This window comes from Oncorhynchus tshawytscha, linkage group LG13, assembly GCF_018296145.1.
Source record: "Oncorhynchus tshawytscha isolate Ot180627B linkage group LG13, Otsh_v2.0, whole genome shotgun sequence".
Taxonomy (NCBI): domain Eukaryota; kingdom Metazoa; phylum Chordata; class Actinopteri; order Salmoniformes; family Salmonidae; genus Oncorhynchus; species Oncorhynchus tshawytscha.
The window spans coordinates 65,990,845-66,059,987 of NC_056441.1; the positions used below are offsets into that span (position 1 = coordinate 65,990,845).

At 42.0% G+C, this 69,143-nt stretch overlaps 3 protein-coding genes across 5 annotated transcripts; 1 reads left to right on the forward strand and 2 right to left on the reverse strand.

Annotated features, from left to right (window-relative positions):
* Nucleotides 1-12,482: 12,482 nt before the first annotated feature.
* LOC112266135 (multidrug and toxin extrusion protein 1-like) lies at nt 12,483-32,354 on the forward strand. Its single transcript, XM_024443604.2, has 17 exons — nt 12,483-12,641; nt 13,295-13,396; nt 13,677-13,745; nt 13,921-14,069; nt 23,538-23,580; nt 23,741-23,785; nt 25,297-25,394; nt 25,552-25,649; nt 25,750-25,863; nt 25,980-26,047; nt 26,302-26,410; nt 26,564-26,639; nt 26,740-26,809; nt 30,749-30,881; nt 31,259-31,353; nt 31,537-31,620; nt 31,724-32,354. Exons 1-17 carry the CDS (start codon nt 12,534-12,536, stop codon nt 32,024-32,026), a joined length of 1,764 nt encoding a protein of 587 aa, XP_024299372.1. The 5' UTR covers nt 12,483-12,533; the 3' UTR covers nt 32,027-32,354.
* Nucleotides 31,510-46,120, reverse strand: LOC112265530 (multidrug and toxin extrusion protein 1). Of its 2 annotated transcripts, XM_024442902.1 has the most exons (18): nt 45,874-46,120; nt 45,406-45,507; nt 45,083-45,151; nt 44,245-44,393; nt 43,950-43,992; nt 41,397-41,441; nt 41,209-41,306; nt 40,979-41,076; nt 38,425-38,538; nt 38,112-38,179; nt 37,715-37,823; nt 37,508-37,583; nt 37,147-37,216; nt 34,310-34,442; nt 33,953-34,047; nt 33,815-33,857; nt 33,426-33,668; nt 31,510-31,594 (listed from the first exon to the last, which is right to left on the reverse strand). In XM_024442902.1, the coding sequence occupies exons 1-17, from the start codon at nt 46,030-46,032 to the stop codon at nt 33,436-33,438; spliced, it is 1,704 nt and encodes a 567-aa protein (XP_024298670.1). In that variant the 5' UTR covers nt 46,033-46,120; the 3' UTR covers nt 31,510-31,594; nt 33,426-33,435. The 2 variants fall into 2 exon arrangements, with proteins under 2 accessions (XP_024298670.1, XP_024298669.1); XM_024442901.1 differs by lacking the exon at nt 31,510-31,594 and having other exon boundaries at nt 32,974-33,668.
* Nucleotides 46,121-58,653: 12,533 nt separating this feature from the next.
* On the reverse strand, nt 58,654-68,006 carry LOC112265531 (solute carrier family 13 member 5-like). Of its 2 annotated transcripts, none has more exons than XM_024442905.2 (12): nt 67,714-68,006; nt 66,249-66,377; nt 65,897-66,033; nt 64,899-65,116; nt 64,517-64,673; nt 64,270-64,392; nt 63,938-64,150; nt 62,304-62,410; nt 62,032-62,153; nt 61,044-61,205; nt 59,414-59,551; nt 58,654-59,160 (listed from the first exon to the last, which is right to left on the reverse strand). In XM_024442905.2, the coding sequence occupies exons 1-12, from the start codon at nt 67,813-67,815 to the stop codon at nt 59,035-59,037; spliced, it is 1,734 nt and encodes a 577-aa protein (XP_024298673.1). In that variant the 5' UTR covers nt 67,816-68,006; the 3' UTR covers nt 58,654-59,034. The 2 variants fall into 2 exon arrangements, with proteins under 2 accessions (XP_024298673.1, XP_024298672.1); XM_024442904.2 differs by having other exon boundaries at nt 64,517-64,691.
* Between the last annotated feature and the right edge of the window lie 1,137 nt (nt 68,007-69,143).

The following is a 69,143-nucleotide window of genomic DNA, read 5'->3' on the forward strand; positions in this document are numbered from 1 at the left end:
GATTTCTGGTCGATTATAAAATGAATAAGTGACTGAAGGAACTTATTTTCTATTTTATTCTTTGCTTATTGAAAGCTTGTGGCGCAGCGGTCTAAGGCACTACATCTCAGTGCATGAGGTGTCACTACAGTCCCTGGTCCAAATACAGGCAATAACAAATCAAATCAAATTTATTTGTCACATACTGTCACGGTTTTCCTTAGGTGAAGGAGAGTCAGACCAAAATGCGGAGTGGCTATTGCGATCCATGTTTAATGAAAACAAAGTAAACACGAATCAAATACAAAAACAATAAACATAACACGAAAACCGAAACAGCCTAATACTGGTGCTAAGTAACACAGCCAGAACAAGGACATAAGGACAATCACCCACAAATCCCAACAAACAGGCTACCTAAATATGGTTCCCAATCAGAGACAATGACGAACACCTGCCTCTGATTGAGAACCATATCAGGCCAAACATAGAACTAGACAAACTAGACATGTAACAGAATGCCCACTCAGCTCACACCCTGACCAACCAAAACATAGAAACATACAAAGCAAACTATGGTCAGGGTGTGACACATACACATAGTTAGCAGATGTTAATGCGAGTGTAGCGAAATGCTTGTGCTTCTAGTTCCGGCAATGCAGTAATAACCACCGAGTAGTCTAACCTAACAATTCCAAAACTACTACCTTATACACACAAGTGTAAAGGGATAAAGAATATGTACATAAAGATATGAATGAGTGATGGTACAGAACGGCATAGGCAAGATGCAGTAGATGGTATCGAGTACAGTATATACATATGAGATCAGCAGTAGCGTGCCGTGGGCCTGGGGCCTGGGCCTTCAGTGAAGTCCTACACAGTCCCACTTGAATTAATCCACCTCTTATTACCATCATTATGGTGCCATGGCTCTAGACACTATACATTTAGACAGAAACGCAGTATAACCAGGCGTTGCGTCACCTTAAAATTGACATTTTTATTCAGAGAATTGCAGGGGAAGAGTACAATACCTTTTCATTGTGCAGCTTCGTTGCCCTGCGCGCTTGTTCGTTGAGCTGTAGATCCACTCGGGTGTCCCCAAAAGTTTTCAAAAGCACCATTGCTTGTAAGTGCCCAGCCGTACTTTGGTGTCTCGTTGCTGCCTTGGTTAGACAACTCAGGTTTGCAAAGCCAGTGTGGCTCCAAACACCAAATCGATCACTTGCAAATAATAGGCATTCCCAGCAGTACAGTTTGCAGTGCTTCTCGGAGCCTGTGAGCCATTGATAGCGCTCGTAGTTGGAACTTTGAAAGTGGCGAACGAACCCCTTTCCCGCCTGTGACAGGCTTTGTAGCGTCAGCGTCGACCTCTCCTGACAATGTCTAACTTTTTTTGAAAAGTTTGTCTTGAGAATGGCGTCATAATTATATCCTCGACCAAATCGATATCTTCTCCTTCCGCCATTGTGGGTTGAAAAAACAGCTTAGTAGTACGCAAATTAATTTGTTTATCAAATTCAGTTTCCTAGTTCTGTCACGTTCTGACCTTCATTTCCTTTGTTTTGTCATTATTTAGTATGGTCAGGGCGTGAGTTGGGGTGGGCAGTCTATGTTTGTTTTTCTATGATTTGGGTATTTCTATGTTTCGGCCTAGTATGGTTCTCAATCAGAGGCAGGTGTCATTAGTTGTCTCTGATTGAGAATCATACTTAGGTAGCCTGGGTGTCACTGTGTGTTTGTGGGTGATTGTTCCTGTCTCTGTGTTTTGCACCAGATAGGACTGTTTTAGGTTTCACACGTTTCTTGTTTTTGTAGTCAGTTGTTCATGTGCACATTTATGTATTAAAAGAACCATGGACACTTACCACGCCGCATATTGGTCCTCTGATCCTTTTCGCCTCTCCTCTTTGGAAGAAGAGGAGGAAATCCTTGACAAGTTCTGAGATTCTGCATAGACCTGCCCATATAGGACCTGCCTCTCAATATTGGTAATCCAATCAAAAGACGTGCACGCACTACGCCTGCTAGCTGGCTCCTGTGTAACACTGGAGCCAGCCAGCAGGCATACAATAGCCAACTCTAAAGCTGATTGGTTGACACTAAATTTTAATTTCCATTCCCTTTAAGCTACAAGCGCCCGCACTGTTGATTCTGAAGGCCTGAGGGCAGATTTTAGACCCCTGACAACACATGATGGCTGAATATGATTGGATAAAAGATCTAACATAAAGACCAGCCCTCCAAATCTCAACCTGGGGCTGGAAGCAGTGCAACCAAGAGGAAAGCTATGAAATGAAGAGTATAACTCTTACTCTGGGGAATAATTTAATACATATTTGTGGGAAAATATATTTTAAAAATATATATATTCTGATGATGTTTAGGCCATCAGAGAAGGCCTTGCTGGCCCTGACGGCCCACCACTGCTTGAACTGTATGTTTGCCACAGTGTAATAGCACCATTCAGTTCTCTCTGATCTCTCCATAACAGCTCTAACCTTCCACAGTGAGCTGGAAGAACTTGGTGGTGTCTCCATACTCGATGGATGTTGCCATACAGCTGAGGAGTCCTGGGTGGAGGTCCCTTAGGGCCTTGGTGATGGTGACCTTAGCCTCTCAGCCATCCTGGTACAGGGTGTAACCACCGCTGACCAGGTCTAGGGCCTCCCTGTCCAGCAGCCACGACACCGTCACAGGGGGGTTGGCGTAGACGGGACAGGACAGCACCATGTCACTAAACTCCTCCACTGTCACATTGTCTGTCCCTGACAGATTTGGGGGGACAGCAGAAGGAGAGGAAGAGTAGGAGGAGAGGAATAGAGAGATCAGGAAGAGACAAATATTCTATGATAGGGATCGATAGGGCTCTCCAATGTAATTGAGTGTGTGCTAAGGCATACACACATTTATCATGCTATGAATTCTATTGCAAATGTCCATTAAGAATTCTCTTATCTCTACAATATTCTTCATGTAGAAATGACTGCTGTGTCATCCCTCCTCCCTCAACTTTGAAAAGGTCGATGACATTCGCTCCTCATTCACTCAGCCTATTCACTCATCCACTGGTCCCCCTCACACAGAACTACCATACGCCTTGACCTCTTCTCCCCTTTTTCTCCAGATTAAATCCTGAGACTAGTATGGTCCGGCCGCCCGACAACCTGCCCGCTCGGTCCCATCCTCTCCTCCCTTCTCTAGACCATCTCTGGAGACCTTGTCCCATTCCTCACTTCCTTCATCAACTCATCCCTGACCACTGTCTGCGTCCCCTCTGACTTCAAGGTGGCCAGTCCCTCACATCCTAAAAAACAACAACACTCGGCCCCTCTGAAAACTACAAACCGGTATCCCCTCTTTCTTTTCTTTCCAAAACACTTGACCATGCTGTCTCTGACCAACTCTCTCACTGTCTCTCTCAGAATGATCTTCTTGACCCTAACCAGTCCTAACCAGGCTTCAAGACGGGTCACTCAACCGAGACTGCTCTTCTCTGTATCATGGAGACTCTCCGCACTACCAAAGCTGACTCTCTCTCCTCTGTTCTCATCCTCCTCGATCTATCCGCTGCCTTCGACACCGTGAACCATCAAATTCACGCACCGCGTAATCGCACTACTGGTGTCCCTTGGGGCTCGGTTCTAGGCCCTCCCCTCTTCTCTTTACGCAACAAGTCACTTGACTCCGTCATGTCCTCACATGGTCTCTCCCTCCTATCATTGCTATGCTGATGACACTAAACTACTTTTCTCCTTCCCCTCTTCTGACACCCAGGTGGACACATGCATCTCTGCGTGCCTGGCAGATAAGTCGGCCCACCACCTCAAGCTCAACCTCAACAAGAAGGAGTTGCTCTTCCTCCCGGGGAAAGCCTGCCCATTCCATGACCTCTTCATCACGGTTGACAACTCCACGGTGTCCCCGTCCCAGAGTGCCACGAACCTTGGTGTGACCCTGGAGAACAGCCTTTCATTCTCTGCAAATGTCAAAGCAGTGACTCACTCCTGCAGATTCATGCTCTACAACATCCGTAGAGTACGATCCTACCTCACACAGGAAGTGGCGCAGGTCTTAATCCAGGCACTTGTCATCTCCCATCTGGACTACTGCAAATCACTGTCGGCTGGGCTCCCCGCTTGTGCCATCAAACCCCTGCACTTATCCAGAACGCTGCAGCCCGCCTGATGTTCAACCTTCCCAAGTTCTCCCATATCAAACCGCTCCTCCACACAATTCACTGGCTTCCAGACAAAGCTCACATCCAATACAAGACCATGGTGCTTGTCTATGGATTAGCAAGATGAACTGTCCCTCACTACTTTCAGGCTACCCTACACTCCAACTCGAGTACTCCCTTCAGCCACCCCTGGTCTCTTGGCCCTCCCACCCCTACAGGAGGGCAATCCTCGCTCAGCCCAGTCCAAGCTCTTCTCTGTCTTGGCACCCCAATGGTGGAACCAGCTTCCCCCTGAAGCTAGGACAGCAGAGTCCCTGCCCATCTTCCGAAAACATCTGAAACCCTACCTCTTCCAAAAGTAATTTAAATAATCCCACAGCAGATTTCTGGTTCCAAGTACCCTTATACATGTTCACATAATAAGATTTAGAGTTGAGCATGTTCCCTTCCTTTACTGAGACTAAACTGCAGCCCTGCCTGGTACCACTGCAGCTCCTCCTCCCCCTGACCCCCCCTTTCTGTACCCTCCAGATTGGTGTATATATACACCCCACGTCCACGTCTCCGTGCCCCACATCACCTGCCCCGATTCTGACCGCACGTGTAAATGGAACGTAGTTCCCTTTTATGCACTTTTCTCTCTATCCGTACTCTGACCTTGAATTTAAGCATGCCAATATAATCATATTCACCCGCTTATTCGTTAGTGTGGAGATCTAAGTAATGAATTGATGTGTGGCGGAGGTGTCTACAGATACGCTGTATTGACCTTGACCTTGAATTAATTCCACCACATTCTCACACAAGGAAACCATGAATAAGGTTGAGTGAACCTGCCGGCTCTAAGTGGAAAATGATTTTTTCCCCAGATAGAAATAACAGCATTCTCCATGCAATGACATTTATAAATTGATAGGAGCTATTGATAACAGCTAGGTAAATGAGTAATCCGTTTGGAGAAGGGGACTGTAAATACACATAGCAATTGTTTTAGATAATTTTCCCTTATGATCCCTGGCAGGGCCGGTCCTGGACATTCAGTCGCTCTAGAAGAGACAATAATCTGCAATAAACTGCTGGCTACTCGTCCGTTGTATAACCTAACAACAGTTGTGCTTCCCTAAAAACTGCCTGGGTTTAAACAAACATCTTCTCTTTTCAGGAAGAGAAAAGCCCAATTAATAGGGCCAGAATAGCAAAGTACATTTTTTTTTTATCTCCTCGAATATTACAGGCTGCAGTTTAGCTTCTGATTGTCATAGTGAGGAATCAATATATCCCCATATGCATCGGTCACATCTTTCGCGGGCATTTTAGAGCTTGTTTCTACCATAAGGCGTCACAGAGTTAAGCATTGTTATAGAGCGCTTGATATAATCTGGATACGTTTTATGTATTTATTTTAAAATATAAAGCAAACAATATATATCGTTTATTCCCTTTTCTTTAACACAGGGTATGTGATACCCTCACTCAAATTAGAGCCCTGGTTTTAGTCAAACACACCAAGCCCTTCCCAGACAGAGGTATTTAATCAGTGCATGCGACAGTATTGGTGTATTTGGCTATATCGACATCTATGGATAGGATAATTATGTCTGTCAAACAGGTAGGCTTACCACTTATTTATTGGAAGATGTAGAAATAAGCTCCAATTATATTTAACACCTGCATCGTAGAGTTACCATGTCGCTAACACTATGCAACCTACTACCTATAGTAGGAAAATGAGTTTCTTATTAATAATATCCCACCTGTTATCACACATGGCACGAACCCATTTTTGTTACAATTACAATAAAAATAACACTTTTATATAACATATTTATCATACATTTTAATATTTCTGTAGAACTGTAAAACCGAGTAAGATCATTTGATCTTTGGAAACAACTGCTGTCATAAATGCATGACGGGCCTCGTTTCACTGGAGCAGTGTAAAATAAACTTTATGTCATTGACCCAGCCTTAACGAATGTCATTTATTTTTCAAATCAGATTTGATTGTCCAACATCACTTTCAACAATGTATTTATTTAGTCTCCACCTAGAGTGGCCTCTTTCCTCTGCGGCGGTGCTGTATTGCACTCAGCGATGTTTTCTCTCGGTAGCTGTCCATGTTCCAGAAATCAAATCATCCGAGTTTGCTTGAACATCAGCCTGATGTCCAGCTTCTTCCACCTCTGGAAACTATCTAGGTGGTCATGCGACTTCTCATTCGAGCTGAGGTGGCACAGATTCTTCCAGTCCCTGGTTCCATCCCTGACCAGCGCAGATTTGCATTCGTGTGAAAAAACAGAAGGCTGCATCGTTTTGCTTGGAATAGACAAGCCTTTGTCTCTCCACTTTCTCCCCGTTCGCCATCGGGCCACCGAAAACTTTCGTTGCCCCTCATCTCTTGGGAAATTCCCCTCCTTATCCTGATGTGGCCCAGCCTGCACTAACATATCCCGTAAAGATCCATTCCCATATTTTGGTCACTCAATGGGATATTTTATGTGTTTTGTCTGGGAGTCGAATTTAGCAGTACCACCACTGTTATCCGGGACGGGGAGCGACGATTTGAGTCTGGGTCCAAGTAGTTGGGTCTTCGTTGGCATTGTTTGGAGGTGTTCGCTAGGCCTGGTGCTGGAATCAGCGAACGGGTGCTTGTCGTTCTCGGCGAATAAATGGCCTGTCTTCGTTGGCTTGTCATTCTCCACACCAGTTGATGGACATTGCTGCACGCTGATAAATTTCACCAGCGAATTTATTTGTGCCTCTTTTCTCGTTGTTTTTTACTCGCTTTGTTTCAAATCTCTATAGATTACTTTTAGCTAAAATGTTATCCACTAGTAACGTTAGTAGCTAGCTAACGTTAACAGGCTAGGTTAGGCTACTGCCTTAATCACTAATCGTCTTCGTCACACACACAAACATAAACATAATAATTTAATTGGCAGATTCATTTTTATTGATGTCTCACAATTAGATAATCCCAAACAAACACACACATCACCATCACCACAGCGACCAAGGATAGTGGGAGGGATTTTCGGGAGAAGTGGTAATGGGGTCGAGACAGGAACTGCAGCAACGCTATGAGCTGGTGGATGGGGTGCCGCGGGCGGTGTTGTAGCCTATCTGGGGCGCCGAAGTGCGGCAGCCAATTGTCAAAATGCCTCCCCAAATTCAAGTGCCGCCAGAGGCGGCGGCCTAATCTTGCCTAATGGGAGGGCCGGCACTGAACCCTGGAGACGAATGGGAAACCAGTCATATGAAAGAAAATCATATCAACATGAAATGTATTGTTGTCCCTTTTCCACAGTGATGTAGGCTAGAAATAGCTGTGCCGTTATTCTGAATTGTAATTGTGTGCCCTCATAATTTGCGTAGATGAAATGTGGAGAGCCAAGCTATAGGCTTCTGCAGGGCTGGACCTGCAGAGTTCATGTATATGCTTTAGAATGTTTTCATTTAATACCAGGGCTTTTTTCTATTTAATTTACAATTTGTATCATGTTAAATATTAGCCACTATCTGGAACTAACATCAGTAATACACACATACATGTATTAATAACTGTCACTTTAGTGTTTGTTTTCTTCCATTTATAGCTTCTATTTTGCATCATTCCAGGAATCCCTCAAGGTAATTTTGTCCAAAATTAGGTTGTAGATAACCCAGCAAATAACCATCTTTCCAAGGTGCAGTTGCTGTGCAGCTGTTGTCTAATCTGATGCACATTTAAGTGTGTTTAGGATAAACTGTAATAAAACAAATGGGGAAATACACATGGTGCTGTTCCCAGACAAAACAAGGTGTCTATGTTCTAGACAAAATACTGGTCTATTTGCTCTTTGATGTAGTTATTGTAGCCTATAGGAGTGACTAGGAGAAGGAGCATGTATCATGGTAGCTGAGAGTTTTAGAATGAGGGAAGGCCACCAGTTGGTGCTGAAACTGAGACGAACATGCATGCATTTACATGGCTTTCTTTCATAGTGGGAGGGTTTTCAGAGGGTTTTCAGCAGTTACATTAAATGTATTCAGCGTCTGCAAGGGAACCAAACCTGCAAAGCTCATTACCGTGGCCATGAGAAAATCTGAATTAAACACATATTAATACAAATAATAATTATATACAGTGGGGAGAACAAGTATTTGATAACCTGCAAAATCATCAGTGTTTCCTACTTACAAAGCATGTAGAGGTCTGTAATTTTTTAAATCATAGGTACACTTCAACTGTGAGAGACGGAATCTAAAACAAAAATCCAGAAAATCACATTGTATGATTTTTTAGTAATTCATTTGCATTTTATTGCATGACATAAGTATTTGATACTTCAGAAAAGCATAACTTAATATTTGGTACAGAAACCTTTGTTTGCAATTACAGAGATCATACGTTTCCTGTAGTTCTTGACCAGGTTTGCACACACTGCAGCAGTGATTTTGGCCCACTCCACCATACAGACCTTCTCCAGATCCTTCAGGTTTCGGGGCTGTCACTGGGCAATACAGACTTTCAGCTCCCTCCAAAGATTTTCTATTGGGTTCAGGTCTGGAGACTGGCTAGGCCACTCCAGGACCTTGAGATGCTTCTTAGAGCCACTCCTTAGTTGCCCTGGCTGTGAGTTTCGGGTCATTGTCATGCTGGAAGACCCAGCCACGACCCATCTTCAATGCTCTTACTGAGGGAAGGAGGTTGTTGGCCAAGATCTCACGATACATGGCCCCATCCATCCTCCCCTCAATATGGTGCAATCGTCCTGTCCCCTTTGCAGAAAAGCATCCCCAAAGAATGACGTTTCCACCTCCATGCTTCACGGTTGGGATGGTGTTGGGGTTGTACTAATCCTTCTTCTTCCTCCAAACACGGCGAGTGGAGTTTAGAGCAAAAATCTCTATTTTTGTCTCATCAGACCACATGACCTTCTTCTCCCATTCCTCCTCTGGATCATCCAGATGGTCATTGGCAAACTTCAGACGGGCCTGGACATGCGCTGGCTTGAGCAGGGGGACCTTGCGTGCGCTGCAGGATTTTAATCCATGACAGCGTAGTGTGTTACTAATGGTTTTCTTTGAGACTGTGGTCCCAGCTCTCTTCAGGTCATTGACCAGGTCCTGCCGTGTAGTTCTGGGCTGATCCCTCACCTTCCTCATGATCATTGATGCCCCACAAGGTGAGATCTTGCATGGAGCCCCAGACCGAGGGTGATTGACCGTCATCTTGAACTTCTTCCATTTTCTAATAATTGCGCCAACAGTTGTTGCCTTCTCACCAAGCTGCTTGCCTATTGTCCTGTAGCCCATCCCAGCCTTGTGCAGGTCTACAATTTTATCCCTGATGTCCTTACACAGCTGTCTGGTCTTGGCCATTGTGGAGAGGTTGGAGTCTGTTTGATTGAGTGTGTGGACAGGTGTCTTTTATACAGGTAACGAGTTCAAACAGGTGCAGTTAATACAGGTAATGAGTGGAGAACAGGAGGGCTTCTTAAAGAAAAACTGACAGGTCTGTGAGAGCCGGAATTCTTACTGGTTGGTAGGTGATCAAATACTTATGTCATGCAATAAAATGCAAATTAATTACTTAAAAATCATGCAATGTGATTTTCTGGATTTTTGTTTTAGATTCCGTCTCTCACAGTTGAAGTGTACCTATGATAAAAATGACAGACCTCTACATGCTTTGTAAGTTGGGAAACCTGCAAAATCGGCAGTGTATCAAATACTTATTCCCCCCACTGTATATTTAAAAGCACTGGGCCTTTACTAGTCCTGTATTAGCAGACCGATGTAGCTGAAAAAGCTAACACAATTCTGAATCCCCTCTTAGAAGAAATCACAGCACCCCCACCCCCAAACATCTTCCCATGGCTATGCCACTATGCACCTCCATAAGGTAAGTCTGAATACCAACAACATTTTTTAAGTTGGAATCGGGCCCCTACAGCACATCCAAGATGAGAACAATAGGATTAGTTATGGTACCATTATAAAAACACCAGACATGATTACAATACATCTTTGTAATGTACTTACAGTAGCTATTTCTGTATGTATGTAATTTATTTCATCTGACTGACTGACACCGCGTGTGAAATTAGGTTGGGTTTTCCTCCATGGCTTTTATTCTTCTGGTCTATTTTATTGAAATGTTTCCTGTTTCACACTCTATATACACACACCTCAGACATGACACATACCCATCTATAATAGGGTCAATTAATTATACACCAAGCACTGGTACTCACTGTGCTGGATAAACATTATCTTAGTGATGAAAGGGGATAGTTTTCATGGCAGAGAGGTAGATATCGGTAGAGTATTTTTGGAATAAAGAAGGGTTATTTTTATTGACCTGCTGCTAGCTGATACAAACAGCCCAGGAAGAGAAGCGGGGTAAGGGCTTTTATCAGGGGGTTCATTTTCATCCTAAAGGCTGGAGACCTAGAGGAGGAAGCCAAGGGACAATAATATGTTATAGCTCACAGAAAAAGCTTCCCTCTGCAGTGCCTGTGGTCAAGTGGTAACACTGCCAGCTCTTAGCACATCATTTATATAACATCCACTGAGACCAGAGGGTTCAATCCCTACTCTGTATCCAATTTTCCCACTGTGTCTCCTCTTCACATGTCCCTGTGTTTTTAAGCTGTCCAAACAAGAGAGGCAGAGCGAGAGAGGCAAGGCGAGCAGGGATATGAAGTGCCATCATCAGTCCAGGAGAATGTGAACAACACGATAACAGACGGGCATCAGAGGGGAAGCAACAAGATGACAAGAATTCAAGTGACATGGCACATGATGTCTGATGTGGCCTGATTGTTTCAGTCAGGCTAGAGCCTGGGACAGTCCAGTGACTGACACAGTGCATTCTTAGAAAAAAAGGTGTTTTCTAGAACCAAAGGGTTCTTTGGCTGTCCCCATAGCAGAACCCTTTGAAGAATCCCTTTTGGGTTCCATGTAGAACACTTTTAAATGGAACCCAAAATGGTTCTACCTGCAACCAAAAAAGGTTCACCTATGGGGACAGCCAAAGAACCCTTTTGGAACATTTTGATAGCTATTGAGATTTTAGACAGCTTTCATCCCTCCAAGTATTTACAGCCCTGTTGCCCCCTCCTGTGCTGAGAGAGTGGGAGTGCAGATAGATACCACATCTCCCTGTCACTGTCATCAGTTCTCTCTACCTGATAGGTGTCTTTGTAGTTTTTGAGTGTGTCTACTGGTTTTGGTTTGTAATTCTTCTCCATAAACGAACTTCAGACAACAGCACCTTTCCATAAAGTTTTTATGAGAATACATAGTGTGGAACAGCTGTTTAAGGCACTGCATCGCAGTGCTAGAGGCGTCTCTACAGACCCGGGTTTGATCCCGGGCTGTATCTCAACCGGCTGGGAGAGGGGGCTTTACAAGTAGGCCGTCATTGTAAATAAGAATTTGTTCTTAACTGACTTGCCTAGTTAAATAAAGGTACAAATATAATAAGGATGTATTCCATCCATAAGATACAGTATATTTTTCCCATTTGCATTACCATCTGCTGTCGCAGTGTTACAGATGGCCAGGTAAGTTAAGCTTTCCCCTGCCAATACCACAGGCTGCATCTTCTGTTGCAATAGGCCATCTTTGCTGCTCTGACGAGGGAGATTGTCAGCCACATTTATGTTTGATGCTACATCCTTCCTGATGATCAACACACATCTAGTTGAATAGTCTGAAATTGACTTTGGGTTTGAGGTTGATTGCTTGGTCATAAGCTAAGTTTGTTGTCATAAAAATACTATCCACAACCATTGTATGCTCTTAATCACCTATCTAATTTCTATTCACATTGAGTACAGAGGAAGAGGATAAGGTTAATTACATCTATGCCACATTGTAACTCATTAAGTTTCTCTCTGTTGTCACACGCATAATGATTCACTCAACTCCACCCCCATCCCTGAGATGCAAACAAAGCATAAATACCCAATAAGTATTAGCCATTCAGTTAAAAGACCTGTTAATATAAAATAAATAGTGGTATTTATTGGTCTGTATCTCTTGGTCCTTGTTAATGTCTTTTGGGCAAATTTTTTGTTCTACTTATCTATTTATCTGATTCCTTCTATTATGCAATGCCAAGGCACTTGAGATGTCTCACACTTTTATTCAGTGAGTAAGCCTTTTGGGATGTTGAAACTTTGCATTGGTGACCTGCTGACCAGAGCAGTGCTTACACAGCTGCAGAGGAGCTGTCTGTCTGACAGTGACAGGGGAGTTACAGCACAGGCCCAACAGTAACAATACATAGGACTGAGAGGGGAAACACACAGACACAGAGGCAGGGATGGAAGACTTTGGGCCTACACTGGCATCTGGGCCCACTTCTAATTCACCTATAATGGAGGAGTCTAGTGCCAAACTGTTCTGCTGCCACTGGGTAAGGCACAGAATCCCCCTGGCACATAGAGAGGAGCTATACCACATTCTCCGGATGACTGGACCCTTGGTAAGGACTGGCACTGCCCACCTAGCCTGTTGTGTGTAATTGTGCATTTCCCAAATGGCACCATATACTCCCTATATAGAACACTACTTTTTTAACAGGTAGTGCCTTATATAGGGAATATAGGGTACCATTTGGGACACAACTATTGTGTGGCCCTGTTTGGAAGTGGATAGCTCTGTTGCTAGGGTTATAGGTAGACTACTCTGTGAGAATGAAATACTAGGCTACAGGATTAACTGTGCAGTGCATACTAATGGCTCTATGATTTATTAAAAGTACACTCCGAGGGACACTGAAGCCCATCAGAACTAGTATTTCAAGTAGATTTCTCTTGATTAACTTAGAAGTAATGTCTGTCCCACTGGGCAGAGACGTCAGTTCAGCGTCTAGTTTGGATTTACATTTGGTTGAGTTGTCAACTATTGTGAATTCAGTGTGAAATCAACAAAAAATGTCACTATGTCATTGGGCTTAGGTTCAAAGTGAGGTGAAATGTCCTTACATTGATTACTTTTTACAAATCCAATAAGTTTTCAACGTTGATTCAACATCATCACATAGATTATTTGGGTTGAAATGATGTGGAAACAGCGTTGATTCAACCAGTTTTCCCAATGGGGTGTTTATTGTTTATGCATGTCTTTTTCCCCTAGCTGCTGTCTCGAATCCTAAACTACCTGCTTCCGTTTGTCATCACTATGTTCTGTGGTCGCCTGGGGAATGCGGTGTTAGCTGGCTATGGCCTGGCCTGCGCGGTGAGTCAATCCTCTAGCTATGTTGTGTAAACTGCTTGGGTCTATCAGCTTAGATAAGAAAATGGCTCCTCTGCATGTGATTAGAGAAGAGCGGGAAAATGGTAAGAAAGATTACAACATCACCTAAGGTCCTCACAGATTCTGGTGTTCATTTGAAGAACCACAAGGGAGGGGATAGCAATGATATAATCAATTCTATTTTTTTTTTAAATGTTACGTCAGAATGTAAATCTGTGTGTAACTGTGTGCTGTAAATGTGTTTGATGATCATCTTCTTCAGACTATTAATGTTACGACTGCAGCAACAGGAGGTGGACTTGCCTTAGCATGTGACACTTTGGTATCTCAGGTATGTAAATATATTTGAATGCAGTAGTTGAAGTATACGTTCCAGTTCAAATATATGCAACAGTCACAGACTGTGACCCCAACGATAATGTCTCATGTCATTCATGCTGCTGCTTGTGTGTGTGTGTATGTGTGTGTGTGTGTGTGTGTGTGTGTGTGTGTGTGTGTCTGAGCAGACATTTGGTGGTAAGAACCTGCAGCGTGTGGGGGTGATTCTCCAGAGGAGTGTGTTGATCCTGCTGCTCTTCTGTCTCCCCTGCTGGGCCATGCTCCTCAACACCCAGTCTATCCTGCTGGCTCTGGGCCAGGAGCCTGAAGTGGCCAGGTAACAACTACACTGTCCAAATCAAATGTTACTGGTCACATACACATATTTCGCTAATGTTATTGCAGGTGCAGCGAAATGCTTATGCTTCGAGCTCCAACAGTTTAGTAATACCTAACTATACAAAACAATACACATAAATCCACAAAATTGAAAGAAACAAATGAAGAAATATCAGAACAAGCAATGTCAGAGTCCGGAATATAGATATATACAGTACCAGTAAAAAGTTGGGACACACCTACTTATTCAACAGTTTATCTTTATTTTTTACTCTTTTCTACATTGTAGAATAATAGTTAACCTATATAATCCCATCGGTCACAATAGTGACCGTAAAAAGAAACGTTTTCAGTTATAAGGCTCTAAAAATGTTACTGAATGATCTATCAATGCATTTCCAGCAAATATTTAAATAATAAAGGGTCTCAATGAATGATGTGCAGTGTCACATGTTTAGTGTAAATTGTCACATGACCAGAGCTGTTTACTTCCTGGTTGCACCATGAGAAGAGGATGGCTGCATCAAAGCTCCCAAACAAAAGGTTAGTAAAGTATGTTAACATAAAGAATGGACAAAGATTTTTGGTACATCATAATCTTTAAGGTGTCTAGTTTTGATATATGCATTTGCAATTACTCAACTTTGTTCAGTGTGGTCATAGAATGTGTAAACATGTTGACGGCAACAATAGTGACAGGCGGGATAACACACTGCATCTAGGTGTAGACATAGATACAGTGCCTTGCGAAAGTATTCGGCCCCCTTGAACTTTGCGACCTTTTGCCACATTTCAGGCTTCAAACATAAAGATATAAAACTGTATTTTTTTGTGAAGAATCAACAACAAGTGGGACACAATCATGAAGTGGAACGACATTTATTGGATATTTCAAACTTTTTTAACAAATCAAAAACTGAAAAATTGGGCGTGCAAAATTATTCAGCCCCCTTAAGTTAATACTTTGTAGCGCCACCTTTTGCTGCGATTACAGCTGTAAGTCACTTGGGGTATGTCTCTATCAGTTTTGCACATCGAGAGACTGAAATTTTTTCCCATTCCTCCTTGCAAAACAGCTCGAGCTCAGTGAGGTTGGATGGAGAGCATTTGTGAACAGCAGTTTTCAGTACTTTCCACAGATTCTCGATTGGATTCAGGTCTGGACTTTGACTTGGCCATTCTAACACCTGGATATGTTTATTTTTGAACCATTCCATTGTAGATTTTGCTTTATGTTTTGGATCATTGTCTTGTTGGAAGACAAATCTCAGTCCCAGTCTCAGGTCCTTTGCAGACTCCATCAGGTTTTCTTCCAGAATGGTCCTGTATTTGGCTCCATCCATCTTCCCATCAATTTTAACCATCTTCCCTGTCCCTGCTGAAGAAAAGCAGGCCCAAACCATGATGCTGCCACCACCATGTTTGACAGTGGGGATGAGGTGTTCAGGGTGATGAGCTGTGTTGCTTTTACGCCAAACATAACGTTTTGCATTGTTGCCAAAAAGTTCAATTTTGGTTTCATCTGACCAGAGCACCTTCTTCCACATGTTTGGTGTGTCTCCCAGGTGGCTTGTGGCAAACTTTAAACAACACTTTTATGGATATCTTTAAGAAATGGCTTTCTTCTTGCCACTCTTCCATAAAGGCCAGATTTGTGCAATATACGACTGATTGTTGTCCTATGGACAGAGTCTCCCACCTCAGCTGTAGATCTCTGCAGTTCATCCAGAGTGATCATGGGCCTCTTGGCTGCATCTCTGATCAGTCTTCTCCTTGTATGAGCTGAAAGTTTAGAGGGACGGCCAGGTCTTAGTAGATTTGCAGTGGTCTGATACTCCTTCCATTTCAATATTATCGCTTGCACAGTGCTCCTTGGGATGTTTAAAGCTTGGGAAATCTTTTTGTATCCAAATCCGGCTTTAAACTTCTTCACAACAGTATCTCGGACCTGCCTGGTGTGTTCCTTGTTCTTCATGATGCTCTCTGCGCTTTTAACGGACCTCTGAGACTATCACAGTGCAGGTGCATTTATACGGAGACTTGATTACACACAGGTGGATTGTATTTATCATCATTAGTCATTTAGGTCAACATTGGATCATTCAGAGATCCTCACTGAACTTCTGGAGAGAGTTTGCTGCACTGAAAGTAAAGGGGCTGAATAATTTTGCACGCCCAATTTTTCAGTTTTTGATTTGTTAAAAAAGTTTGAAATATCCAATAAATGTCGTTCCACTTCATGATTGTGTCCCACTTGTTGTTGATTCTTCACAAAAAATACAGTTTTATATCTTTATGTTTGAAGCCTGAAATGTGGCAAAAGGTCGCAAAGTTCAAGGGGGACGAATACTTTCGCAAGGCACTGTATACACATACATAGTTCTTGTTTTACCTAACTTTCTACCCTGTTCTTTCTTTTAGTTTCACTTTGAGTCAAGTTCTGGATATGTTGGATCTAGGTGACTGCCCATACAAGGCATGCAACATTGCAGTTATCCCTCAAAATGAGAAAGATGCTGTCCTGAGTGATTGTGGTAGTGATGGGTCAGATATGGACTATGGACAGGCCATTTGCCAGCCAGGCTGTTGAATGCATATGCTGAACCTATGCAAACAGATCATGACAGGAACAACGTTATCAGTGATGATGACCTACCCCTCACCACCCCCCATCCACAACCTCCCCACCCCCTCCATTGTTGATAATGAAGAGCCAAGGGCCTCTACCCGCCAGAGGGTCCAGTCAGAAGAGCCAAGGGCCTCTACCCGCCAGAGGGTCCAGTCAGAAGAGCCAAGGGCCTCTACCCGCCAGAGGGTCCAGTCAGAAGAGCCAAGGGCCTCTACCCGCCAGAGGGTCCAGTCAGAAGAGCCAAGGGCCTCTACCCGCCAGAGGGTCCAGTCAGAAGAGCCAAGGGAAAAGCTGCAGTTGGTCAAAAATAAAGATTGAGCGTTCAAACGATCGAAGAGGCCTGCCACCGATGTGATTCCAAAACACATAGTATACAGCCCAAATATGCTAAAGTTTGGCATGAAACCACTGAGCCACGGAAGGAGATCTTTACTGGCTGCTACTGTTGAAGATCAGGCAAGATATGACAAAGCTTCTCACTGGCCAATCAACACGATGCACCGGTTCCAGAGAAGTCGTCATTGTGACAAACACACTACCTGTGCATGAGAGAAATGCAAAGCGCCACTGCACATTGAGTGCTTCAAGATATACCATGGACAGTAGAAAAGGAGATAAGACAGAATGAAAAGGGGCTGAAAAAGACAATGAAATAAAAATAGAAAAGTGGATAAAGGGTGAGGAGAAGCAGTACAACAGACTCTAGGAAGAAAAGAAAAGTAGATAAAGGGTTAGGAGAAGCAGTACAACAGACTCTAGGAAGAAAAGAAAAGTGGATCAAGGGTTAGGAGAAGCAGTACAACAGACTCTAGGAAGAAAAGAAAAGTGGATCAAGGGTGAGGAGAAGCAGTACAACAGACTCTAGGAAGAAAAGAAAAGTGGATAAAGGGTGAGGAGAAGCAGTACAACAGACTCTAGGAAGAAAAGAAAAGTGGATAAAGGGTGAGGAGAAGCAGTATAACAGACTCTAGGAAGAAAAGAAAAGTGGATAAAGGGTGAGGAGAAGCAGTACAACAGACTCTAGGAAGAAAAGAAAAGTGGATAAAGGGTGAGGAGAAGCAGTACAACAGACTCTAGGAAGAAAAGAAAAGTGGATAAAGGGTGAGGAGAAGCAGTACAACAGACTCTAGGAAGAAAAGAAAAGTGGATAAAGGGTGAGGAGAAGCAGTACAACAGACTCTAGGAAGAAAAGAAAAGTGGATAAAGGGTGAGGAGAAGCAGTACAACAGACTCTAGGAAGAAAAGAAAAGTGGATAAAGGGTGAGGAGAAGCAGTACAACAGACTCTAGGAAGAAAAGAAAAGTGGATAAAGGGTGAGGAGAAGCAGTACAACAGACTCTAGGAAGAAAAGAAAAGTTGACGATAAAGACAATCAAAATGACTGAAATGTTTTTGGTAAAGAAGGTCAATTGATTCAAGACATCCTGTATGACAGTAGGTCTGACTGATCGTAGTTCAAAACAGTGATGCACAAACTAATCTTGCACTTGGTTCTGAAGCCTAACTCTATGATATATATATATATATATATATCATATATATATATATATATATATATATTTAAAAAGTGCCACTGGACAATGAGTGATATATATATATATATATATATTTAAAAAGTGCCACTGGACAATGAGTGATATATATATATATATATATATATATATATATATATATATATATATATATATATATATATATATATATATATATATATATATTTGTATTTTGTTCAGTACACTACTTGAATGCATATTCTACAGGCTACCTCTATCCTAAATGTTACCTTTATGTTCAGTGGGAATGAATCACACGACTGCTATACAGTTGTTAGTGGTTGTTGCACTAAAATGTCACAATGACAATGTTACAATGACAAACAACAAGTTCAAATGTTACAATAAAGTTACAATATTAATGTTTCAGAACATGTAGCACTGAAGTAACAATGTTGAAATACATTGATGGTTGTTGTCTTTTTGTCTTTGCTCTCAGAATTCATATCGTGTTGTATAAGGGTTTTTGATGTGTAAAATAGTCACACTAGAATGTGACGGGGCATTCTAGTGGCAATGCTGGGACTGCTAGTGACATAGTTTTAAATGTGTTAATAACTGGGTATAACTGGTATATATAAGAACTTTGATAACTGCATAGGAGAAAAATGTTATTTCAGTATACGTAACATTATCCCACCGGTCACAATTGTGACCGACCATAAAACACACTTTTTCACCTACTTTTCCATTAAAATTTCAAAATATAATGATTGATTACTTCAAAGGGTTACTAATGAGACTTGATTTGGATATTTTCATGTCTGGGGAAAATGTGGGATTAAATGGGTTAAGACATCAAAACTATGAAATAACACATTTGGAATCAAGTAGTAACCAAAAAAGTGTGAAACAAATCAAAATATATTTGATATTTGAGATTCTTCAAAGTAGCCACCCTTTGCCTTGATGACAGCTTTGCACACTCTTGGCATTCTCTCAACCAGCTTCATGAGGTAGTCACCTGGAATGCATTTCAATGAAAAGGTGTGCCTTGTTAAAAGTTAATTTGTGGAATTTATTTCCTTAATGAGTTTGAGCATTTTTTTGCCTTTACCTCCCTTATCTCACCTCATTTGCTCACATCGTATATAGACTTGTTTATACTGTATTATTGACTGTATGTTTGTTTTACTCCATGTGTAACTCTGTGTCGTTGTATGTGTCGAACTGCTTTGCTTTATCTTGGCCAGGTCGCAATTGTAAATGAGAACTTGTTCTCAACTTGCCTACCTGGTTAAATAAAGGTGAAATAAATAAATAAATAAATAAAAAATATCAGTTGTGTTGTGACAAGATAGGGGTGGTATACAGAACATAGCCCTATTTGGTAAAAGACCAAGTCCATATTATGGCAAGATCAGCTCAACTAAGCAAAGAGAAATGACAGTTCATCATTACTTTAAGAAATAAAGGTCAGTCAATCCAGAAAAAAGTGCAGTTGAAAAAACCATCAAGTGCTATGATGAAACTGGCTCTCATGAGGACCGCCACAGGAAAGGAAGACCCAGAGTTACCTCTGCTGCAGAGGATTAGTTCTTTAGAGTTACCAGCCTCAGAAATTCCAGCACAAATAAATGCTTCACAGAGTTCAAGTAACAGACAGTGGTGGGAAAAGTACCCAACAACCATACTTGAGTCAAAATAAAGATACCTTAATAGAAAATGACTCAAGTAAAAGTGAAAGTCACCCAGTGTATAAAAGTGTTTGGTTTAAAATATACTTATCAAAAGTAAAAGTATAAATCATTTCAAATTCCTTATATTAAGCAAACCAGAAGGCACCATTTTCTTGTTTTTTTTTAATTTACGGAAAGCCACGGGCACACTCCAACATTCAGATATCATTTACAAATGAAGCATTTGTGTTTAGTGAGTCCGCCAAATCAGAGGCAGTAGGGATGACCCGGGATGTTCGGTTGATAGGTGCGTGAATTTCACTATTTTCCTGTCCTGCTAAGCATTCAAAATGTAACAAGTACCTTTGGGTGTCAAGGAAAATGTATGCAGTAAAAAGTACAATATTTTCTTAAGGAATGTAGTGAAGTAAAAGTAAAAGTAGTCAAAAATATAAATAGTAAAGTACAAATACCCCAAAAAACAAATTAAGGAGTACTTTTAAAGTATTTTTTCCTAAGTACTTTACACCACTGGTAACAGACACATCTTAACATCAACTGTTTAGAGGAGACTGCGTGAATCAGACTTTCATGGTCGAATTTCTGCAAAGAAACAACTACTAAAGGACACCAATAAAAAGAAGAGGCTTGCTTGTGCCAAGAAACATAAGCAATTGACATTAGACCGGTGGAAATCTGTCCTTTGGTCTGATGAGTCCAAATTGGAGATTTTGGTTCCAACCGCCGTGTTTTTGTGAGACGCAGAGTAGGTGAACGGATGATCTCTGTGTGGTTCCCACCGTGAAGCGTGGAGGAGGAGGTGTGATGGTGTGTGGGTGCTTTGCGGGTGACACTGTCTAATTTATTTAGAATCAAGGCACACTTAACCAGCATGGCTACCACAGAATTCTGCAGCGATTCGCCATCCCATCTCGTTTGGGCTTAGTCTAGCTATCATTTGTTTTTCAATAGGAAAATGACTCAACACACCTCCAGGCTGTGTAAGGGCTATTTGACCAAGAAGGAGAGAATCACACGACCTCAACCCAATTGAGATGGTTTGGGATGAGTTGGACCGCATTGTAAAGGAAGAGCAGACAACAAGTGCTCAGCATATGTGGTAACTCCATCAAGACTGTTGGAAAAGCATTTCAGGTGAAGCTGGTTGAGAGAATGCCAAGAGTGTGCAAATCTGTCATCAAGGCAAAGGGTGGCTACTTTGAAGAATCTCAAATATAAAACACTTTTTTGCTGTGTTATTTCATATTTTGATGTCTTCACTTTTATTCTACAATGTAGAAAATGGTAAAAATAAAGAAAAACCGTTGAATGAGTAGGTGTGTCCCAACTTTTGACTGGTACTGTATATATTTATATTCCGGACTCTGACATTGACTGGTACTGTATGTATATGATGGTGTGTATAGACTGTATGGACAGTATATGAATAGAAAACGTCTGCAGAGCAGTAGTTATATAGGATGAGCCTTGACTAGAATACACTATATACATATGAAGTGGGTAAAACAGTACTGTATGCAAACATTATTGACCAGTGTTCAATGACTATGTAGGCTACATAGGGCAGCAGTCTGTAATGTGAAGGGTAGAGTACCGGGTGGAAGCCGGCTAGTAACAGTGACTAAGTTCAGGGCAGGGTATTGGGTGGTAGCCGGCTAGTAACAGTGACTAAGTTCAGGGCAGGGTATTGGGTGGAGGCTGGTTAGTGATGACTATTACAGTCAGATGGCCTGGAGTCTGACTCACACTATAGTACACTACCACTTATATTAGGGCCAGCGAAAACTCTGGGTCCTGGTTATACCATGTGACCAGCTCCAGTTGTTATTGACTCTAGTTATATCCTATTACTAGCTCCCGAGTTGTTCCTGACCCTGGTTATATCATATTACGAGCTCTAGAGTTGTTCCTGACCCTGGTTATACCATATTACTAGCTCCAGAATTGTTATTGACCCTGGTCATACCATATGACTAGCTCCAGAATTGTTATTGACCCTCGTTATACCCTCTGACTAGCTCCAGAGTTGATTATTGACCCTGGTTATACCCTATGACTAGCTCCAAGAGTTGATTATTGACCCTGGTTATACCCTATGACTAGCTCCAAGAGTTGATTATTGACCCTGGTTATACCCTATGACTAGCTTCAGAGTTGTTATTGACCCTGGTTATACCCTATGACTAGCTTCAGAGTTGTTATTGACCCTGGTTATACCCTAAGACTAGCTTCAGAGTTGTTCCTTACCCTGGTTATACCCTATGACTAGCTCCAGAATTGTTATTGACCCTGGTCATACCCTATGACTAGCTCCAGAATTGTTACTGACCCTGGTCATACCCTATGACTAGCTTCAGAGTTGTTATTGACCCTGGTCATACCCTATGACTAGCTCCAGAATTGTTATTGACCCTGGTCATACCCTATGACTAGCTTCAGAGTTGTTATTGACCCTGGTCATACCCTATGACTAGCTCCAGATTCCAAGAACACAGGATGAGATGTTACTATCCTTTGTGCAAGCACTTCCAAGAGGTAATGAACAGTGAGCCTGGTGAAATTTGGGGAGCGCATCGTCAGTAGTGTACCTTTGGTTCCTAGGGTGTTTCGGCCTTTCACACTATACACCCTCCCCAAAGGCGGCCAGCGACAGGGTGATCAATCCTACGCTTGCATCCCATTCCCAATTAGTCATAGGAGTTGCCTTGTTGATGATAGCCAACATCCCATGGGACTATGCATGGCAGGGGCATCCTCCTCCCTGAGTCAAGCATTGTTGACCGCATACCTCCTGGCCCTCTCACTTCGGGGCCCAGCCGGGGTCTTTCCTCTTCATCCAGAGCCACTGACTGCTGCCTTCTGCCGCCTCCGATCCAGAGTTGTTATTGACCCTGGTCATACCCTATGACTAGCTTCAGAGTTGTTATTGACCCTGGTCATACCCTATGACTAGCTCCAGAATTGTTATTGACCCTGGTCATACCCTATGACTAGCTCCAGAGTTGTTCCTGACCCTGGTTATACCCTATGACTAGCTCCAGAGTTGTTCCTGACCCTGGTTATACCATATGACTAGCTCCAGAGTTGTTCCTGACCCTGGTTATACCCTATGACTAGCTCCAGAGTTGTTCCTGACCCTGGTTATACCCTATGACTAGCTCCCAGGTCACATGGTCGGGAAAAATATGAGGCCCTACTCACACTGTATGACTCAGACCTGAGCACATCACAGATACAGCCAATGCATGGTATTGTGCCTCTGATGCTGGATAAAGATAATGTGCTTGTTTGTATGCTAATTGAGGGAGAACAGAACTCCTCATTCTCTTAGCTGCAATAACACCATCTCTGACTGCTCTCGCCATCAAATGTGGCCCCCGGCAATTCCCCAAACACTCCATTCAGTGGAAATGACAGCAATGTTTTCACAGCCAATTGACCTACTCAATGAGATGTACAGATTGCTGTTAGTTTCTAGATGCAATAAACATTCTGTCACTGCTGCCTGAATGGGTGATTTTCACGGACAACATAATGGTAAATTGATAGAGTTTAGCAGTACGTGGTGTGTATGGGGTAAATACATGGAAACAGGTGTAGTAATGGTGTGTGATTTAACAGGTAATACATGCTCTGTCTTTCAGAATAGCACAGCTGTATGTCATCGCCTACCTACCTGCAGTACCAGTGAGTCATCTCTTTTTATCAAACACCCACTTCTTTAGAGTGGCCTCAATTGTGTCTGAGTTTTCAACTAGATGGCTCCATTAACCTATTCTTATCAGATGAATAATAAACCTCCTCTCCTCCCTGTCTTTATCATTTACTCTGCATCTCTTTCTTTCAGGCTATTTTCCTGCATCAACTTCAGGCTTCTTATCTCCAGAACCAGGTACACTGACCGTGCCGCTGGGCTACAAATGACTTGTTTTGTTCCTCACACCTCATCGCGTCTATAGAAATAAGAATGAATAGAAGGGCTTTGGATGCTTTATGCCTTACAATTGACTGGTAAACTCATAGGTACACTCGCAATGGCTGCCTAGTATTGTGATGCAATCATTTTCAATGGTATTTGGGAATGTTCTACCAAGTGATGCTGGATTACCATGGTAATGAAGAATATTCATTCAAATGATGCCAACTGATGTGGCTCATGCAATGGAATGTATTTTATGTAAGGTCAGTTGAGTTGACTCAACAAATCCCAGCACAGATTGAAGGGTACACTTTGTGATTTTAGTGTGTTGGGTGTTGGGAGAAAAGCCACGTAGCTTCCATTATGAAGGACACTTGAATCACCCTGTGGAAAGAACGATGGATGGATGGGTTTAACTGGAGAGATGAATGATGAAGGGTGGAGAGTATCACCACTGTACTTTTAATGCTGTAATGTGTTATACAGAATGTCCAGTCCTATTCAAAATGCCCAAGCATTATCTCTATCAAATCAATCAAATGTATTTATAAAGCCCTTTTTACATCAGCCAATGTCACAAAGTGCTGTACAGAAACTCAGCCTAAAACCCCAAACAGCAAGCAATGCAGATGTAGAAGCATGGTGGCTAGGAAAAACTCCCTAGAAAGGCAGGAACCGAGGAAGAAACCTAGAGAGGATCCAGGCTATGTGGGGTGGCCAGTCCTCTTCTAGCTGTGCCGGGTGGAGATTATAACAGTACATGACCAAGATGTTCAAACGTTCATAGATGACCAGCAGGGTCAAATAATAATAATAATCACAGTGGTTGTAGAGCAACAGGTCAGCACCTCAAGAGTAAATGTTGACTTTTCGTAGCCGATCATTCAGAGTTAGAGACAGCAGGTGCAGTAGAGAGAGAGAGTCGAAAACAACAGGTCCGGGACAAGGTAGCATGTAGGTGCCAGCAGCACGACCAGGTGGACTGGGGACAGCAAGGAGTCATCAGGCCAGGTAGTCTTGAGGCATGGTCCTAGGGCTCAGGTCCCCCGAGAAAAGAAAGAAAGAAAGAAAGTGAGAGAGAGAGAGCGGGAGAGAGAGAGAGAGAGAGAGAGAGAGAGAGAGAGAGAGAGCATACTTAAATGAACACAGGACACTGAATAAGACACAAGAAATTCTCCAGATATAACAGACTGATCCTAGACCCCCAACACATAAACTATTGCAGCATAAATACTGGAGGCTGAGACAGGTGGGGTCGGGAGACACTTTGGCCCCGTTCACCTTCACACCCCTGAGCCAGACTACACTCAATCATAGGACCTACTCGATGCCGACACATCTTTCTCGCTGATTTACACACTGAAGCTGTGTTGCACTTGGTGACCTCTGACTGTTTCAGAGGAAAACAGTCATCTAGGAGTACCAGTAACCCAGGTTAGGTGTGAATCGGATGATCATATCAACTAGTGTGTTTCTGTGCTCAGGGGATATTTCTGCCTCAGATGTACACAGCAGCAGCGGCCAACATCGCCAACGTGGTGACAAACTATATCCTGCTCTACTGGATGGACCTGGGAGTTATGTAGGTGTGCTCACAGAAGAAACATTGATAACAGTGCCATATTCTTAACAGTCAGTAACATAGCCAGAGTATCAATTATGTACCAACTACTGTAATTATGCAATGTTCATTATCATTTCATGGAGTGTGTGTTTTTGTTTGTGTGTTTGTTTTCTAGAGGGTCTGCAGCAGCTAATACACTCTCCCAGCTCTACATATGTTCCTTCTTGTTTGCTTACATTTGTTGGAAGAAGCTACATGTGAATACATGGGGAGGTAAGAGAAAGTCCATCTCTCTGACTGTGCCAAATGAATGTGACCTATTGAAATAGACCAGTTTGTGTTGGGATAAACAGGCCTTTGTCTCCCCCTACAGGTTGGACCACAGAAGCGCTACAGGAGTGGGGCTCTTATATGAAACTAGCCATCCCCAGTACACTGATGCTATGTTTCGAATGGTGGATCTATGAGCTTGGGGGATTCCTTGCAGGTACATTTCAGCTCTTAAGATTAACACCAATGAACCAATGAAAAGTCACATTCAAAAGGCCAAAACACCCATATCAATGTAACATCCACCTCTGCATTCTTCCCTCTCATTCTCAGGCATGCTGAGTGAAGTGGACCTGGCTGCTCAACATGTGGTCATAATGCTGGCTTTCATCAACTACATGGTAATGTGTACAGAACTCTTTACACACCTACTCGAAAACCTATCATAGAAGCCAAATTAAGCCCAATGCACTGGCTATCCAGTCCAAATAAACTGAAGAATAACCCAAAATGTCCTGTACATGTGTGCTACAGATCAAGATCAAATCTGAGTTAAAAGCAGACATTATCTTTGTTTGAGGCATGGTTAGACTAAGACAGCAAGCTGTTTATGAGGCGTCTAGATAACGTGTTGTGTTGTGTTGTGTGAGTAAAGTTCCCCATGGGGATCCAGGCTGCAGCATGTGTTCGTGTGGGGAACGCCCTGGGGGCCGGAGACACAGCTGGGGCCATCCTCACCAGCAAGGTGTCCCTCGCCCTCTCAGGTCAGTCACACACTTACTCTAGCTCATATGGCCCTTATTTCAACCATCACAACTACGGTGAACTATGGTGAACTAAAATGATAATAATTACTTTGACAAACGAGTTGTTTTTTTGCAGTAGTGCATGTCTTTTTCCTCCATTCCACGTCCTAGGTTCAATGGCAGTAATTCAGGGAATTGTGCTGATCTCTACTAAAACAGTGATCGCCTTCATGTTTACTTCTGATGAGTAAGTAGGGTGTACATATAGTCAACGTAATGATTCAAATCAAGACCATCCCAAATTGTAACCTGACCATCTCAATAACGATTATTTAATTCCTTTTCAGTCAGATCATAGATCTGGTCTCTCAACTTCTCAACGTGTACTGTGTCCTTCAGTTCTTTGATGGGCTAGTGGTAAGTGCACTCAAGTGGTTTGTAACCATTGAAAAAATTAATAACATTTTATACAATAGTACTGCTATAATTAGAAATCAATAATATACAGTACCAGTCAAAAGTTTGGACACACCTACTCATTCCAGGGTTTTCCTTTATTTTTGTACTATTTTCAACATTGTAGAATATGTCGTGTCTTTGGCTATGCCGGATTAAGTGATATGACATGCTATTCTATAAAATTATTTCTGATTACCTGATTGAGCTAATCATGTAAATGCAATTAAAGACCTAGTAATATTTTACATCAATAGCAGTCAATATTAATCGTCATCTTAATTCAGTTTCATCTGAAAGTTGTAAATTCTTGGTTATCTGCACGAACCCTGGCTAACAAGTTGAACCAGTAATACAAAATTGGGTTTAATTATTTATTTACGAAATACCTTCACAGGGGCGGGCCACTGATTGAGTAGAGCCCTATCTTATGAAAAACCAAATCTCACATTTTAAAAGCTAAAATCACATTTCATCCCACCACGAATAATTTCATATTCAAACATTTAAATTGAACAACAATTGCATGTGAATCCGATAACTCTGATGTGTAGACTTTCCACTGTAGAGTTTATGTCATCTTATCATTGATGAGAATGTCTCAGATGACAACCGAACTGACATCATATTCATTAAGTACTACCGCATATGTTCAATTGGTCGGATTACCAGAATATAGTTAATTTCCCTCCACCTTCTGATGTTCCCAGAATCTCTATGTTAACCAAGGGTTTTGCAAATGTAACATCAGCAGGGTAGAGAGGAAAAAGGGGAAAAGAGGTAATTATGACTGTCATAAACCTATCCCCAGGCCAACGTCATGACAAATAGTAGTGAAGACATCAAAACAATTAAATAACACATATGGAATTATGTAGTAACCAAAAAAGTGTTAATCAAATCAAAATATATTTTATATTTGAGATTCTTCAAAGTAGCCACCCTTGCCCTGATGACAGCTTTGCACACTCTTGGCATTCTCTCAACCAGCTTCACCTGAAATGTCATGAAGCTTCATGAGGTAGTCATCTGGAATCCATTTCAATTAACAGGTGTGCCTTGTTAAAAGTTCATTTGTGGAATTTCTTTCCTTCTTAATGCGTTTGAGCCAATCAGTTGTGTTGTGACAAGGTAGGGGTGGTATACAGAAGATAGCCCTATTTGGTAAAAGACCATGTCCATATTATGGCAAGAACAGCTCAAAAAAGCAAAGAGAAACGACAGCCCATCATTACTTTAAGACATGAAGGTCAGTTAATCCGGGAACATTTCAAGAACTTTGAAAGTTTCTTCACGTGCAGTCACAAAAACCATCAAGCGCTATGATGAATTCAAATCAAAGTATATTTGTCACGTGCGCCGAATACAACAGGTGTAGTAGACCTTACCGTGAAATGCTTACTTACTGGCTCTAACCAATAGTGCAAGAAAGGTGTTAGGTGAACAATAGGTAAGTCAAGAAATAAAACAACAGTAAAAAGACAGGCTATATACAGTAGCGAGGCTATAAAAGTAGCGAGGCTACATACAGACACCGGTTAGTCAGCCTGATTGAGGCAGTATGTTCATGTAGATATGGTTAAAGTGACTATGCTTATATCATGAACAGAGAGTAGCGGTAGCATAAAAAGAGGGGTTGGCGGGTGGTGGGTGGCGGGTGGCGGGTGGCGGGACACAATGCAGATAGCCCGGTTAGCCAATGTGCGGGAGCACTGGTTGGTCGGCCCAATTGAGGTAGTATGTACATGAATGTATAGTTAAAGTGACTATGCATATATGATAAACAGAGAGTAGTAGCAGCAGCATAAAAAGAGGGTTTGGGGGGGTTGGGGGGAGTGGCACACAATGCAAATAGTCCTGGTAGCCATTTGATTACCTGTTCAGGAGTCTTATGGCTTGGGAATAAAAACTGTTGAGAAGCCTTTTTGTCCGAGACTTGGCACTCCGGTACCGCTTGCCATGCGGTAGTAGAGAGAACCGTCTTTGACTGGGGTGGCTGGGGTCTTTGACAATTTGGCTCTCATGAGGACCGCCACAGGAAAGGAAGACCCAGAGTTACCTCTGCTGCAGAGGATAAGTTCATTAGAGTTACCAGCCTCAAAAATCGGCAATTACAGTTTTTTCCAACTGCTTACACACAAAATCTTTTCATGTCACACGATTTTTGAAACCTCTCACTCAAAGTGCAAAACTACACACTAAATATCCAAAACCATAAGCTATTTCTCAGCGTTTGACTCAGTTGTCAATTGCATAAAACACTTTTTTCAAAACACTACACACAATTGTCTACCTAAAACACAAAAATCGAACAGGAAGTGACTTGCTTTCCTTTTCCAAACACAACCAATCAAAATGCTACACTTATTCACCAGGTCACACACACACTCCTCACATGTGCAAACACTAATAGCTTAACTGATCACTAACCAATTACTGCTTTACTGTAGTATAGGCCTATAAATAGGTCAAAGGTTAGATTACCTGTTTTGAACAATGGATGCCAACAATGGACAGAGAGCAAGAGGAGTAGGAGGGAGAGGAAGAGGACGAGGGCAAAGAAGAGAAGGAAGGAGAGCCATCTCTGATGAGATTAGGGCAAAACTTGTTGATCATGTGATCAACCACGGTTTGACCATGAGAGAGGCTGGACTGTGAGTCCAGCCCAAATTGAGTCGATTTACAGTGGCGTCCATAATTCGAACCTTCAGAAATGAGAACAGGTATGCAACTATCTAATGACTATTTTAGCATTACAATAATGTACTGTAAAATACATACGACTGTATCGTATTGCATAAACATTTGTAACTCTCAGCCATCCATTTACTGCACTGCATTGAATGAATGAGGTTGGTTATCATGCTGTACTACATTTTTTTGTACATTGTTTACAGTTCCTATGCTGAACACATACTGTGTTTGAATTCTGTCCAGAGTGGAAAGGCAAAGACATCATGGAGGACGAGGACGCTTGTTTACAGATGTACAAGAGACTGCAATTATAAATATGGTCTATGTGGGGACATAGAGGTTGCCTCTGTCCAAGGTTGGATACGCCATGCTAGGAGATTCTTCCCTCGATGTTTGGCAAGAGAAAACATATCCTGTGATACTGTAGAACATTGTATTGAAATGTAGATATAAGCCTATGAAAGACCAAAGAGCTTTAGATTTAGAACAACAGTGTTTACATGGTATATCCAAAAATGTACTATTATGAAAGCAGTGTTTGCCATTTGATGCAAATGCTTCATTCTGACATGTGTTTATGGCATTTTGAATGCAGTGTTACATTTAGAAGGAGATGTGAGGCATTTTGCATTTTGTGTTCAGTTTTGGGATTTGTGTGTAGAGTTTTGAAAAAAAGGAGACAGTTTTGAAAACTTGTGTAAGCAGTTGGAAAAGACTGTAACTGCACCTCAGATTGCAGCCCAAATAAATGCTTCACAGAGTTCAAGTAACAGACCAATCTCAACATCAACTGTTCAGAGGAGACTGCGTGAATCAGACCTTCATGGTCGAATTGCTGCAAGGAAACCACTAGACATTAGCTGGTTGAGAGAATGCCAAGAGTGTGCAAAGCTGTCATCAAGGCAAAGGGTGGCTACTTTGAAGAATCTCAAATATAAAATATATTTGGATTTGTTTAACACTATTTTGGTTACTACATGATTCCATATGTGTTATTTCATAGTTTTAATGTCTTCACTATTATTCTACAATGTAGAAAATGGTACTGGTACTGTATGTTGGAATAAGGGGGTCTATGTAATTTTCCAGGATCCTGGAATACCTGTTGAATGAGTGATAAGACATGAAACCTGTTGACCTCCAGCTAACAGTGTTTGTCTCTCTCTGTGAACACCCACTAATCTTAGATTTGTCTGTCTGTTCCAGTGTGTGTGCATGGGCATCATCCTTGGCATGGGCAAACAGAAGATAGCAGCGATGGCTAATCTTATCACCTACTACTGTGTGGGTCTTCCACTGGGCATCTCTTTGATGTTCACAGCTGGCCTCAAGGTCCTAGGTATTTACTCATTTCTGAATTTTATGAAAACCGAACACAATTTTAGACTTCCTTTTCAAGACCAGAGGTCTTTGTTCATGCTTACTGCCTTGCCACATACTTGCAACAGAAGTGTGGTCATGATCAAATTCAGGAAAATATTTTGCTTTCACTAGTAATCAAGAATCATGAATTGCGGGAGTATTCTTTATTGAAGATGACACAATGTTCTGTGTCTTTGGTCAAAGCCGGTATAACCTCCTCTCCTCCTCTCCTCCTCTCCTCTCCTCTCCTCTCCTCTCCTCTCCTCTCTCTCCTCTCCTCTCCTCTCCTCTCCTCTCCTCTCCTCTCCTCTCCTCTCCTCTCCTCTCCTCTCCTCTCCCTTTCCCTCTACACAGGGTTCTGGTTAGGCCTGTTCATCTGTGTAATTCTACAGTCCACTTTCTTCATCACTGTCATCTTCAGGCTCAACTGGAAGAGAATGACAGAGAAGGTACGTCACCAGTGGCTTTTCACTTCCGTATCTGGAACATATAATGGCTTAGGTGATTGAAAGACTGACAGCCCATACCTCTATCTTTATGGTTTCTGTGAAGCATAGTAGTGGCTTGGGGCGGGTGAAGGAAATGGTTTGCTGTCAGTTGAGAGCATCATGGAGTTGATCTGTTTGTGACAGGCTGTGAAACGAGCTGGAAAGGCTGGACATATGGTGTCAATGAGGAATATAGTTGCACCTGACCACACAGAGAACAGTGGAAGTGTGAGTAGAAACATGTTGCTCAGTCCTATGTTCTATATTATGTATACTATACTCTCGCGAATAACATTGTTCTAACCCAGATTGTGCCTGCTTCCACACCCAGACAGTGAATGGATACATGTCAGTGAGTACTGAGGGCCAGGAAGACCTCAGGGGAAGCAATGGGACCCCAGAGGTGCAGAAGGAAGATGGGAGCCCCAGAGCCCTGCTCTCCACCACCCAACTGGTCCTGAGGAGAGGTCTCACTGTACTGGCTGCCATTGTCATCCTAGCTGTGGGGACAAGTGTACATCTACTCCTGCCTCTACCAATCAGCTCATGGAGCAATCTGAGTGTAGACTGGAGCAACACTACCTTTACCACTACCTCCCCCCCTGAACTCACCCCGTCAACAGTTCTCATCTAGGAGAAATACCTGGGGGACCCCAAACAGACCCTGTAGCAAGACACTAGAGGTGCTGTCATAGACATGCTGTGTCAGTGAATCTGTTATATCACCAATTATTACACCCGAAACAGCCCTTTTCTTCAATCTAGAGCCCTGGTCATTATGCCTAAGTCTGTGTAAAAAAACAAAACATTTTTTAAAGTATATTTTTCTGCATAGGTTATCTAAGCATACCTCTTTACCTGTTCAATTGTCATTTTAATTAATGATGCACATTTAGTAATTGCTTGCTTTTCTAAAGTCTAGCAACCTTGCCAGCAGGCATGCCGACTAAGATACGTAGTTAGACAAGCTACTCTAACTTGATTGATAGCCTGAAATGGCTTGGTAGCTACACCCTTCGAAAAAAAGGTGTTATCTAGAACTAAAAAGGGTTCTTCTGCTGTCTCCATGGGAGAACCCCTTGAAGCTGCCGGTGATGGGCAGAAGGGTATGTTTGTAAATGAATTTCATCAAGTTGTGTAGCCTATTGATTCCTTCTTGAAGGCGGACAGCCGCAGAACCCTTTTGGAACCCATTTTTCTTAGAGTTTAGTTATGAGGTTGGGAGATAGGGAACCTAGCTAGCTGGCTAGCTAAAGCCAACTTCAAGAAGGAATCAATAGGCTACACAGTTTGATTAAATTAATTTACAAACATACCCTTCTGCCCATCACTGGCAGCTAGAATCAAATCAAATGCTGTGTGTGTCACTCTACACTCTCTCTCTCATCCTCCACTGATGATATTGTGCACACTAGAGTATCTAGCTTCCTGCCTAAGTATATCTTTCCTCTGTGCACCTTGGAAGGAAACACTTACGAGGAAGAATGGGGGGGTATTGGTTCAGTCGGTGTGCCCCCACCACAAAATACCGCTGACAGATCTTGTTATAAATAATTAGGATAAAACGTTGGCTTAAAAAAGTTAAGTAGTTCATGTACATGTTTTATTATAAGGGGGTATGTGCCTTTGGGCCCCCTATGGGTATGACACCACTGTTTTTGTAATGAATTAATGAAATGGAATACAAACCTTTTGGATGGTACAGTGTGAGTCTGTCTTTACTTTTTGGTTTACACTATATTATTACCATGAGAATACACAAACCAATCAAACCTAATGTTATCAGCTCAGACAATGTGATACAATTTCATTCAGATGAGAAATGAAAAGACCCAGAATATATAATCCGTTGGCTCCTCACAGACCAACAGTACTGGAACAATTTGGCACCATAGATTGGCCAGTTCCTATCCAGTCCTATCTTCTCTGTTGCTTAGGTGGTCCTCTGACCACTCTGGTTGAGTGTAGCTATCTCTGGAACCCATCCTCTCTGGAACCCATCCTCTCTGGAACCCATCCTCTCTGGAACTCACTCTGTGTTCATCAAGTGAGGTTGGTGAGCAGTAGGTTGATGATGATTCCCAGGGCCAGGATGAAGAGCATGACACACAGAGCAAGGCCCCTCCGCATAACCAGGGCCCTGTGGGCCAGAAGGGCCTCCACCTTGCTAAGGGCCACCCTGTCCCCAACCTCACCGTCAGCCTCAGCCAGGGCATTTCTGTCTGTGTGGCCCTCACAGGGAGCTATATCATTTGATTGGGCCTCTGGGGCCATGTCTGTCACACAGAAACACACCTATTAGACAGAGCATTGATTCTTCCATAAACAATAATAAAATTATACATTTGTAAAGCCATGTAAAGAGTTATGATGATGAATTGAGTAAAGTGAAGGGTCAATGATTAAACCGAGACTTTCTTACCCATGTCTGTAGAGTTCCCCTGTACCTCAGCTCTGATCTGGGCCTGCAAACAACCCAACACATCACCATGAATATCCTCTTCAAGGCATTTACATGAAATTAAATAAAGACTTGAGTGTTGTGCCTTTGTTCCCTCACCTCTACAGTGGCTTTCTTCCAGTTCATTCTGGATAGGTAGAAGATGAGGAAGGAGGACTGTAGGAACACACAGGTAAACAGACCGGTCCACAGGCCTGGGGGTGGAGACAAAGCATAACAGTGACAGTCAAAGTGAAGACACCTGAAGGAAGCAGTAGGGAGATTGGCACCAGGTTGTCTTTGCTTTAGCCAACTTGTCACCTTGCCACACAAACCAACAATGTAATGTTGTTAAATTACGAAACAGTCAGGCGCCCAGGTGCAATACGGGAGCAATCAAAAGACTGAAAAAGGAATTAAATATTGCTCCATAAATTCAAAGGACAAAATGTGAAACACATTTATAGATGTTCTTACCCATAATTCCTAGTTTGGCAGCAAACATCAGGGACACTCCAATAGGAAAGCCAACCCCATAGTAACCCAGGATGTTGCATATCGCCCCAACCTTCTGCTTACCTGCACCCCTTATAATACTACCTGAGGCAGCCTGGGGAACCAGGAGAAACAGAGACCCAGTTACTGTTGTACTACAAACATACAGTGCCTTCGGAAAGTATTCAGACCCCTTGATGTTACAGCCTTATTTTAAAATGTATCAAATAAAATCCACATCAAGCTACATATAAATCCCATAATCACAAAGCGAAAAACAGATTTTTTTGACATTTTTGCAAATAAAAAACAGAAATACCTTATTTACATAAGTATTCAGACCCTTTGCTATGAGACTCGAAATTGAGCTCAGGTGCATCCTGTTCCCATTGATCATCCTTGAGATGTTTCTATAACTTGATTGGCGTCCACCTGTGGTAAATTAAATCGAATGGGCCTGATTCGGAAAGCCTCACACCTGTCTATATAAGGTCCCACAGTTGACAGTGCATGTCAGAGCAAAAACCAAGCCATGAGGTCGAAGGAATTGTCCATAGAGCTCTGAGACAGGATTGTGTCGAGGCACAGATCTGGGGAAGGCTACCAAAACATTTCTGCAGCATTGAAGTTCCCCAAGAACACAGTGGCCTCCATCATTCTTAAATGTGAGAAGGACATCCAAGACTCTTCCTAGAGCTGGCTGCCCGGCCAAACTGAACAATCGGGGGAGAAGGGCCTTGGTCAGAGAGGTGACCAATTGTTTTATATTTTTTAAATGTAACCTTTATTTAACCAGGAAAAACTCATTGAGACCCAGAGTCTCTTTTTCAAAGGAGACCTGGCCAAGAAGGCAGCAACAATCAATACATTACACAATTAAAACATAGAACAATACAGCAACATGATCCAACCTAAAAAAAGCATTTACACTCCTCTCTAAGAGTCTCCCTTCAATATTTTAAATTCATTCAGTGGCACTAACATATCTAGATGAAGCATGGATTGTAGATTATTCCATGTATATAGACTTTTTCCTATTGTGTTATTGACTGTATGTTTGTTTATTCCATGTGTAACTCTGTGTTGTTTGCTTCACACTGCTTTGCTTTATCTTGGCCAGGTCGCAGTTGTAAATGAGAACTTGATCTCAACTGGTCTACCTGGTTAAATAAAAAAATGTGTCTGGTGCACAAGAAGAGAAGGCAGTATTGCCTAATACTGTGAATGTCCTGGGGACTTTAAGTAGCAACCACCTAGCAGATCGGGTATGGTAACTGCTGGTGGTGAAGGAGACCAGACTACAGAGGTAAAGAGGTAGTTTACCCCTTTAATAGTCACTCTGACAGAGCTCCAGAGATGGGAGAACTTTCAAGAAGGCCCACCATATCTGCACCACTCACCAATCAGGCCTTTGTGGTAGACGGAAGCAACCCCTCGGTAAAAGGAACATAACAGCCCGCTTGGAGTTTGCCAAAAGGCTCCTAAAGGGCTCTGACCATGAGAAACAAGATTGTCTGGTCTGATGAAACCAAGATTGAACACTTTTTTTTACCCCCTTTTCTCCCCAATTTCGTGGTATCCAATTGTTAGTAGTTACTACTATCTTGTCTCATTGCTACAACTCCCGTACGGGCTCGGGAGAGACGAAGGTCGAAAACCATGCGTCCCTTGAAACACAACCAAGCCGCACTGCTTCTTAATAACATAACATAACGCGCATCCAACCCGGAAGCCAGCCGCACCAATGTGTCGGAGGAAACACAGTGCCCCTGGCGACCTGGTTAGCGTGCCCTGCGCACGGCCACAGGAGTCGGCCACAGGAGTCGCTAGTGTGTGATGAGACAAGGATATCAAACCCTCCCTAACCTGGATGACGCTAGGCCAATTGTGCGTCGCCCCACGGACCTCCCGGTCGCGGCCGGCTGCGACAGAGCCTGGGCGCGAACCCAGAGTCTCTGGTGGCACAGCTAGCACTGCAACGCAACCACCCGGGATGCCCAAAATTGAACACTTTGGTCTGAATGCCAAGCATCATGTCTGGATAAAACCTGGCACCATCTCTAAGATGAAGCATGGTGGTGGCAGAATCATGCTGTGTGGATGGTTTTTAGTGGCAGGGACTGGGAGACTAGTCAGGATTGAGGGAAAGATGAACAGAGCAAATTACAGAGAGATCCTTAATGAAAACCTCCTCCAGAGTGCTCAGGACCTCAAACTGGGGTGAGATTCATCTTCAACAGGACAATGACCTTAAGCACACAGTCAAAGACAATGCAAGTCTCTGAATGTCCTTGAGTGGCCCAGCCAGAGCCCAGACTTGAACCCAATCAAACATATCTTGAGAGACCTGAAAATAGCTGTGCAGTGACGCTCCTCATCCAACCTGACAGAGCTTGAGAGGATCTGCAGAGAAGAATGGGAGAAAATCCCCAAATACAGTTGTGCCAAGCTTGTAGCATCATACCCAAGAAGACTCAAGCCTGTAATCGCTGCCAAAAGGTGCTTCAACAAAGTACTGAGTAAAGGGTCTGAATATTTATGTAAATGTCATATATATATATATTTTATACATTTGTGAGAAAAAAAAGGAATCCTGGTTTTGCTCTGTCATTATGGGGTATTGTGTATAGATTGATGAGGGGGGAAATAATGTAATACATTTTAGAATAAGGCTGTAATGTAACAAATGTGGAAGAAGTCTTTCCTTAAGGCACTGTACCTGTTATAATAGTACCTTTGATATTATAAAGAGTGGATCTGTGATGTGATGAGTAAAGGGAGCTATAAGTTGTGATACAGTAGCAGCATTGACTCCTTACCGATATTGCATCTAACAGAAGAAAAGGGGCGTAGAAAGCCATAACTTGAGCAACTCTCTCTCTGATCTGCCTGTTGGTAGAAATTCAGGGGGAAGAAATACATTCAGTTATGTAAATCAATGACAGAGACATCTCACCCTAGTTAAAGTGTGAAGGAACATGTAAGCAAAGTTCATGACTGTGTACTTCTGCTATGTCATAAAAAAGCTCATCAATGTTCACGCTCATTCACAGATACATTACAACACACCAGGGTTGTATTAAAACACAACAAACTGCAAAGTCATGGCGATGAACAACAGTTCCCAAAGCCACAGAAGCAAATCTGTAGTGGTAAATTACCACAGACTACATTACTCACTCATCATATGTAAAGACATAGGAGATTTTGTCCTTCAGTATCCCAACAAGAACCGACAAGCACACAGAAACTGACCCTGGACAGAGACAAAAGGTCATATATAGACTGAACACATTTCTTCAGTGAAACGTATCATTTAATTATCGTATTAATGCTTTATTTTCTCTTGTCAATCTTTGAAATATTAATTGAGGTCTACACACGTACCAGCACAGAACATGGCCAGCTTGGCAGACAGCTTGGCCTGCTCTGTATCTCCAGCCCCCAGAGCATTGCCCACCCTCACACTGCCTGCCACACTGAACCCTAGAGGGAACTGACAATACAGACACACACGCACGCACGCACACACACGCACGCCCGCACACGCACGCACACACACGCACGCGCACACACACACACACACACACACACACACACACACACACACACACACACACACACACACACACACACACACACACACACACACACACACACACACACACACACACACACACACACACAGAGATGGCTCACTCTCTATGTGACTAGTGTAAAATATGGTATGATGGATGAACATTTGCCAAAACGTTTTTTTTTTAAGTCTTAACTATATATTTACCATGTAGCAAATGTTTGCCAGTTCGTAGACGACTGATTGTGCTCCAAGCTCCACCTCACTTATCAGACCTGCCATTGAGAGGTAGTGAGACAGGATATCAAACCAAAGCAGAAACACTGTAACATCTAAACAGTGAGTAATGTGTAGAAATACCCACAAGCAAACAGTAAAATCTAGAACACCATTTCACATAAAACAAATAACAATAGAGAGACATTCAATGACATTCATAGACTTCAATGCAAAACAACCAGATAGCTAAATAACAAAATAACCAGACGCCAAATAGACCTGCTTCCATCTGTTGCCGTACCTGCTAGAAAACCTCCAATCTCATAGGTCCACCACTCCGCACACAGCATGATCATGCTAGGAATGGCCAGGTGGACGTATGTGTCCCAGTCTTCCAGGCATTCCCAAGACCAGCCTACAAGGATAACAAGGCTCAGACACTGGGAACCTCACTGAAAGGTTAATGCTCATGTTCTCACAGAAGGTGTTTGGGTCTGAACCAAAGCCATGCTGTGTTAATGCATTAGGAAGCCAAAAACAGCACACTTGGTTTGACATTGCACTGCTGTCCCTCAATAAATGCATATTACAGTTTTTTCCAACTGCTTACACACAAAATCTTTTCATGTCACACGATTTTTGAAACCTCTCACTCAAAGTGCAAAACTACACACTAAATATCCAAAACCATAAGATATTTCTCAGCCTTTGACTCAGTTGTCAATTGCATAAAACACTTTTTTCAAAACACTACACACAATTCTCTACCTAAAACACAAAAATCTAACAGGAAGTGACTTGCTTTCCTTTTCCAAACACAACTAATCAAAATTCTATACTTACTCACCAGGTCACACACACACACACATGTGCAAACACTAATAGCTTAACTGATCACTAACCAATCACTGCTTTACTGTAGTATAGGCCTATAAATAGGTCAAAGGTCAGATTACCTGTTTTGAACAATGGATGCCAACAATGGTCAGAGAGCAAGAGGAGTAGGAGGGAGAGGAAGAGGAAGAAGAGGACTAGGGCAAAGAAGAGAAGGAAGGAGAGCCATCTCTGATGAGATTAGGGCAACACTTGTTGATCATTTGATCAACTACGGTTTGACCAACTTGAGTCGATTTACAGTGGCGTCCATAATTCGAACATTCAGAAATGAGAACAGGTATGCAACTATCTAATGACTATTTTAGCATTACAATAATGTACTGTAAAATACGTATGACTGCATAGTATTGCATAAACATTTGTAACTCTAAGCCATCCATTTACTGCACTGCATTGAATGAATGAGATTGGTTATCATGCTACATACTGTGTTTGAATTCTGTACAGAGTGGAAAGGCAAAGACATCATGGAGGACAAGGATGCTTGTTTACAGATGTACAAGAGACTGCAATTATAAATATGGTTTTGGCCAACAATGCAATTAGGATTCGAGAGATAAGAGAGCATATCTTGAAGAATGACACCATATTTAACAACATCATTGCTGTAAGCCTGTCGACCATACAATGCATCCTCCAACGGCACAGAGTGACGATGAAACAACTTTACAAGGTGCCATTTGAGAGAAACTCTGACAGAGTCAAGAATATCCGACATGACTTTGTAGAGGTATGTATGCAACACTACTTCCAGTACTTCAGACATACCGTATTTACTCATCTCTATATCCTTTTGTCTGTTACAGAGAGTATTGGAGCTGGATGCCCATGTAATTCGCCATGAATATATTTACGTGGATGAAGTTGGCTTCAACCTCACCAAAACCAGGCGCCGCGGAAGAAATGTAATAGGACAGAGGGCATTTACCAATGTCCCTGGACAGCGTGGGGGTAATATAACTATGTGTGCTGCCATCACTCAAAACGGGGTCCTCCATCACAATGCCACACTGGGTCCGTACAACACCGGCCATATGCTCACTTTTCTGGATGCAATTTACACAATGCTTGTCCCTGATCCAGATCAGGAGCCTGCTAGATTTGTGGTTTTATGGGACAATGTTAGTTTTCACCGGGCTGTTCTGGTCCAAAACTGGTGTGCCACCCATCCACAATTTGTAGTTTTGTACCTACCCCCATACTCACCTTTTCTAAATCCCATAGAGGAATTCTTCTCAGCCTGGCGCTGGAAAGTGCATGATCGCCAACCCTATGCCCGCATGCCGCTTCTCCAGGTAATGGAGGACGCATGTGGGGACATAGAGGTTGCCTCTGTCCAAGGTTGGATACGCCATGCTAGGAGATACTTCCCTCCATGTGGGGACATAGAGGTTGCCTCTGTCCAAGGTTGGATACGCCATGCTAGGAGATACTTCCCTCCATGTGGGGACATAGAGGTTGCCTCTGTCCAAGGTTGGATACGCCATGCTAGGAGATACTTCCCTCCATGTTTGGCAAGAGAAAACGTATCTTGTGATGTGGACAAGACTCAGGCCGGAGAAGAGATGGAGCGTAGCTTAGCACCCCCCCCCCCCTACCAATTCCGGGACCCCACACACACAATTGTGTTCTTTACTGTATTCTAAAGAATATACTTTTGGTTTACATATGTTTATGGTTTTGTTGTATGCTACTGTATACAACAGTAATGTTTGGCCTAATAAATATTCTCTGTTTCTACATTGCATTGGTGTTTACAGTGTACTTGTTACCCCTCTCAAAAGATTACTTTCACTGTAGAACATTGTACTGTTTTGAAAACGTGTGTAAGCAGTTGGAAAAAACTGTAATAAATGCATATTATGCATCACTTTGTATGGGGTCCATTCAAGTCAGACAGTTCAAAGAGTTTGTGGATTTGGTGGTATAAGATCTACTTTAGTGTAATCATGTCTCACCTGCCCAGGTGGCCTTGTGTAGTCCCTTCCATATGATGTAGCTATAGAGCATAACAGCAAGAGAGAGCTGAGAGATGGTGTTGGCCCACGCAGACCCACTGTCACCCGAAAACAATCCACAACATACATTACATCCTATAGCCCTCAATGCTAACAATTACCATCCAATCCTATAGCCCTCAATGGTAATGGTGGTGAGAGAATAATCACTGTTTGGGGATGACACTCACGCTACACCCAGGCCCAGAACATAGAGGAAGATGTAGTTGATGAGGGCATTCAGTAGGTTAGCCACCACACCTGTGATGACCTGCGGCCATATGATTCCCTGAAGGACAATAAAGTCTCATTCAGATCAAATGGTCAGGTGATTATTCTCTTTGCAGGCCAACTGACTGAGGTCTAGGTTAGCTCTAACCTGATTCTGTAGATATCTGGCCTCCAGCTGGTAAATAAAAGTGGCCTGTTAAAAAACGTATGATGAACATGTTTCAGTAAGTTATTGACATGATAAATTCATTATTATCTTAATTGCAGTGGTGGAAAAAGTATCCAATTGTCACACTTGAGTAAAAGTAAAGATACCTTAATAGAAAATTACTCAAGTAAAAGTGAAAGTCACACAGTAAAATATTACTTGAGTAAAAAGTCTAAAAGTATTTGGTTTTAAATATACTTCAGTATCAAAAGTAAATAAATATTTTGAAATAGCTTATATTACGCAAACCAGAAGGCACAATATTTTTGGTTTATGTAATTTACAGATTTTATTTATTATTATTTTTTATTTAACCTTTATTTAACCAGGCAGGCAAGTTGAGAACAAGTTCTCATTTACAATTGCGACCTGGCCAAGATAAAGCAAAGCAGTTCGACACATACAACAACACAGAGTTACACATGGAGTAAAACAAAAATACAGTGAATAATACAGTAGAAAAATAAGTCTATATACAATGTGAGCAAATGAGGTGAGATAAGGGAGGTAAAGGCAAAAAAGGGCATGTTGGCGAAGTAAATACAATATAGCAAGTAAAACACTGGAATGGTAGATTTGTAGTGGAAGAATGTGCAAAGTAGAAATGGAAATAATGGGGTGCAAAGAAGCTAAATAAATAAATACAGTAGGGGAAGAGGTAGTTGTTTGGGCTAAATTATAGATGGGCTATGTACAGGTGCAGTAATCTGTGAGCTGCTCTGACAGCTGGTGCTTAAAGCTAGTGAGGGATATAAGTGTTTCCAGTTTCAGAGATTTTTGTAGTTCGTTCCAGTTATTGGCATCAGAGAACTGGGAGGAGAGGTGGCCAAAGGAGGAATTGGTTTTGGGGGTGACCAGAGAGATATACCTGCTGGAGCGCGTGCTACAGGTGGATGCTGCTATGGCAACCAGCGAGCTGAGATAAGGGGGGACTTTACCTAGCAGGGTCTTGTAGATGACCTGGAGCCAGTGGGTTTGGCGACGAGTATGAAGCGAGGGCCAGCCAACGAGAGCGTACAGGTCTCAATGGTGGGTAGTATATGGGGCTTTGGTAACAAAACGGATGGCATTGTGATAGACTGCATCCAATTTATTGAGTAGGGTATTGGAGGCTATTTTGTAAATGACATCGCCGAAGTCGAGAATTGGTAGGATGGTCAGTTTTACGAGGGTATGTTTGGCAGCATGAATGAAGGATGCTTTCTTGCGAAATAGGAAGCCAATTCTAGATTTAACTTTGGATTGGAGATGTTTGATGTGAGTCTGGAAGGAGAGTTTACAGTCTAACCAGACACCTAGGTATTCTAAGTTAGAACCGTCCAGAGTAGTAATGCTGGACGGGCGGGCAGGTGCAGGCAGCGATCGGTTGAAAAGCATGCATTTAGTTTTACTTGTATTTAAGAGCAGTTGGAGGCCACGGAAGGAGAGTTGTATGGCATTAAAGCTCGTCTGGATGGTTGTTAACACAGTGTCCAAAGAAGGGCCAGAAGTATACAGAATGGTGTCGTCTGCGAATAGGTGGATCAGAGACTCATCATTGATGTATACAGAGAAGAGAGTCGGCCCAAGAATGGAACCCTGTGGCACCCCCATAGAGACTGCCAGAGGCCCGGACAACAGGCCCTTCGATTTGACACACTGAACTCTATCAGAGAAGTAGTTCGTGAACCAGGCGAGGCAATCATTTGAGAAACCAAAGCTATCGAGTCTGCCGATGAGGATGTGGTGATTGACAGAGTCGAAAGCCTTGGCCAGGTCAATGAATACGGCTGCACAGTATTGTTTCTTATTGATGGCGGTTAAGATATCGTTTAGGACCTTGAGCGTGGCTGAGGTGCACCCATGACCAGCTCTGAAACCAGATTGCATAGCGGAGAAGGTGCGGTGGGATTCGAAATGGTAGGTAATCTGTTTGTTGACTTGGCTTTCGAAGACCTTAGAAAGGCAGGGTAGGATAGATATAGGTCTGTAGCAGTTTGGGTCTAGAGTGTCTCCCCCTTTGAAGAGGGGGATGACCGCAGCTGCTTTGAATCTTTGGGGATCTCAGATGACATGAAAGAGAGGTTGAACAGGCTAGTAATAGGGGTTGCAACATTTTTGGCAGATAGTTTTAGAAAGAAAGGGTCCAGATTACTGGTGGCACACTCCAACACTAAGAAATTATTTCAAATTAAGCGTTTGTGTTTTGTGATTCTGCCAGATCAGCGGCAGTAGGGATGACCAGAGATGTTCTCTTGATAAGTACGTGAATTTGACCATTTTCCTGACCTGCTAAGCCTTAGTGTAACAAGTACTTTTTCATGTCAGGGAAAATGTATGGAGTAAAAAGTACGTTATTTTCTTTAGGAAGTAAAAGTTGTCAAAAATAGTAATAGTAAAGTAACGTACAGATACACCAAAAACTACTTAAGTAGTACTTTAAAGTATTTTTTATTTTACACTACTGCTTAATCGACTGTGTTCACGTTTGTCTGGGTAGATAGATGTACTCACTGGGAGTGCTGGCATGAAAATCTTCACATAGATCTGAGACAACCTAAAGTGACATAAGAGAGCTCTATCAGAATGATCCAAAACAGTAATCACATTCTACAAACCAATCTCTACATGTCACTTGTGAATCACAGAAAACAGACACATTCACAGACATAGCCTGTGTCCCAAATATCATTCTATTCCCTATGGGCCCTGGTCAAAAGTACCGCACTATGTAAGGAATAGGGTGCCATTTTAGATGTCTATTAGATCTGGGGTAACTGTGTGCAGTGACTGGAAGAGTCTGACCTACCTGGCGACCTCTGGGCTCTGTTTGACAGCCAGGAGGATGGGTTCTGTGTTGATGAGAATAGCCCAGCATGGGAAACAGGCCAGAAGTTGAATGAGGATGGCTCTCTGTAGAATGACCCCAACTTTCAGGAGGTTGCGGCTCCCAAAGGTCTGCAGGGAGAAATAATCAAGTTCATCTTTGAGTGGAATGGCAGGATACTGTAGCTATGGTCCAGGGTGCTAAATCAATCAAATGTATTTATAAAGCCCTTTTACATCAGTCAATGTCACAAAGTGCTGTACAGAAACCCAGCCTAAAACCCCAAACAGGAATCAATGCAGATGTAGAAGCAAGTTGGCTAGGAAAAACTCCCTAGAAAGGCAGGAACCTAGGAAGAAACCTAGAGAGGAACCAGGCTCTGAGGGGTGGCCAGTCCTTTTCTGGCTGTGCCGGGTGGAGATTATAACAGTACATGGCCAAGATGTTCAAACGTTCATAGATGACCAACAGGGTCAAATAATAATCCCAGTGGTGATTACATGCAGCTTACTGATATTGAGCAATAACAAGCTGTGTAGGACCCCCTGGACCAGAGCTATGACGACGATGCTATTGGTAACATTTCTGGGACAATATATCCTATATTTTTCTTGGAAAAGTTTGCTCACCACCAACAGAAAATAACTTCCATTTCACATTATAATCTACTACAATGCTTCACCTTCTACAATATAAACATGGTGTCTACTGGCTGTCAAAGATTAAAAACAAGAAAAAACACATTTCTAAATAATAATATATAATAGTATTATTTTTAAAATGTGTTAGGAGGAGGAAACAGACTAGGTTTCATACCTACCTGAGATATGAGTGTGTCACACGCTGATGATAAACCAGACCCAATGGAGATACCTGTAACATTAATCACCTGGAAGACCAGAACAGAGATTTTGAGAAATGTTGAAATTGGTTGAAACTGTAAATTTCACAGTGTGCTGTAATTTCAACAGTTATGCAATATTACCACAGCTAGGTACCAGTCTGTTTGTGCCATCATGTTTGGCATGACACAAAGTGGCAGAAGTCACATTATGGCACAAACATACTGGTACCCAGTATAATATTACCCACAATTGTTGTAATAAAAAAGTTATTTAAACTCATAAGTCAATCAATACTTACAGCTATGGCGAGAGCCACCCCTGCCAGTTCTGTCTTCCCCAAATGGCCACAGAAAACAGTACTGACGAAACTCACTAAAAAGACCATGAGCTGAGCCATAACCTGGTGCCGACACAACCACAACATTTGATAAATCAGTTGATGTAGTTGTGTATACTATCAGGAATCTGTGTAGTGAATAGGCCTAACACTGAAGTGTTATACATGCATCAAATGTGTGGTTTGAGGTCATTCAAAGTAATTCAGGTTAAACAGGCAAGGTGATAGATGAAGCGATGAAAAAACATCTATAGTGTGCCAGATGCCAGTAATCTATAATTAGCCAGTGTGCCAGTGGCCTTTAAGTGAATTCAATATTATATAAGAAACACTGCTAAATAACAATAATAATTGAATCTAGAAATTTACGGTTTCATATAACTCTGAATCAATTGTGGACATAAAAGATGTAATAAAGATGTTTCTTACCACAGGCCCAGCCAATGTTGATAATTCAATCATTTCTTTTTTGAAGTCAACAGGAATCAACCTGCGAATACATCTCAAACAGTTCCCAAATATTGTCAATGAATATGAAGAGCTTTCATTCCCATTCGTCCTACTCTCCACATTTACATTAGTATCCATTTCTAAAGAATGTTACTCAGAAAAGTCTGTATGGTCAAGTAAGAACAAGGTGGTATTCTAGCTACCAGCTGCCAGAGTGAGACTTCCGATCTGATGACGGACTATGTCACTTCCTATCTCTGATTTAGCTGTACACAAGCAATCTCAACTAGCATTGTTAAACATGACTGCCAATCCACTGATGGACAAAGTTCACAGTGTTTTGTCAATTCTGCAACTGCACCAGATGATGGAGCTCTTTCCTTATGAACTCTACATTTTTTTCTCAGAGGCCGTGTTCTCTGAGGCCGTTTTCTCAGTAGCTGATAAATGACTGAGCAGACTGGCACATCTACTAATAATGAGTAGTCATTTAAGATTATTTGTAGATCAGTAAGTATTTTGTCACTGACTGCAATGTAGTCGATTTCAAACACGACTAGGCACTTTTAACAATGACATTTACAAAGGTCTAAAGCTGTAAAAGCCTCTGAAAGAAAGTCGATGGTAGGTGACAGTCCCATCAGTTAAAAGATCAAACAGAGGGGCACTAGAGGGATGACACTTCCTCTGGTTACCTTACTGTAGACTCAGAGTATGGCCCAGTGAACACAGTAGTGTGGATAATAGTGTTTGTCTAAAAGTCACACAAGACCTGGCAGCCTAATGGACCTCTAAGACAATTTCAAATATGCTTAAAACACACTTAAACTATGAGCAATATAGGCCTCCCGACACATTGGTGCGGCTGGCTTCCGGGTTGGATGGCGCTGTGTTAAAGAAGCAGTGCGGCTTGGTTGAGTTGTGTATCGGAGGACGCATGACTTTCAACCTTTGTCTCTCCCGAGCCCGTATGGGAGTTGTAGTGATGAGACAAGATAGTAGCTACTAAACAATTGGATACCACGAAATTGGGGAGAAAAAGGTGTAAAAAAATAAATAAAAAACTATGAGCAATATCTATCATACAAAAAAAAGTGCTATCTACAACGAAAACAGGTTCTTCGACTGTCCCCATCGGAGAATCCTTTGAAGAGCCTCTTTTGGTTCCAGGATGAACCCCTTTGGTTCGAGGTAGAAACCTTTTGGTTTCCTTGTAGGACCATTTCCTTGTAGGACCATACATGGAACCCAAAAGAGTTCTACCTGGAACCAAAATGGGTTCTACCTGGAACCAAAAAGGGTTCTCCAACGGGACAGCTACAGAACCTTTATGGAACCCTTTTTTCTAAGAGTGTATACTGTAGGCCTACATTTTGTTTGAAACTATGCGTACCACAGTGGAGGCTCCTCAGAGGAGAAAGGGGAGGACCATCCACCTCAGTGAATTTCATACAAATAAAAATAGTGAAACATTAAAAAAGTTATCATTTTTAGATAAAACTGTACTAAATATATTCACATCAACAAATAATTTATTAAAACACTGGAATGGAGGTCTACAGTAGCCTCAACTGCACTCTGTAGGGTAGCACCATGGTGTAGCCGGTGGACAGCTAACTTCCGTCCTCCTCTGGGTACATTCACTTCAATACAAAATCTAGGAGGCTCGTGGTACTCACCCGCTTCCATAGACTTATACAGTAATTATGACAACTTCCGGAGGATGTCCTCCAACAAATCAGAGGTCTTGCAACATTCTCTGATCACAGGATCAGAGAATGAATCTTGTACTGAAAGCATAAGTTACGACTAGCTAGCACTGCCGTGCCTAACACATGGTGAGTAGTTGACTAAAAGAGAGAGAAAGACAAAACTTGAATAGTTTTGAACAAAGTAATTTCTTCAAAAATGAAGAAGCAAGAGAAAAAGAGAGGGAGAGAGATTTTGATATATTTTGTTGTGTCTTTTTTCACTTTCACTTACTTAGCTAGTGAATGTAGCTAGCTAGTTTAGCATATTCAAAACCCCGGCTCAAACAGAGAGGGATGCTATGTTAGCTAACTGGCTATAGCTATCCAACACTGGAACTCTTCCAAGTCAAGGTAAGCTTTTGGTTTTATTAATTTATTGTCACCAGGACCTGCAGGTGTAACTGCTAAACTGCTTGCTGCTGACTGTACACTGTACTGCATGATTGTAGCGGGTTTACTAAAATGTTAGTTGTAGTAGCTATGTTGACTATAACATTATTATGGTGACAACAATGTAGGCTGTGTGTAGCGGTTAGCGGTTATGATATGGTTTGGCTTGGAAATGTTTTTTGCCTGGTAACACAAAGCTGATGTGTTGTGCACTGAAGTCCACAAGAGAAGGGAAAAGGTGAGAGGAGAGTGTGTGAACTGTGTTTGCGTGTGATCAGGGGTGTATTCATTCCACTAATTATTTTGAAAAAAGTTTCTTAAACAGAAGCAAACGGAACGAAACAGGGATGAACATACCTGAATTTGTCCAATAGAAACTCTCATTTGCAACTGTTGGACTAATGATTACACCCTAGATAAGCTAGAAGCAAGCAAAAGCGTGCAAGGCAGTATTGAATGTGTCAATGTCTGTCACCTTAATTACTCTAATTTTTAGATGTAGACACACCTACTCATTCAAGGGTTTTTCTTTATTTTTACTGTTTTCTACATTGTAGAATAAAATAACACCTATGGAATCATGTAGTAACCAAAAAAGTTTTAAACAAATCCAAATATATTTTATATTTGAGATTCTTCAAATAGCCACCCTTTGCCTTGATGACAGCTTTGCACACTCTTGGCATTCTCTCAACCAGCTTCATGAGGTAGTCACCTGGAATGCATTTCAATTAACAGGTGTGACTTCCTAAAAGTTGCTTTTGAGCCAATCAGTTGTGTTGTGACAAGGTAGGAGAGGTATACAGAAGATAGCCCTATTTGGTAAAATACCAAGTACATATTATGGCAAGAACAGCTCAAATAAGCAAAGAGAAGCGACAGTCCATCATTACTTTATGACATGAAGGTCAGTTAATATGGACAATTTCAAACACTTTCTTCAAGTGCAGTCGCAAAATCCATTAAGCGCTATGATGAAACTGGCTCTCATGAGGACCACCACAGGAATGGAAGACCCAGAGTTACCTCTGAAGCAGAGGATAAGTTAGAGGTACCAGCCTCAGAAATTGCAGCCCAAATAAATGCTTCACAGAGTTCAAGTAACAGATACATCTCAACATCAACTGTTCAGAGGAGACTGCATGAATCAGGCCTTCATGGTAGATTGCTGCAAAAAAAACACTACTAAAGGACACCAATAAGAAGAAGAGACTTGCTTGGGCCAAAAAACACGAGCAATGTACATTAGACCGGTGCAAATTTGTCATTTGGTCTGATGAGTCCAAATTAGAGATTTTTTGTTCCAACCGCCTTGTCTTTGTGAGACGCGGTGTGGGTGAATGGATGATCTTCGCATGTGTATTTCCCACCGTAAAGCATGGAGGAGGAGGTGTCATGGTGTGGTGGTGCTTCGATGGCGACTCTGTCTGTGATTTATTTAGAATTCAAGGCAAGCTTAACCAGCATGGCTACCTCAACATTCTGCAGCAATACGCCATCCCATCTGATTCACACTTAGTGGGACTATCATTTGTTTTTTCAACAGGACAACAGGACACCTCCAGGCTGTGTAAGGGCTATTTGACCAAGAAGGAGAGTGATGAAGTGCTGCATCAGATGACCTGGCCTCCACAATCACCTGACCTCAACCCAATTCAGATGGTTTGGGATGAGTTGGATCGCAGAGTGAAGGAAACGCAACCAACAAGTTCTCAGCATACAGTGGGGCAAAAAAGTATTTAGTCAGCCACCAATTGTGCAAGTTCTCCTACTTCAAAAGATAAGAGAGGCCTGTAATTTTCATCATAGGTACACTTCAACTATGACAGACAAAATGAGGAAAAAAAATCCAGAAAATCACATTGTAGGATTTTTAATGAATTTATTAGCAAATTATGGTGGAAAATAAGTATTTGGTCAATAACAAAAGTTTATCTCAAAACTTTGTTATACACCCAAACGATTTCTGTAAGTCTTCACAAGGTTTTCACACACTGTTGCTGGTATTATGGCCCATTCCACCATGCAGATCTCCTCTAGAGCAGTGATGTTTTGGGGCTGTTGCTGGGCAACACGGACTTTCAACTCCCTCCAAAGATTTTCTATGGGGTTGAGATCTGGAGACTGGCTAGGCCACTCCAGGACCTTGAAATGCTTCTTACGAAGCCACTCCTTCGTTGCCCGGGCGGTGTGTTTGGGATCATTGTCATGCTGAAAGACCCAGCCACGTTTCATCTTCAATGCCTTTGCTGATGGAAGGAGGTTTTCACTCAAAATCTCACGATATATGGCCCCATTCATTCTTTCCTTTGCACGGATCAGTCATCCTGGTCCCTTTGCAGAAAAACAGCTCACAGTAGGTATGGTGTTCATTGGATGCAACTCAGCATTCTTTGTCCTCCAAACACGACGAGTTGAGTTTTTACCAAAAAGTTATATTTTTGGTTTCATCTGACCATATGACATTCTCCCAATCTTCTTCTGGATCATCCAAATGCTCTCTAGCAAACTTCAGACGGGCCTGGACATGTACTGGCTTAAGCAGGGGGACACGTCTGACACTGCAGGATTTGAGTCCCTGGCGGCATAGTGTGTTACTGATGGTAGGCTTTGTTACTTTGGTCCCAGCTCTCTGCAGGTCATTCACTAGGTCCCCCCGTGTGGTTCTGGGATTTTTGCTCACTGTTCTTGTGATAATTTTGACCCCACAGGGTGAGATCTTGCGTGGAGCCCCAGATCGAGGGAGATTATCAGTGGTCTTGTATGTCTTCCATTTCCTAATAATTGCTCCCACAGTTGATTTCTTCAAACCAAGCTGCTTACCTATCCCAGCCTGGTGCAGGTCTACAATTTTGTTTCTGGTGTCCTTTGACAGCTCTTTGGTCTTGGCCATAGTGGAGTTTGGAGTGTGACTGTTTGAGGTTGTGGACAGGTGTCTTTTATACTGATAACAAGTTCAAACTGGTGCCATTAATACAGGTAACGAGTGGAGGACAGAGGAGCCTCTTAAAGAAGAAGTTACAGGTCTGTGAGAGCCAGAAATCTCGCTTGTTTGTAGGTGACCAAATACTTATTTTCCACCATAATTTGCAAATAAATTCATTAAAAATCCTACAATGTGATTTTCTGGATTTTTTTTCTAATTTTGTCTGTCATAGTTGAAGTGTACCTATGATGACAATTACAGGCCTCTCTCATCTTTTTAAGTGGGAGAACTTGCAAAATTGGTGGCTGACTAAATACTTTTTTGCCCCACTGTATGGGGGAACTCCTTCAAGACCGTTGGAAAAGCATTCCAGGTGAAGCTGGTTGAAAGAATGCCAAGTGTGCAAAGCTGTCAAAGCAAAGGATGGTTACTTTGAAGAATCTGAAATTTAAAATATATGTATATTTGTTTGACACTTTTTTGGTTACTATATGATTCAATATGTGTTATTTCATAGTTTTGATGTCTTCACTATTGTTCTACAATGTAGAAAAAATAGTACAAGTTCATAGTGTTCAAAACTCTGTGTACAATAGCACACACATGGCTAACACAAGTTCTGCCGTGCCGGTAACTTTACCAAAGGGCTTTACTTGTCTATAGAATATTTTTTAAACAACTTCAGCAAAGAATATAGTTGCCATTCTCCCTTTCTTACTGAACTCTTAAATGTATATACAGGTAATAATAGAGGCTATGGTACACAATGACTTGTTTCAATTGGATAATGAGTGGGTGTTGGAGAGGCAGCAAAGAGGGAGAACGGAACTGTAATTGCATAGGCTTTCCCCCCCTTAGGACGTTAGATCATAGTGATCTGATCTGTACAATACACCCAAATACTCCTTAACATTTTAAATGCCCGAGACTCTGTGGTCAAGATCAGGGCTTAGCTAATATATATTTCTTCCTGTTAAGGTTTTCTTCCGGTGAATGAGAGGACCAAGATGCAGCATGGTTATTTCAATACATCTTTAATAAAATAAACACAAACAATACAAAACAATAACATGAAAAACCTAACCAGCCTATTCTGGTGCAAACAAACACAGAGACAGGAACAATCACCCACCAAACACTCAAAGAATATGGCTGCCTAAATATGGTTCCCATCAGAGACAACGATAAACACCTGCCTCTGATTGAGAACCACTCCAGGCAACCATAGACCTTTCTAGACAACCCCACTAACCACAATCCCATAACCTACAAAAAAAACCTAGATAAAACACACCACATAAATAACCCATGTCACACCCTGGCCTGACCAAAATAATAAAGAAAACACAAAATACTAAGACCAGGGCTTGACACTTCCTTCCTTTCTTTTTTTTCTCCTCTCGGCCTCTTGAGGTTTCTATCCTCCTCCATATTCAACAATAAAGTGCAGTTTTTGGGACGTTTTTAGCTGTCATTGGCCATGTCGTCTTGTAGGATTCAACCATTTAAAACCTGTAGTGTCTGTGAACTGCCTGCTTTCTTGTCTAGATTGAAATATTCTCACTATGTCTCTACTGTGTGATGTAATGAATTGGATCGATGGCCTTAGAGACTATCAATAGGAGGTTGTGAAATGTACTATTTTGTCTGTACAACAATATAGGGTTTCTAGTGAATCTCCTGACCTCGCCAGGTTCATGCAATCTCTCTGTGACGGGACAGTGACACATTCTGTTCTCTCTCCCCCGGCAGAGCCATTCAGCCAAAGCCTGTGCTGTGTGTGTGTGTACTGTGTACTAAGTTTATGGATCATGTGGGCCTATGCACCAAACCACAAATTACTTAGAAAAGGAGCATACGAAAACAATAGTACTGTCAGAGTCAGCTGTTAAAGTCTGCAAGTTTTAGTCATTAAGTTGTGAAATAGCTAAGGAGTAGCCAAAGAGGACATCTCCTGTTTGCTGTTCAAAAACGTTCCCCGTTGATACCTGCTTCTAACATGCATCCTTGTCTTGATATTGTCCACATTCTGATTGTGTCCACATCTTTATACAGGTGTAGACGATTAAAAGACTCATTGTGATTGTAATCAGATCTTCCTGAACACCTCTGAAGGAAGTCAGGCACTCATTGTATCTGGATATCAATCAAGTGTAAACAGATATGGATGGTCAAACCATATAAATCATCATTATACCGCTATCTAAAATCATTGACAGGTAGCACCATTGACTTATGTTATCAATAATTGTCTTAAAATAAATAAATTCATATTATTTTGAAATAATATCTGTCAAATAATCTGCATACAGGGAGTAACCAGGAAATCAGGAAACCTGGAATCTCCCCCACATTTAGTCAGGAATTTGATTAAATGTACAGCATTTCTTACAAAGGGCTTACTTTGACCATAACTGACAACATTAATTCCTATGATAGTTGTTTGTAGGTCACAAATAAAACTATTTATTCTATACAGTTGAAGTCAGACGTTTACATACACTTAGGTTGGAATCATTAAAACTCATTTTTCAACCACTCCACAAATTTCTTGTTAACAAACTGTAGTTTTGGAAAGTCAGTTACTGCATGACTACTTTGTGCATGACACAAGTAATTTTTCAAACAATTGTTTACAGACAGATTATTTCACTTATAATTCACTGTATCACAATTCCAGTGGGTCAGAAGGTTACATACACTAAATTGACTGTGCCTTTAAACAGCTTGGAAAATTCCAGAAAATTATGTCATGGCTTTAGAAGCTTCTGATTGTCACGCCCTGGTCTTAGTATTTTGTGTTTTCTATATTTATTTGGTCAGGCCAGGGTGTGACATGGGTTTATTTTGTGTTGTGTTTATGTATGGGTGTTTTTCGTAGGTTTTGGGATTGTGGCTTAGTGGGGAGTTCTAGCAAAGTCTATGGTTGCCTGAGGCGGTTCTCAATCAGAGGCAGGTGATTCTCGTTGTCTCTGATTGGGAACCATATTTAGGCAGCCATAATCTTTGAGTGTTTCGTGGGTGATTGTTCCTGTCTTTGTGTTAGTTGTCACCAGATAGGCTGTATAGGTTTTTGCGGTCCGTTTGTTGTTTTTGTATTGTCGTGTTTATTCGTCATTAAACATGTATCATATTAACCACGCTGCATTTTGGTCCGACTCTCTTTCGACGGAAGAAAACCGTAACACTGATAGGCTAATTGACATAATTTGAGTCAATTGGAGGTGTATCTTACGGATGAATTTCAAGGCCTACCTTCAAACTCAGTGTCCATTTGCTTGACGTCATGGAAAAATCAAAAGAAGTCAGCAGAGACCTCAGAAAAAATCAATAAATTGCAGACCTCCACAAGTCTGGTTCATCCTTGGGAACAATTTCCAAATGCCTGAAGGTACCACGTTCATCTGTACAAACAATAGTACGCAAGTTTAAACACCGTGGGACCACGCAGCCATCAATAACCGCTCAAGAAGGAGATGCATTCTGTCTCCTAGAGATGAACATATTTTGGTGTGAAAAGTGCAAATCAATCCCAGAAGAACAGCAAAGGACCTTGTGAAGATGGTACAAAACAGGTACAAAAGTATCTATATCCACAGTAAAGTGAGTCCTATATCCACATAACCTTCAGCAAGGAAGAAGCCACTGCTCCAAAACCGCCATAGAAAAGCCAGACTACGGTTTGCAACTGCACATGGGGACAAAGATCATGGAGAAATGTCCTCTAGTCTGATGAAACAAAAATGGAACTGTTTGGCCATAATGACCATCGCTATGTTTGGAGGGAAAAGGAGGTGGCTTGCAAGCCGAAGAACACCATCCCATCCGTGAAGCACGGGGTTGGCAGCATCATGTTGTGGGGGTGCTTTGCTGCAGGAGGGACTGGTGCACTTCACAAAATATATGGCATCATGAGGGAGGGAAATTATGTGGATATATTGAAGCAACATCTCAAGACATCAGTCAGGAAGTTAAAGCTTGGTTGCAAATGGGTCTTCCAAATGGACAATGACCCCAAGCATACTTCCAAAGTTGTGGCAAAATGGCTTAAGGACAACAAAGTCAATGTATTGGAGTGGCCATCACAAAGCCCTGACCTCTAGAAATTACCTCTAGAAATTGTGTGGGCAGAACTGAAAAATCGTGTGCGAGCAAGGAGGCCTACAAACCTGACTCAGTTACACCAGCTCTGTCAGGAGGAATGGGCCAAAATTCACCCAACTTATTGTGGGAAGCTTGTGGAAGGCTACCCAAAACAATTTTTTACTAGGATTAAATGTCAGGAATTGTGAAAAACTAAGTTTAAATGTATTTGGCTAAGGTGTATGTAAACTTCCGACTTCAACTGTAATGAATGTAAGTTTACAAGGGGTTTCTTTACATTCCAGGACCTGCTGGGAAGAACATAACTCAAGCCAACAAAAGAATACCTTCCATCTATATACTGTATTTCAAACTGCACTGTAAGTCACTCTTTAGGGATAAGCAATGTCTTTCATCTATTTGTATGAGAATAGGTCATTCCTTTATATATAAGAAAGGTACACAGTGTTCTTGACTGCATTTAACAACTCTTCTGTCCAGACTGAAATGTGGACAAGGTACAATATATTTTCACAATGTTCCAGGAAGGACAGCATTTATGTGCCATTCTCCTTGAAAGAATTTATCCTGGGTTAGTGAATCATTTTCCAAGACAACCAACAATTTCACATTTCATTATGTAACTAATGGCACACGGCTGAATTAAATTATTAGTAGTAACTGAGGTTAAGTAACATTATGCTTCCCAGGCAACACTTACTAAATGTACTGTTCTTTTAAGTGAAAGAGATATACACGTAACAATTAAGAATGAAAAAATACATATTTGGTCCGTTAAGATGAATACATATTTTATCTTCCTCTTAGTTGTATTTATTTCACACGATCAGTTTGCAACAGTGTATCAAACCAGTGAAATCTGTATACAGGATTGCATGAACCTATAAGGCACTGTACACAGAGATGTAGTTTGTCATTTGTATTACAATGGGCTGAACTACACTCCAATGTATTCTGTAACAAGATACTTTCAAGAGCTGTATTGTGTTTTCCTTTTTTATAGCGGTTTACCATTTTGTGGCTCCCTTTCACCTTGCATTGGTATCAGAAGTCTGATAGAAATATGGTGTGATAAAAGCATCTGCTAAATGAACTACATGAACAGACTTAAGGTAGCAGGTTTAGGAGAACTTACATAGCAGGTTAGGAGAATTAGGTGAAGCTGTATCCCATCTAGACATAACCCTGAAACAAGGCCAATAACAATACCCAGTGTGCTTTGCAGTTCATTTTGGTATGTGCATTTTCACATATACAGTCAGTGCATTCAACTAAGATAAACAACAACTCATCACAGTCATCGCAAGGAAAATGTTTTTGTAACCATTGCTGAGAATGTTGTTGCTGTTCGGGCTGGCTACTTGCAAATGTATTTCTGTATTTTAAAATATAAAATAAATATATTTTAATTAAAAACATTTCAAAATACAAGTATTTTGTAGTTTAATTTTGATATTTAGATCTTTATGATATTTTGTAATTGTATCTTGTAATTTTTGCCCATCTCTGACTGTACATGCAAGCAGCCCAGACATTTCCTTTCCATTTTGGCCATTTCAGAGTGTACAGTAGCAAACTCCATATACAATACACTGTAAACTATATTACATCTCATGAATATACGACTTTTGATCAAGATAATACTACAATAATTAAATAAAAAAGTACTGAAATACACATATTACTGTTATAACAAAGGATAAACATCAACGCGTCAGCACACAGTAAATAACCATTGTACAGTGTATTCACGTATCTGAGTTTTCAATATATTTGCATTTTCCAGCCCCAACGGTTAAAGTTGAGATAAAATATGTACAGAGGCATCTCAAGTTGTACAGTCATACAAGTATTCAAAGTTCAAGTACAATGCACCACATTTCACCATTGAGTACTAGCAAAATCAAAACAAGTTCATCTAAGACTAAGACTATACATGAACAAAAAGAGAAGATGACATACATTGTTTGGTCATGGAAACATACACTATATATGCAAAGGTATGTGGACAACCCTTCAAATTAGTGGATTTGGCTATTTCAGTCACACCTGTTGGTGACAGGTGTATAACCTCGAGCACACAGCCATGCAATCTCCATAGACAAAGTAGAATGGCTGTACTGAAGAGCTCAGAGGCTTTCGACGTGACACCGTCATAGGATGCCACCTTTCCAGCAAGTCAGTCAAATGTCTGCCCCGCTAGAGCTGCCCCAGTCAACTGTAAGTGCTGTTATTGTGAAGTTTTTAAAATGTATTTTACCTTTATTTAACTAGGCAAGTCAGATAAGAACAAATTCTTATTTTCAATGACGGCCTAGGAACAGTGGGTTAACTGCCTTGTTCAGAGGCAGAACGACAGACCTTTCGGTTACAAGTCTAACACTCTAACTCTAACCACTAGGCTACCTGCCTCGCCATGGAAACGTCTAGGAGCAACAACAGCTCAGCCACAAAGTGGTTGGCCACACAAGCTCACAGAACGGGACCGCCGAGTACTGAAGAGCGTAGTGAGTACAAATTGTCTGTCCTCAGTTGCAACACTCATACCGAGTTCCAAACTGCCTCTAGAAGCAATGTCAGCACAATAACTGTTCGTCGGGAGAATTAACGAAATGAGTTTCCATGGCCGAGCAGCTGCACACAAACCTAAGATCGCCATGCGCTATACCAAGCGTTGGCTGAAGTGTTGAAAAGCTCACCGCCATTGGACTATGGAGCAGTGAAAACGCATTTCTGGAGTGATGAATCATGCTTCACCATCTGGCAGACTGACGGACAAATCTGGGTTTGGCCGATGTCAGGAGAACGCTACCTGCCCAAATGCATAGTGCAAACTGTAAAGTTTGGTGGAGGATGAATAATGGTCTGGGGCTGTTTTTCATGGTTCGGGCTAGGCCCCTTAGTTCCAGTCAAGGGAACTATTAACGCACCAGCATACAATGACATTCTAGTTGATTCTGTGCTTCCAACTTTGGCAAAAGTTTGGGGAAGGACCTTTCGTGTTTCAGCATGACAATGCCCCAGAAATGTTTTGTCAAGATCGGTGTTGAAGAACTTCACTGGTCTGTACAGAACCCTGATCTCAATCCCATCTAACACTTTTGGAATGAATTGGAACGCCTACTGCGAGCCAGGCGGTGTGTTCAGGTGTTCACATACTTTTGGGCATGTAGTGTAGTTCAGAAGCTAAAGGAAAAGTTAATCAAAAACAGTAAACCACAAATGGATTTTAATCAACTCTGAGTCTTGAGATATAAACAGACCAACAAATATGAAACAGAAACTACGTCTGAGAGTGAGAAGTTGAGAACATGTTCACTGACATTTACTCTTGAGGTGCTGACCTGTTGCACCCTCTACAACTACTGTGATTATTATTATTATTTGACTATGCTGGTCATCTATGAACGTTTGAACATCTTGGCCATTTACTGTTATAATCTCCACCCGGCAGAGCCAGAAGAGGACTGGCCACCCCTCAGAGCCTGGTTCCTCTCTAGGTTTCTTCCTCGGTTCCTGCCTTTCTAGGGAGTTTTTCCTAGCCACCATGCTTCTACATCTGTATTGCTTGCTGTTTGGGGTTTTAGGCTGAGTTTCTGTACAGCACTTTGTGACATTGGCTGATGTAAAAAGGGCTTTATAAATACATTTGATTGATTTGATAGAGATAATGCTTGGGCATTTTGAATAGGACTGGACATTCTGTATAACACATTACAGCATTAAAAGTACAGTGGTGATACTCTCCACCCTTCATCATTCATCTCTCCAGTTAAACCCATCCATCCCATCGTTCTTTCCACAGGGTGATTCAAGTGTCCTTCGTAATGGAAGCTACGTGGCTTTTCTCCCAACACCCAACACACTAACACGACCAGTCACGTTGATTCCTTTCTCGGTAGAGGTCTCTAGCACATAAGGGGCCCTCCATGTGTTCCTCATGGCCTGGCCCGGGGACCCTCGGGGCCCTCACACCCCAGTAGTGTTGGCCCAGGTAGGGAAGGTGTCTAGGTGGAACATGGCCCTGCCCCAGCTATTGATGGCCAGAGTGATGCACAGGATGCCGATGAGGTTCATCACTATACCTGTCCTAGCCTGGGAGCGAGAGAAGAGAGGCACAACTGGGTGTGATTTCAGGGTCTGTTAGCAATCATTCATCATTCATACTGAAATCAAATTAACTATAGGACTGGACAACTGTCCCCAACTTATTAGTAAATGGCAATATAAGAAGTTTCCTAAATTGATTAGGATTTGTTTGCTATTATTATTTTTGTTAATTAATTTAAAAAAGATTGACAATGCAGTAGATAATATTATCTTTGTAAAATGGTGTACTCTAACTCACCATGTCAGAAACCTTGAGGTAGCCAAATGAGAAGACGATAGCATTGGGCGGTGTGGCCACAGGTAGCATGAAGGCAAAGGAGGCACTGAGAGTACAAGGCACCATGACGTACAGAGGATTCATTCCAATGGACTGGGACTGAAATAAACACATAGACACAGACACACATTTTCAGCTGTCTGAGCCTGGGCTAAGTGTGAGTCCCAAATGGCACTCGTTTCCCTACATAGAGCACTATTTTTGATCAGAGGCCATGCGCCCTAGTCAAAAGTAGTGCACTATATAGGGAATAGGGTTCCATTTGGAGTGCATACCTAATGACAACACTCTAGTCTTCTGTGCTGCTTTTCTGCACCATAATCACTGGCTCATAAGTATCTGATTTTAGTGTTTGTAATTCTAGGGTTCAAAATCGTCCATTAGGCGTGTTCAATAAAGATGCAATTAAGATGCATGCTATGTTGTTTGGGATCTGAGTCATGGCAGGCAGAATGGAAACGCACCACAGATTTCTCCAGAACGATGTAGAATCACAATGTCATAGCAGAACATAGATTAGAATGTGAGCCTCTAAGGAGTTGTTTAGTCTCCCCCCCAAAAATTAACACGACAGTAATTCTTTTGAAAATGAATACGGGCTGAGATCATTTTTCATGTCATAATTCTCATCCCTCTGTCATGCTCTTCCTCGATGGATATAATGGATGTTATATTATATAGTTGGATTCATTTTTGTATTAGTCTGTTACAGACACATAAAACAAGCAGCTAGACCCAAAAGCACACGTCCTAGTAACCTCTCTTTCCCAGACTTCTCTGTAAGTAGTAGTTGGTTCACTAACCCCATTTTTCTTCCTACAGTATTCTTCTCCCTCTTTCACTCACCCTTTTCCACACTTATGTCATCTTCATGCTCTCCTGTTGGCTTTGACCTCAATAAATCCCTCTCTCTATACCCCAGCTTGGAACATTCCGGCATGGCCCAGCTTGGGTCCTCTCTTAGTGCTTGGTCACCGGACACAGTGATACCATTCGTCAGTGTGGATGGGGTTGGGCACCAGTACAAGCCACAGATTTTAATTGGTGTGTTTGGTAGGGTGGCTATAGAAGGAAGGGCCCAGGGAAGGGGACCAAATGTATTAAACCCAAACAACTACAGGCCAGGGCAGCCAAACAAGGACATGTAGGCCAGCTTCCACTGGAGGTAGTTTCAATGTTGCACTCCTATAGGGGAGATTGTTAAGTACTGTACTTCACATCAAGGAGCTGTACAGTATTGCAGCCCATTGCAAGTAGTCTACTACTACTGCTTCTGCATGTACTCTACATGTCTGAGTGTCAGAGCAGTTTACCAGACTGGACAGCTATTGTATTCCTGCTTACAGTTGTGTAATACGGTAGTATTGTGTAGTAGTGTAGCACTGTTTCGTATTGTAGTATTGTGTAGTAATGTAGCAGTGCAGTATTGAAGTATTGTGTAGTATTATTGTAGTGTAGTATAGTATTGTGTAGTAGTGTAGTATTGTGTTGTGGTATAGTATTGTATAGTAGTATTGTGCAGTATTGTGTAATATTGTGTAGTAGGGCTTAGTATTATGTTATTAATACAGAGTTTTGTGTTGAGTCTTACCATTGAGGCGAGGACAGGTAGGAAGAGAGTGGCAGTGGCCACATTACTGGTGCACTCGGTGAAGATGGCGATCAGCAGACACAGGATGATAGCGATGGCCCAGGGTGGGATGGTGTGGAGGGGAGTCATCTGGTCCCCCATCCACATCGACAGACCTGACTCCTGCAGGGGCACATACATAACCATACAATGAGTCAAACAACCATGGCACTCTTCTTATGCTGTCGGATACATTACCAGACCCACATACATCTACATATGTACAGGTAACTGCCAAAACAAAGGACATTTGAGTAAATGAGGGATATAAAGTAGATTGAAGGCAGGTGCTTCCACACAGGTTTGGTTCCTGAGTTAACAAGCAATTAACATTGCATTAATATGCAATGTGCTCATGGTGACCCAACGCCCTATTAAGACACTTTATGTTGGTGTTTCCTTTATTTTGGCAGTTACCTGTACATACTGTGTACAGTATGCAAAGACAGAAAGGTGGATTTTAGTGTACTCGTTTCCACTGAAGTGACTTAGTAAGCAGCTGATATGTCACCTGTGTGATCCCACATGATATGCCATATGTGTCATCGTATTTGGGAAGTGTACAGGGTGGAGCTGTGTTAGCTAATCAAAAATGGCCCTTTGTCACAAAGATCCTGATGAAATATAGAATGATTCAGTTCTCAGTGGGGATCTGACTTTTTTGGTTAAACTGTTTCTGTGGAAAGCAAACAAGGATTACACCGTACAAATCTAGAATCTTAATTTGAGCCAGTTTGCTACAGCATAGAAATAATCCTGCAGCAAAAGGAAATGAATTATTATGTGGATTATAATTAATGGTCATTTTAGAAGGGGTTGCTACATTTTTTGTACAAACTTCAGAAGCCTTTTTTAACCTCAAAGTTTGAAATGTCCTGCATGTCAGGAAAGTTCTCCTGCAAGAGGGAGATCCTACATCTGTATGTGCATACTGGCCCTTGTCTCTCACCTCGCTGCCCTTGGCCAGGGCGAACCCTCCCCCCAACAGGAGAACAATGCTCCAGGGTAACTTCTTCTGGGCCACCTTCCAGGTCAGCAGAGCTGGTGTGGGGCCAGCCGGGTGCTGAAGCTCTGTAGAGGGGTTACCAAATCACTGTTACAGACATGCCATTGTAATGGTCTTCAAGTCTTCATATCCTTAGATACAGTACTAAAGTAGCATACTGAATATCAGGTACCGTGCTTGTTACATTTTATGTGTGGTTTAAAAACATGGTTTACCAGTGGCAAAGCTTCGGGACCTCCTGCAGCAGAAGCGTGGGGGTTTGGAAGGCAGGACGAAGAGAAGGACAGCGATGAACACTGCCACTGTGGCATCAGTTACATACCTGGAGGGAAGAATGGATAAAGAAAGGGTGGTTATCTGTCAGCATTCAGACACACAATTCATGTTTTCTTGCTTCTTTTTTCTTGTGAAGTATTCAAGTATGTGGGAAGTGAGAAACATGACGTTGCTCGTTGAAAATCTCATCCCAAAATCATGTGCATTAACATGGAGTTGGTCCCCCCTGTGCTGCAATAACAGCCTCCAGTCTTCTCGGAAGGCTTTCCACTAGATGTTGGAACATTGCTGCGGGGACTTGCGTCCATTCAGCCACAAGAGCATTAGTGAGGTCGGGCACTGTTGTTTGGCGATTAGGCCTGGCTCGGGGTCAGCGTTCCAATTCATCCCAAAAGTGTTCGACGGAGTTGAGGTCAGGGCTCTGTGCAGGCCAGTCATGTTCTTCCACAATCATGACAAACCATTTCTGTACGGACCACGCTTTGTCATGCTGTAACAAGAAAGGGCCTCCAACAAGTTGGAAGCACAGAATCGTCTAGAATGTAACTGTATGCTATAATGTTAAGATTTCCTTACACTGGAACTAAGGGGCCTAGCCTGAACCATGAAAAACAGCCCAAGACCATTATTCCTCTTCCACCAAACTTTACAGTTGGCACTATGCATTGGAGCAGTTAGCGTTCTCCTGGCATCGGCCAAACCTAGATTAGTCCGTCAGACTGTCTGCCAGATGGTGAAGCGTGATTCATCACTCCAGAAACGCGTTTCCACTGCTCCAGAGTCCAACGGTGGCGAGTTTTACACCACTCCAGCCAACGCTTGCATTTGCGCATGGTGATCTTAGGCTTGTGTGCGGCTGCTTGGCCATGGAAACCCATTTCATGAAGCTCCCAATGAACAGTTATTGTGCTAACGTTTCTTCCAGAGGCAGTTTGGAACTCGGTAGTGAGTGTTGCAACCGAGGACAGACAATTTTTACACGCTACACACTTCAGCACTCGCTGGTCCCTTTCTGTGAGATTGTGTGGCCTATCACTTCTGAGCCATTGTTGCTCCTAGACGTTTCCACTTCACAATAACAGCACTTACAGTTGACAGGGGCTGCTCTAGCAGTGCAGAAATTTGACGGGCTTACTTGTTGGAAAGGTGGCATCCTATGACAGTGGCACGTTGAAAGTCATTGAGCTCTTCAGTATGACCATTCTACTGCCAATGTTTGTCTATGGAGATTGAATGGCTGTGGGCTTGATTTTATACACCTGTCAGCAACGTGTGTGGCTGAAACAGCCGAATCCACTAGTTTGACGCGATGTCCACATCCTTTTGCATATATAGTGTATAACTTGTCAATATAATGTTTTTGTAATGGTCTCAAGTCTTCTATGTATTGATTAGGGCTGAGTCTCAAATGGCACCCTATTCATTTTATGGCACACTACTTTACACCAGAGCAATATGGGCCCTGGTCAAAAGCAGTGCACTATAAAGGGAATAGGATGCCATTTGGAAAGCATGCGTGTGTAATATGCTGTGCATTTACAGTGTAGTATTTATGAACAGTAGACAGCCATACTCTGCATCAGCGTTGAAGATGTATGTGGCCCAGCCTGCCACGAAGCCAGGATCTCTGGTGAACCACAGAACCACCAGACAACTGAACAGGCCCAACACACTCAGCTCTCCAAAAGACATGGAGCCCAGCTGACGATGCTGCTCCTTGATCACATTGTACACAGCTATCTCTTTCTCTGTCTTTACTGCCCCACAGCCCCACGTCTTCTTAAAACTGGGAATGGAGGGAGAGAAAGGGGTTGAGGCTTAAAGGGTGACTTCAGTAGTAAATTGAATTGAATAGGATGATCTCTGACTGAAAGATAAAACATGTCCTTTTAATCTGAAACTCACTTGAATCCCATGAAGACAAACTGCAGCCAGAGCCAAGCCAGGGTCAGCATCAGGATCATGTTGGGGAAAGCAAAGCCGAACCAGGACGCAAAGTTGATGACATCTCCATTGTTAGGAAACAGTCTGAGGGAAACATAAAATATTATTATCATTAGCACATAAAGGAAAATATGATTTGAAAGATACATGATTTTAAAGATGTACTAAAAATGCGCTGAGGACACAATCTATAGCTGAAGGTACCCACTGGTTCATCTGTCCCATGAGCACCAGATTGGGGCCAGTCCCTGTGAGGGTGGCAGTGCCCCCGATGCTGGCCGCATAGCAGACACACAGCGTCATCCCCTTACACATCTTCTTCTTGTCTGCAGCTTCCTTACGCCAGATAGCCTCCACAAGTGGATCTAAACATGTCACCACAACTGGGTAAACAGTCCAAATAGGAACATTAACATAGTCCAAGTAGTCACAAAGCAAAGAAAACTCATTTGCATTGCAAACTGCGCATACCTACGCTCCTTGATAAGCTTACTTGATAAGCCCTGAGTTCATTCAATGGATAATAACCCCTTTCAATAAACTCACAAATGAACTGTTCATTCATTTGTCCTTCTCTGCTCAGTGCTCACCATGTCCCTCTGCCTGTTTCTCTGTCTGTTTGCTGTCAGTGGGGTCCTGAGGTTGGGGGTTCTCCTCAGTGCTGAGGATCAGAGGCATCTCAGTCTCTGTGTAGTTGTTGAGCTGCTCCAGAACAGCCTGGACGATGGGCACCATCATGGCTGTGGTGGCTGTGTTACTGATCCACATGGACAGGAAGGCTGTCACCCCCATGAAGCCCAGCATCAGACTGGAGAGACAGGAAACCATAGAATGACATAGAGAATCATGGGAATTACAGGATCTTTATGGAGGAAACACAGGCCTCAGCAAAGAAAGGTGGAATAAGAATTTTCTGTAACACTTAACTTAAAGCATGGCATACAGGTTTAATGCTTTATAACTTGTTATAAGTAGGTATGAGCTTTTAGAAGTTCTTATAACAAGGCTTATAAAATGGTATATTCCTCTACACTCTTAGAAAAAAGGGTTCCAAAAGGGTTCTTCGGCAGTCCCCATAGGAGATCCCTTTTTGGTTCCAGGTAGAACCCTTTTTGTTTCCAGTTAGAACTCTTTTGGGTTCCTTGTAGAACCATCTGTGGAAATGGTTCTACATGGAATTCAAAAGAGTTCTACCTGGAACCAAAAAGGGTTCTTTAAAGGGTTCTCTACGGAGACAGCCAAAGAACCCATTTAGGTTCTAGATAGCACCTTTTTTTATAATATTGTATGCAAAAACAAAATCAAAGTCTCTCAAAGGGCTTTACTGAGATGGATCAGACCAAGTAAAAGGCAGAATACCCTCTGACACTGAGAGAGTCAAATGTTAGGCAATATTTCCACATCATGTATAATGGCAAGGTCAATACAATATAACATACCTGTAGATAGTCATAAAGATGAACTGATTTTCCTTATCTAGAGATAGATATAGTCCCACACATAGCAGGGGATTTGTATTGATGGGTTAGTTAGTTAGTTAGTTAGTTAGTTAGTTAGTTAGTTAGTTAGTTAGTTGAGGGTCACTCACAGAGCGGGGCGCACCCCTACAAAGAGCAGCACTCGGAGGGCAATGCGTTTGTGCAGGTTCCAGTGCTCCACTGCCACCGCCACCATCAGTCCTCCCACAAACAACATGTTGGTGTCCTTCAGGTACTGCATACACACCTGGAAAACACACACAGATAAGTGACTCATGGGTCCACGGTGCATTTGTGTATGCACATGCAAACATCTACCAATACTGTATCTACTACAACAATGTGCAGACACCATTGTGAAGTATATTGAATGTCAGTAGGCTACTATAGTACAGTTTGATTAATACAGTTTTATTGTAGTTTAATTGATCATGATATTGAAAGATGTCTTCACAGGCTTACATCTTTGGACTGCATGATGCCAAACATGGGGAAGAGGACAGCAGGGAGCAGGGCAGTGACAGCCAGTGGTAAGGTCTCTGTACACCAGTACACTGCCATCAGGATGATCACATAGGCACATTCTGCCTCCTGCACAGCAAATACATATGATCCAACAGGTCAGAACATCCAACACCACCACACCTGGGAACGAATACTGCTGGCTCATACAGATGTAATACCCTGCTTCTCACAGCAGGACAATAATCCTGCAGCAACAGGAATTGTGAATTATTATTTGAATGATAATCAATAGATTTTTTTTTGTTAGGGCAAATCAAGTTTGACATTTTAAAGTGAAAATTATAAACTTTAGAAGCCTTTTCAAACCTTGAATACACTACAATTTACATTTCCTGCTGCTCAGGAATATTCTCTGCGACAACAGAGTGATCAAATTAAGATAGCAGAGCTGTACTATTGTTAGGGACAGAAAAATGATATAACACAAAATTAACATATCATCCTAATGGGATAGATTATAGCTGATTGGTACTGAGACATGTTGTTTGGGGTTAAAGATCACTGTGTTGTAATCCATGGCAGCACTTGTTTGTCTCAACTGTACACTGATCAGACCATACATATCACTCAGCAGTCCTCTATGATGTGTGTGGGTGTGTGTGTGACAGATTAGTTGTGATAACGTTAGTATTGATTCTGATACACTGAAACTACACACCAAGGATAAGACAAAGATAACATGCGTATAGCCCCATGTGTGATGCAGTAGTGGCAACACAAGGACAGAGTCTCAGCTTCAGAGGCAACAGGATACTCTAGTCAAAAGTAGTGCACTATAGTGAATAGGGTGCCATTTGGGATATAACCTATGACAGGAGGATTCAGTGTAACTAGTGTTCCCAGGCTGGACATGATCTGCCATACAGGATTAAAACAACAGGGAGGATGGAAGGAACAGGGAGGATGGTAGCCTAATGGTTAGGAATGTTGGACCAGTAATCAAAAGCTTGCTAGTTCAAATCCCTGGGCTGAGTTGGGGAAAAATCTGTGAATGTGCCATTGAGCAAGGCAGTTAACCCTACTTGCTCCTGTAAGTAACTCTAGATAAATATATAGATGTCTTTAAAGAAAATGGTTCAATGCTGTAACTCACTGTTCAGGCTGCATCAACAGGTGCAAGGCTGAACAAAACCTATGTTCAATGACTAAATGTCTCTTAACCACGGAATGCAGTTAGACCTGCTTCAGTACCGTGTCTAATTGAAGGTTTATGATAAATGTAAATATACAAACATCGTTCAAATATAGAAAACTAGTCAGAAATGACCAACTCCTTTGCATTTAACAAATTAAACAATATCATTAAACAAAAATATGAAACACGCTTACAAGATACATCAAATATATTTTCGTTTAAAAACGTGTGTATAAATCTGTGCAAAACGTGTGACAATCTACATACCTTTGTTCCAATGACTAAAGGCAGCGGGAGAAGAAGTAACGGGGAAGAGAATAGAACGATCTCATTCTTCAGATTCCGAAGAGATTTCAGAAATGCTGCCATCCTTTGACCTAAGGCGATACTGTGGTAAAGAAAGTTGGAGTACTAGGGACAGGTTGTTTTGCGCCGAGCAGCTCAGGGGAAGGGAGGGAGTGAAAGGGGGAGGAACGGGGAGTCCCGCAGCAGATATTCTTTATTTTATTTAACATTTATTTAACCTGGCAAGTCAGTTAACAAATTCTTATTTACAATTACGGCCTACCCCGGGCAAACCCTCCCCTAACCCGGACGACGCTGGACCAATTGTGAACCGCACTATGGGACTCCTGATCACGACGGTTGTGATACACCCAGGGCTTGGACCCGGGTCTGTAGTGACGCCTCAAGCACTGCGATGCAGTGCCTTAGACCGCTGCGGCACTCAGTATCCCAAAAGATAATAGGAGAGGGATGAGACCTCACGAACATAATGATGGGTAATAGGAGAGTGAAGAGAGCTCACGAACAAAAAGATGGGAGATAGACAGACAGAGAAACAGAGAGAGAGAGAGCGAGAGAGAGAGAGGAGGCTTAAGCTAGGTTTAATGGTGGTGGGATCCTGAATACCTTTACTACAACGTTTTCAATATCACATCAATTAAGATTAATGACGGATTTTGTTTCTCTCTGAGAGAATAAACAACGATAACAATTATGTAAGTAAACTATGACCAGTTATCTCAATATTTATTATATAATTAAATTGAACATTTGTTTATAGCTTTTGATTACAGCTTTTTCAAATGGAACTGATAACTCAAATTCTGACAGAGAAATTAGACCCTTTACTAGCTGTACACCTCATAGATAACAACACATTTACTTGCCTAAAACGAATCGTGTTTGCAATTGTACATGATTAGCCATGAAGTGTAATGGTGTTCTGTGACCATTCCCTGTGTAGTCCTCTGGGCCTGCACAGACAGCAGAAATCAGTCGTGGAAAAAGTAATCTATTGTCATACTTGAGTAAAAGTAAATATTTCAAAATAGAAAATGACTGAAATAAAAGTGAAAGTCATCCAGCAAAATACTACTTGAGTAAAAGTATTTGTTTATATACAGTACCAGTAAAAAGTTTGGACACACCTGCTCATTCAAGGGTTTTTCTTTATTTTGACTGTTTTCTACATTGTAGAATAAAATAACACCTATGGAATCATAACAAGTCCATATTATGGCAAGAACATCTCAAATAAGCAAAGAGTCCATCATTACTTTAAGAAGGTCAGTCAATTCGGAACATTTCAAGAACTTTTAAAGTTTCTTCAAGTGCAGTCGCAAAAACCATCAAGCGCTATGATGAAACTGTCTCCCATGAGGACCGCCACAGGAAAGGAAGACCCAGAGTTA

Excerpts from the sequence above, each read along its gene's own strand:
- LOC112266135 (XM_024443604.2), top strand. The coding sequence starts at position 12,534 with ATGGAGGAGTCTAGTGCCAAACTGTTCTGCTGCCACTGGGTAAGGCAC. Across the intron at positions 26,048-26,301 it reads TGGCTTTCATCAACTACATG|TTCCCCATGGGGATCCAGGC; the intron begins GTAATGTGTACA and ends GTGTGAGTAAAG. Across the intron at positions 26,810-30,748 it reads AGTTCTTTGATGGGCTAGTG|TGTGTGTGCATGGGCATCAT; the intron begins GTAAGTGCACTC and ends TGTCTGTTCCAG.
- LOC112265530 (XM_024442902.1), bottom strand. The coding sequence starts at position 46,032 with ATGGATACTAATGTAAATGTGGAGAGTAGGACGAATGGGAATGAAAGC. Across the intron at positions 41,077-41,208 it reads GTTCTGGGCCTGGGTGTAGC|TGGGTCTGCGTGGGCCAACA; the intron begins GTGAGTGTCATC and ends TTCGGGTGACAG. Across the intron at positions 37,217-37,507 it reads TATGTCTTTACATATGATGA|GCAGATCAGAGAGAGAGTTG; the intron begins GTGAGTAATGTA and ends TTCTACCAACAG.
- LOC112265531 (XM_024442904.2), bottom strand. The coding sequence starts at position 67,815 with ATGGCAGCATTTCTGAAATCTCTTCGGAATCTGAAGAATGAGATCGTT. Across the intron at positions 64,393-64,516 it reads CTCATGGGACAGATGAACCA|ACTGTTTCCTAACAATGGAG; the intron begins GTGGGTACCTTC and ends TGTTTCCCTCAG. Across the intron at positions 61,206-62,031 it reads CCCTGGCCAAGGGCAGCGAG|GAGTCAGGTCTGTCGATGTG; the intron begins GTGAGAGACAAG and ends GTGCCCCTGCAG.